Genomic DNA, 72,089 nt, shown 5'->3' on the forward strand with positions numbered 1-72,089 from the left:
TTTTCTGGTGAACATAAAAGAAGATTTAATAAGTGGCTTAGCATTTTTTCCATACGACGAACAGTCAATGCTCCTCAAAACTATTTGGTTACAAATATTCTTCAAAATATCTTTTTTGTGCTTCCTAAAAGAAAGTAATTCATACAGAATTTTCACTTTTTGTATATTTTATGGCTCTGGCTTCTGTGCAAAACAGCTTGTTTTGCTGCTTGATTTCGCAAATTGGTGTGTCTTACCATCAGGGTTTCTGCAGATATGAACAAGTGAAATTTAAGACTTTTTAAGACCTTTTTAATACCACCCTATATGAAATTTAAGACCGAAACCTGTAATGGAAATAGATATTATATTACATGCATATATGTAATATTTAATGTGTTTAATGTAAAAAAGTAAACAATTTCTTGGCTGTCATAAATTAAATTTATTACTACGATATACAGTGAACTTTTCATATCAGCAGATACTATTCCACACAAAATATCCCCATAAAAGTACCACTAGAAATATCTGATGTAAAAAAAAATTCTGAAGCAATATTTTCATCAGTGCTCTATTAGCTTTTACATCTTAAATCTGCATATTTGATTTACCTTTATAAAGGCCTTTTTTTTTTACTTTTGTGAATTTATTTTATGAATTTATCAATAAATTCTAAATGGCTGTTAACAGTGAGATTACATAATTTACACAGCAAAATTAAAAGTGAGATTAATGTTTTAAATACATTTATTGATTTATAAATATATACATTAGAAAAGTTGGGTGTGGAGGCATACTTTTAAACACCCTAAACTACCAACAGGTGGCGGTAAGTCACTTCATGAGCGAGTTATTTCAACTGATTCCAGCAAAACGCTGAGTCATAGCAAAAGGTTGCTAGGAGAATGCTTCTGCTAATGTTGCATATTGTCTAATATGTAAGTAACTACTTGACTAACTACTTTTTTGAGCTAAAATTAATGTAACATTTGTAATTGTGAGAATTTTCAGCAAAAAGCTCACTTGGTGTATTACTGAACTATATCATGTTATAAATAAACTATACATTTGACATTTTTACCTCAGTGTGTTTCTTTAGAGTGCTGTTACATTCATTAGTTTTAAAGTATGTCACAAATAGACCAGAAATGCACTATCCATTATCAATTTCTGTTTACGTTGAATGTATTAAAATATGAATCTTTCTTGCCTTTCGATGGTTCGCTAGTTGTTTTTGTCACTTCAGTTTTAATCAGGCGGTTTGTTCGGTCGGGCAAGTAAAAAAAAAAAAACATTTTAAAAGTATCTCAAAGGCTGGCGGTCAGCTAGCTCGACCTATATTTATTATTATTATTGAGAACATTATATACAGAAAAAGGTAGTTTGACCTGTATTCTGCTACTGCGATTCTGTCTGAAGACGCAGTAACTTCCACAGAGGGAGAAAAAAATCTACAGTTGTTAGCAACTGGCCTTAGTCAAGCCCTATATTCAGTTTTTTCAAGCTAAGTATCGCTAAACTTGGACTTCCCCTTAGCTAAAAAGTTAAATCCATTTTACTTCTGCGGTTCAATCCGAGAGAGACTCGCGCCAATAACAGAAAGCTGATTGGCTATTGCATGCTGGTCTCATTTGTAGTTTAAATACAGCAATTTATATTTGGAATAGTGAAATAAAGAACTACAACACCACGGAAACAACAAAAAGAGAATTTAAATGAGCTTTAGAGGTAGCGTTACATGGACATCGGAAAAATAAGACCTGTGTAAAATTATTTAAGACCTAGAACAGCGAATTTAAGACTTTTTAAGGCCTAAAATTTTGATTTTTAAATTTTAGACTTTTTAAGACTTTTTAAGACCCCGCGGAAACCCTGTACCATATTATTTGAAAGTATTATCTTAATTATGAACACACTGGTTTGTAGTGCAAACAATTTTACCGTTTACCGCACGTTGTTATTCTTCTCATTATTTTCCTGTAGCGAATAATGAACCAGAAGTCTCACCCATAGGCTTACTTTTGCATTGCAGAAAAAAAGTGGATAGAAGACACACAATGAATGAGGACAGGAAATTAAGAGAATGAACGCAACAACTCCAAACCTATGTTTCCCACACAATATCTGAAGTGCGTAAGTGTGCTAATCGCTAAACCATCACAGTGGTTTTGGATCTTTGACTTTTTTGCAAAAAAGCTAAATTGTGAGGGGAAAAAAGCAGAAGGACTACATTCCACACATTAAATGCTGAACGGTTGCAATCCCAAAGTTTTTGCTTGAGACAATCTTGCATTGAACAACCTATCATTTTAGACCCTACTAGAACATTAAAAATTAAAACGGTGTTATTTCCTAATGACAATAATGGCTTTGACTGTAGTCATTCCAGATTTTGTGAATGATTCATAATTACTTGTTACTCTCTGTAAACACAGAAAGCAATTAGACGTTCTTTATGACAGACTACTGCTAAATTATTTACTGGCTGTCGATCAAAGAGGACACGCTGAAACGAGGCCAATGAGACGCCAGGAACAGGATCCTGTGGCCATTACTTAGCAACTGGAAATGCTATTTAGAGAGCTGTATGACAGCCTGAACTGTTGTGGAAATTGTAAAATCAGAGAGATGCATATAAAAAATTCTATAACCTGTCAATCAAATCCATGGCAACGCTAAGTAAAAGCAAATCCTTGGCAGTCAAGTAGCATTGTGCTTCCTTGAATTCCTTAATATTTTATCTTTTAATTTTTCTTTTCAGAAGCCAGAACTCTGCACTGTGTGTTAGACTGCTGCCTGTATCCTGTATGTGTGATTTTCTCCTTAACCAGTTAAACACAAACCCAGTCCCCAGCGGATTCTAACGATTTTTTTTTTCCTAAGCATTATCCACCTTTTTCTTCCCGTACGAGTGGGCGCAGCCATTTGTAAATTTAATGGGTCTGGCTTCTGGGCTCATCTGCGTCTAACTATTTTTAACTGTGCAAAATAGTTCGTTAGGCTGTTTGTTATTGCAAATTGGTGTTTCTTACCATATTATTTTAATGTATTATCTTAATTATGAGCACACTGGTTTGTAGTGCAAACAGTTTTACTGTTCACTGCATGTTGTTATTCTTCTTGTTATTTCCATAAAGCGGAAAGTCTCACCCATAGGCTTATTTTGCATAAACAAAATGATCATGAATAGTGCTTTTGCCCTTTATATAATATTAGTCAAAAACCAAATGTCTGTACGCTACTCTGTACAAGTTTAAGCCTTGTCATTTAAAGCATAAGTACTTAATAAGAGTGTCCTTTAGATATAATTATGATAATGACAATAATTGCTCTACGGCATAGCAGTGCACTGTAACACTGGATTGTTATAAAATACTGACAATTTCACTTGTCTTAGAACTCAAGTAGAGAAAGTTAGTAAGCAAAGACAGAAGGGAACCTTTAAAGACATTGATTTTGAAAAGACTAGGGCAATTTTGCTGTTTCGGCTGAAGCTTGTTAATGTTCTGTCTTAAGAAATATCTATGTCTGAGGTATTGAGTGGTAAAAGCAGCGCAGGTTTTCTGACACAGTTGCAGAAGAAACTATAACAGAGAAAGCTTGTTACCTTTATCGATATCAAATGAAGCTTTTTCCCGGCCATCTTCTACAATTCTTCCAGGTAGAGTTAACCTTTATGGTAAATGATTACACAGATTCATTAATATATATATTCTTAGTATATAAGATAATACAGATAAAAGTGCAAGTGTATGTGCGACCCTGGACCACAAAACCACTCATAAGGGTCAATTTTTATGAAAATTACATTTATAAATAACCTGAAAGCTTCATAAATGGCTTAATAAACGGTTAATAAACATGTTTGGCAGAGATACAACTTTTTTTAAATGAGGGTCTAAGAAATCTAAATATTGCCCCTTAAAGTGGCCCAAATTAAAGGAGTAGTTCACTTTCAGAACAAAAATTAACAGATAATGTACTTACCCCCTTGTCATCCAAGATATTCATGTCTTTCTTTCTTCAGTCGTAAAGAAATTATGATTTTTGAGTAAAACATTTCAGGATTTCTCTCCATATAATAGACTTCTATGGTGCCCCCGAGGTTGAACTTCCAAAATACAGCTTCAAATGGCTCTAAACAATCACAGCTGAGGAAAGAAGGGTCTTATCTAGCAAAACGACCGGTTATTTTCTAAAAAGATTACAATTTATATACTTTTTGACCTCAAATGCTCGTCTTGTTTAGCTCTGTGTGTACTCTGTGTAGAGATTATAGTATATATTATAGTATAGAATAGTATATAAATTGTAAATGTTTTTAGAAAATAACCGATCGTTTCGCTAGATAAGACCCTACTTTCTTGGCTGTCCACTATATGGAGAGAAATCCTAAAATGTTTTCCTTAAAAAACAACTGAAGAAAGACATGAACATCCTGGATGACAAGGGGGTGAATACATTATATGTACATTTTTGTTCTGAAAGTGAACTACTCCTATAAGTTCTTAGCAATGCATATTACTAATACAAAAATAAGTTTTGATATATTTATGGTAGGAAATTTATAAAATATCTTCATGGTACATGATCTTTACTTTATATTCTAATGATTTTTGGCATAAAAGAAAAATCAATAATTTTGACTCATACAATGTATTATTGGCTATTGCTACAAATATACCTGTGCTACTTAAGACTGGTTTTGTGGTCCAGGGTCACATATAAATTTGCAACATGCATTTCCATCAAAAAGCACAGGCAAAAATGTCACTGCTTCTACTATAAATAAAATAGTTCAGCCTTTTCTCAGAACTTGGCTGAGTGGTTTCTGCAATAACTTGCAATGTAATCTATTTATTGTAAGTGTGTATGAGATAAATGTCACTGTAAATACCTTCTATTAAGGACCTACAAGTATTTTTTGTGTGGTTAACAGAATGTCAATAAGGGAGTTGGCAGGTGAGTCACCTGAGAAAGTAAGGCTTGGCAAAGAACTTCAAATCTTCTCCCTCGATGTAAATGTCAAACTCGGATGTTCTGGTGTAGGGTACACGAATAACCACAGTAAGGAAGTCAGCATCTTGACTCAGCTCAAACGCTGGCGTTATCATGATTACGCATGGCAAAGTACTGCAGCACAGGACAGAAAAAACACAACGTTACTCATCTCAAACTGCTTGGCAGGGCCAAAAAAAAAAAAAAGGCTTTTTAATAATTTGAAATGAAAACAGTCCCAATGGGATTAAACTGTTTTCCTTTTTCAGTTTATTCAACAGGATCTTAATGATTCAGCATTCAAAAGTTAATATTAGGTAATAGGATAGATTAGAAAGCTACAATGTACAACACAATCCTAATGGAACTTTCAGAAATGTTAGTTTAGTAGAATAGTATTTTACTTGACGTCACTTAGTCCAAAAATGTTTCTGTTTTTATCTTTTAGTGTGTTAATCTATCAATCATCTAATCTTGGCATAGTTCCACCGATCAAATGATAACTGAACACAATCATCACAAATTACAGAAATCCATTACTTGAACTGTGGGCAAATCTCTAAAAGTTACTTCTAAACAGGAAACCAAGTACTTTACACTGTAATGTGGAACTGAAGACATAATAAAGTCTATCTGCTCAGATAGTCCCTGGTCTATTTAACATGCAGTCAAACAGATATTTGAAGAAGAATCGGGCAGCTTACAACTCCACCTTGTGGCTACTCAATTTGAACTCAATGAGACATAAACAAACCATTTGCCAGCTAGCACATTATAAACCTGGAATGCGATTAGCTTCAAATTAAACTTTAGTTGATTTCAACACAACACTGTTATCCACCAGTTAAGACACATTCTGAAAGTATTGAGGATTAAAATAAAAGAACACCTCGCTAAATCTTATCCAAGTAACAAAAATCGCTTTTCTAATATGATACGTAAACACAGGATAAAGCCAAACCCAAAATAATAAATCAAAGATAACGAAAGCCCAGTACAGGTAAGAAGCTGTCAAAAATCTGCCTATTTTGTTTGTAACTTACATGCAATGTTTACGCTAACTTAAAACAGACAGGACGTACTCAAGGCACTATTTAGGACTTTTGCGTTTCCAAATTGTATAGTACGATTCAAATAAGGCAATGGCAAACTATATAAACATTATAAAACAAAAGCGATACCTTCACGCCTCTTCTGTAAAGACTTCCATGTGCTAAACAACATCAGAAACACATATGCAGCACATGGACAGCTTCCTGCTCTGTGGACTCACTGGCCATGTTTTACCGTAATGCCACATATAAAGAGGACTACAAATGGAGGATTTAAAATTAATTTCTCATTTAAATACTCCATGGTAAAGATTTTTTGTAAAACTGAGTACTTGTAATTAGTGTAAGTTACATTTTAAAATACTCGTAATCAGACTTATTCATCATTTATTGATTCTCTCTAATTCCTATTTTTTTTGCCTTTGACATTTTCAGTAATTAGCTATTTTACCATGTAATATTTTAAAATAAGTGTTTTAATAATTAAGTATCACATTTGCATGTTCACAGTTTTCTGACATTGGCTAATGGTCGTATGATTTAATTACTTGTTAGCCTTTCATTAAACTCACAATTAAACAGAAATTAAACAGTTTCAGTCACAAATTCATGTTTTCATGCCTTTACACAAAAGGTAAAATTCATTACCTCACAAGGTGAATTCATGTGTGAATGTTAATTACATTACATGAATGTTTAAATCATGTAATGACACCTAATTTAATGGTTGAAAAGATCTAGTCGCTAAATATTTAGTAAGCTACATAACAATTTCAGGTACCCTGAAAATTGCCAAAAAATGTTTGTATGATTGAATTAATATTCACACACACATCTCAGTGAACCCTTATTTAGGAGCTGTCAAAGTACATTTTAAACAATTACCCTGTTTCAAACACAGTGCTCTTGGTGCAAGCAAAAAACATAACAGAGCATAAAAATCCATGTATGTGCACATTGCCCAGCAACTTAAAAAAAAAAATAGAAAGCAATGGCACCAAAATCTCAATTCATAATTTACTGAAAGCTTAGTTGCAGTAAAATGACTATCCATAGCCACTGGAGACTGGAGTGAAGACTTATCACTGGAGAAACCGGTCAGTGGTCTCCTTAAAGTCGATAATGACCGGAGTGAAGACCCAACACTGGACGGACCGATCACTAGTTGCATTCAAGTCAATGATGACTAGAGCGATGAAGTCTTTCAAGATTTAGTTGGTGATTTGTCTGAATGGAGTGTCAACGTCCTCCATGCTCTTAACGGTGTTATGGGCAAATTTAAAGGTCCCATATTGTACACATTTCTGGAGGTTTTTTTTAGTTGTTGATGTCCTTAAGAATGTATATTTGTAGTATAAGTGCCAAAATCCATCTCAATACATTTTTACAGCTTCTTTTTTAGGAGCTCTGTCAAGAACAGGTCAATTTTGGCCCGTCTGATTAATATTCATGAGCCTCTCTTTTGATTGGCCTGTTGTTTTCTGAGTGACGCACAGCCAGGCCAACCACAAGTAACAACGGTCATGTATGCTGTAGCCTAGCCCAAAGCCATAGAGAGAGCCTAGCCTGCTGATACTCAACAGGATATTTCAGAATGATCATTAATGTTTTTTTCTTTTTCAAAAACCGAATGCAGTAAGCTAGCCTACTGTTGCTTTAGTAAAGCCCCTTCCACAATGCGCTCTGATTCTGGAAAATTATGGGAACGATCGCTGTGTGAACAAAAGCCAGAACCAAATGCCATAAAGGCAGTGTTGTAGTGATGATGCACGTTACCCTGCGACTCTTCACAACGAAAAAATATGTGCAAAGTGGAATAAAGCAGCGATCAGGGAGCTCCTCACTATCAGCGCAGAAGCACAGATTGTTCGTCAGGTTAGTTTAAGTTTAGTGAAATGTACGCGTCGCATTACATCTCACATCCAAATGTCACATGTCTTTATGGGTTGTGTGTAAAGCATGCACAGATTCCGGAAAACAACTGTGAATGAACCAAATTAAACAACTCCGGAACAAATCATGGTACACATTATCCGTGTACTAAAGAGGCTGAAGTTGACGTGCCACTGGTCTCTAATATTAACGTTGTTCGGAAGCCTGTGCAATGATGTAGTTTCCTGACATCCATCGACTGAACAGGGTTTTCTCGACTTGTTTTCGTGTTGTTGTTGCTTAGCAATGTTATGGACACGATGTTGTTGGGGTTTGACAAAAGGAGGGTGGGACGGTGGTTGGTGCTCGGGGTGGTGACTGAAGGCGGTGACTGAGTAGATCGGACGTCACATTTTTACGGAAGTCACAGCGGCTCGTGAAAAGGAACAGCTACTTTAAGCAGGCTGTATGCAGTTTACTGTGGATTGACTGTTTTGAAACTCATATGGTAGTTACATAGCCCCTAGACCTCAGTTATCATGAAAAGAGCCAGGAAATTTCGATTTTGACAATACGGGACCTTTAACTATGTCCAAACTCCACATGACTCTAGCGATGACGTCCCAGAAGCTACAGTCGGTGCCACATCCGACTCTAGCAACGACGTCCCAAAAGCTACAGTCTGTGCCACATCCGACTCTAGTGACCACGTCCCAGAAGCTACAGTCTGTACCACATAAGCTACAGTCAGTACCATGTCCTACTCTCTGGCGATGACGTCCCAGACGCTACATTCTGTGCCATATCTGACTAGTGACCACGTCCCAGATGCTACAGTCTGTACCACATAAGCTACAGTCGGTACCATGTCCGACTCTGGCGATGACGTCCCAGACGCTACATTCTGTGCCACATCTGACTCTAGTGACCACGTCCCAGATGCTACAGTCTGTACCACATAAGCTACAGTCGGTACCATGTCCGACTTTGGCGATGACGTCCCAGACGCTACATTCTGTGCCACATCTGACTAGTGACCACGTCCCAGAAGCTACAGTCTGTGCCACGTCCAACTCTAGCGACGACGTCGCAGAAACTACAGTCGGTACCACTTCCGACTCTAGCGACTACGTCCCAGAAGTTACAGTCTGTACCACATAAGCTACAGTTGGTACCATGTCCGACTCTGGCGATGACGTTCCAGAAGCTACAGTCGGTACCACGTCCGACTCTGGCGATGACGTTTCAGAAGCTACAGTCGGTACAACGTCTGACTCTGGCGATGACGTTCCAGAAGCTACAGTCGGTACCACGTCTGACTCTGGCGATGACGTTCCAGAAGCTACAGTCGGTACTACGTAAACTACAGTCGGTACCATGTCCGACTCTGGCGATGACGTTCCAGAAGCTACAGTCGGTACCACGTCCAACTCTGGCAATGATGTTCCAGAATCTACAGTCGGTACAACGTCTGACTCTGGCGATGACGTTCCAGAAGCTACAGTCGGTACCACGTCTGACTCTGGCGATGCATTCCAGAAGCTACAGTCGGTACTACGTAAACTACAGTCGGTACCATGTCCAACTCTGGCGATGACATTCCAGAAGCTACAGTCGGTACCACGTCCAACTCTGGCAATGACGTTCCAGAATCTACAGTCGGTACCACGTCTGACTCTGGTGATGACGTTCCAGAAGCTACAGTCGGTACCACGTCTGACTCTGGCGATGACGTTCCAGAAGCTACAGTCGGTATTACGTAAACTACAGTCGGTACCATGTCCGACTCTGGCAATGACGTTCCAGAAGCTACAGTCGGTACCACATAAGCTACAGTCGGTACCATGTCCGACTCTGGCAATGACGTCCCAGAAGCTACAGTCGGTAGCACATAAGCTACAGTCGGTACCATGTCCGACTCTGGGATGACGTCCCAGAAGCTACAGTCTGTACCACATAAGCTACAGTCGGTACCATGTCCTACAGTTGTATTGATGATGTCCTCGAAGCTACAGTCTGTGGCATGTGAAGCTATAGTGATGATGTCCCTCTATCTTCTCTATCTTCATGCTGTGACGTGACTGTAGTGTTGACGTCCCCCAAACTACAACCTGTCAAACAGAGGACACTGTGGCACCTCAGTCGAGCCAGCAAATATATATATATACACACACACATATATATATATTAAATATAAAAAAATCTTAAATATATACATGCATGTGTGTATTTATACATATTACTTTTATTTTGGATGCTATTAATCGCGATTAATCGTTGCCCGGTACTAAAATATACATGATGTAAATACATGCAAATATTTTCTAAATATAAACTGTGTATGTATGTATATATACATAACAAATGTACACAGTACACACACATATATTATGTAAACAAAAAACTTTCATCACGATGAATCGTTTGACAGCACTAAAATGAAAATAACTATTAATAGTAATTATTATGTGAGACACTTAATATACTCTTGGCAGAAGATTAAATTATAATAATAGGTCTATTAATTCATATAATATAATATTAATATAATAATTTATTATGATGATTGTGAACAAATATATTGTTTCATCATATAGCCAATTATTATAATAGAACGGTTATGTAAAAAAACAACATCTAAACCAGAAAAGTATTCATATCTTTTATTAGTATTGTTATTATTATTTACAGAACTTTCCCCACGGCAGCAGCAAGGTATTGTTTTTATGTCAGAAGTATTACAAGTATTACGGTAAGTAGTGTAAGGTCCGCCTTCAGAGATTCATTTACGTGTGTGATATCGGCGCTAAGCTGAGCAGCATCGTCTTCATCATCACAGTACAAATGAAGAAGTATGGCTGCACACTACAAATATGTCCCCATGTTTTAACCAGAGCCATGGTTAAAACATTTCCAAGCGGACAGACCACTTTTTCACCATGAGGATCCACTGCAAGATTGTGGCTATCGCGGTATGTTTCGGAGTTTTTCTACTTTTGTACTTTTTCGGGGGGAACGCTGCGGACGAGCCGCCGCTGAAAGAAGTTGCTAACGTTAAAGAAAAACATTTTCAGTCCTTCAATCATATCGAGGATATAGCACCGGCGAAAGAAGCAAAACAAACCAACGAAGAGCCACAGAAACCACCGAAACTAATCCGCAAAGAGCCGAAGTTGAGCAGCAGAGGAGGGGGGAATGTCATCGCAAAGACTCGGTAGGAAATTCTTCAAGTGCAACATCATGATCAGCAACCAGTTTAAAGCAGAAATAGTTTCAAGGTAGAATGTATAAATATGTATTACAAGATGTATTAAAGCTGTTTTTAATATAACAGAATATAATAGAATGCAGTATACTATAATGGAGGTTTTCCTTCTACTGAAGTTGATATATAGGCATCCTTTCAACTCCCTTCTGTGCACATGATCAGCGCTTTAGTTTCTCAAGGGCATTTATGATCTCATTGTGATTTGCAGTCTTTACAAATCCATGCAAACACATGATTTAATACCAATCCATAAATCATAAATCTTTTCCTGCCTGTCAACACAGCAATCCAACCAGGCATTCTTGTCAAAAGCCTGCTTTGACAATGGAGATTTAGGCAAGAATGTCTTGCACTGATTGTGCAACCTTAGGGTTTCTTAATATAACAAGAAAGAAATCATGCACTATCCACATCTAGATTACTATGCACTGATGTCTTAAATCTTACCAGAGACCAGTGTGCATTGCGCATGCTGCGAAGCAGAGTCCAAAAGCCCCCTCAGCCACGATTATCTCAATTGTATTTTCATTATGGCTTTATTAAAAAGGTCACCTTGAATGCAGTTGCCTCGTTCCCAAAGGGTCTCAACAGAGGACAAAATCAATGATTGGTTGTGCTGAGTGAGTGTACACAGTCCCTTGTGAGGGGAGGATGGAGTAGTTTATTCATCAAGATGATCCGCCCTTTCCGAGACATAATTAAAAGGAGCTGTCGCGTTCATTCTTTAAGTGAAGAGAAGATGGGTTCATTTGTGTCAGTATTTTGATACTGTAAAATCAATAACGTCCAGCTAGGCAAACTATAGATAGATGTCTTTTTAATACTATAAAATCAATCCTGCATTGAGGATGAGTTTAATATTCATTGCTTGTCGTCTTTCAGCAAGCGTATGTTATCGCCCCTCTGACAGCTTCACATAAACGCCACTAATTGCAGTTGTGAGATATCTCAACCCTTTGACCCTCATGTAGGGTTTCCAGCAGTGATCCATCTTGATGTCCACACCCCTGTGACTGCTCTCTGCTGATAAACCCACAATGCAAAGGGCCAATGCAGGCATGGGGAAATTAGTTAAACAGATCCACCGTACAAACAGGAGGGATGAGAGGGGGTGATTTGGAAAACGCTCTACGCGTTTAATTCCTGGCTCCCTATCCATCTCCGCAGAGGAAAGAGGAGGGGCGAAACCGTCTTGTCTCGTATGACCTGTTGTTTTATTTGGAAGTGGTTAACTCTTCCGCACGTTTTTACTTTAAGCGCATCCTCCAGACGTGCTTCCTGCCTCGCTGCTGCAAAACAGACAAATGTGTCCCTGATGATACGTTTCATCACGTTCAGGGGGGCCTGGAGGGTCTGTTTTGTCCTGAGGGCTCTAACAAACACAAACCTTTTGATCCTAATCTCTCATTTCTATTTTATTCTTAGCAAAGTTTGTATTATAAAAAGAATAGCTCACTAAAAAGTGAAAATTCCTTCTTGTATTCAACCTCATGTCTCGCCAAACAAAGAATATAGAGTGGTGCAGGTATTTTCATGTTTTATTCTACAACAGAAATATCTCTGTAATACCCGCATGTCATAATTGCGCTCTACTATTCTAACTTAAAACGTCAGGGAAAATGTATTTAAATGAAACCTGAAAGCTTAATGATAATGACATTGAAGTCATGTGAGCATGTACTTTACTGCCTACGTTTCGCTTTTTACTTCTGTAGAATGTATTTAGTCTTAAATTGATTAAAGTTTTGTTCATTTGTGAAGATTGTAATGATTTACATAAGTTACATATGTGACACTGGACCACAATGTTTTCAAAACTGGTTGAATAAAGTTGAAAGTTGAATAAATAAGGGCAATATTTGGCTGAGATGTAACTATTTGAAAATATGGAATCTGAGGGTGCAAAAAAATCTGAAAATTGTTTAAGTTGTCTAAATGAAGTTCTTAGCAATGTATATTACTAATCAAAAACTAAGTTTTGATATATTTACGGTTAGAAATTTACAAAATATCTCCATGGAGCATGATCTTTACTTAATATCCTAATGATTTTTGGCATACAAGAAAAATCTATGATTTTGACATACAATGTATTTTTGGCTGGTTTTGTGGTCCAGGGTCACATATAAGAATCAAATGGAAACAATATCAAAACAAAAATACATTAGAATACATTAAATACATTAGCAGTGCAACACTTTTTTGTTAGTCTAATAACATTGGCCACCAATTAAATGACTTTACCTGTATGGACACTGTATGTCCTTTTTTCTAAATATCTTGTATTTATTTCGAAGAACAAAGAAAGTCATACAGGTTTGGTGAGTAAATGAGACCGAATTAAATCTTTTGGGGATAAACCGTTCTTTAAAATCACACTTAAGTAGCGTGCAGCTGTATGTTCATGTTTCTTTCACACCCTTTCCCAAAAGAACCTGCTTTACTGGAAAGCTGGGGTGCTTATAACTAACACCTCTCTTGTGTTTTGCCAGAACTGCAAAACACCTCTGCACACGTTCCTGCAGCACCTAGGAATAAGTGTCTACTAACTGTCAAACGAATAGCTCGCTCTGTCATCTGTAATGCAGCTATGACTGGAGGCAACTGCCGCGTGGCAGCTACATTATATGAAGCCATAAACATGTCATGGAGGAAGACTAAGAACCCTCCATTTGTGTGTGTCTTTCTCTCCAGCTTCTTTATCACAGTTTCTACACAGAACACAGATATCTCTCCATTGTCACTCGTGCCTCTTGATAAGTCGATTCCTCCCCTGCGATGTTTATCTTCTAGCCTGGAGCACGCTAACGTTTCACTTCAGGTTTCAAATCCATGGAACAGCTGGCTCTGCCAGGACAGGCATGCAGAAATTCTGAAGAGGGGAAAAAGTGCTAATAATTTGGATGTAGATTATGGAGTGCGGTGCATAGCTCTAGGAAAAGCACTGACTGAATTCCATACACGCAGCAGCCTTGTGGGCCTGACTTGAATCAGCCTTCATTCTTCAATATGCTTTTTTTTTTGGATCTATCATTGGTGTTTTCCATTGTAGCATTTGTTTTCAGGTTTAAAGGACTGGTATTTAAGTGTATTCTGTCAGAATGTGCTTAATGAAATAAATAGTATTTGAATATGATTTTTGAAATGTATTTTTGTTTGCTTCCAATAGGAAACCCTTGAAATGATTTGCTAGCCTAAGATAAATTGAAATTATACTGCACTTCACGCTTGTGGGAAGCTTTGGCACTTTGTGCATCATGCACATTACAGATCTGCTTTATGCCAGCTTATTCTTTTTTTTCATAATTGGATGCAAAACATTTGCCTGCTTCACAAAAAATAATTTATTACATTTTTTAGAAAACAAAATAAGCAGTGCACTAACAACGAATACTGTCAGCACTTTTTATAAATATTACAAGTATCTATGAGATTAATATCAATGTTACTTTTGTTGATGTTGCATAATTAATTGTGCAGCCAATCAATGCAAGAATTAAAGTAATTCTTACATAGTTGCACTAAATTAAATGCATCTGTTTACATAAATGATTTTACAAATTATTTGTTAAAAAAAACTGTTCTAAATGAGGATAAATAATCAACTTGAAGGGAAGAGATAAAGTTGAAGTCAAAAGTTTACATACACCAGGAAGAATCTGCAAAATGTAAACATTTTAGCAAAATAAGAGGGATCATACAAAATGCATGTTATTTTTTTATTTAGTACTGACCTGAATAAGATATTTCACATAAAAGACATTTACAAATAATCCATAATAGTTGAATTTATAAAAATGACCCTGTTCTAAAATTAACATACACTGTGTTGTTACATGAAAGATCCACAGCTGTTTTTTGTTTAGTGATGTTCATGAGTCCCTTGTTTGTCCTGAACAGTTAAACTGCCCACTGTTCTTCAGAGAAATCTTTCAGGTCCCACAAATTCTTTGGTTTTTCAGCATTTTTCTGTATTTGAAAGGTTTCCAACAATGACTGTATGATTTTGAGATTCATCTTTTCACACAGAGGACAACTCATATGCAACTATTACATAAGTTTCAAATGTTCACTGATGCTCCAGAAGGAAAACGATGCATTAAAAGCCGGGGGTGTAAACTTTTGAACAGTAAAAATTTTTCTTATTTTGCCTAAATATCATATATTTTTTATTTAGTACTGCCCTTCAGAAGCTACAGAAGACATATGTTTCCCAGAAGACAAAATAAGGTAAATTTACCCTGATTTTCAAATTCAAAAAGTTTTCACCCTCCGGCTCCTAATGCATTGCGTTTCCTTCCAAAGCATCAGTGAGCATTTTTAACCTTCTGTAATAGTTGCATATGAGTCCCTCAGTTGTCCTCAGTGTGAAAAGATGGATCTCAAAATCATACAGTCATTGTTGGAAAGTATTCAAATACACAAAAATGCTGGAAAACCAAAGAATTTGTGGGACCTGAAGGATTTTTCTGAAGAACAGCGGGTAGTTCCGTTTCATTTTCATTATTTTTGTGGATCACTTTTAATTTGATTGTATATTGCTAGTCTGTTATACCTATTGTATTGCTCAGCAAGGAATCATCAGTATCAGCCTTAAAACTGTTCCAGGAACTTTCGATAAGGAGTGCAATATTTAATTTGCTTTCACAGACTCTAAACATTTCCAGATGTGTCCACTCAGACTGCAAGAATTTTTATAAGCTCAGAGTCTGTGAACATTTCATTTTGTATATAAATGGTATTGAATTCAGTAGTGTGTTGGTCATATGCTTGATGTTTTTGATCAAAGAATAAATGCCTCTCAGTGGACAAATGATTGAAAAAATGAAAGGAATAAAATGTTTGATATCATTCAATCAGACCATTGATGCAATTCCTGTTGCCTAATTTGCAGAGCTGTAAACAAGGGAAGCTTTTTCCACAGGAAACCACAGCCATCAAAGCAGATTCTACATTCTTTTGTGATACTAGTCAGAAAAATCAGAAAATATCCCTATTGTCAAAGCCCAAGGTGTTTCCATGTTTTGCCTATTCTTTATTTCACTTCATATCAAGGTCTGTGGTTCGCTTGAAATGAGAGCAGGAGTGTTTGCACGTCCTTGGCTTAATGGAAGCTCTTTGATGTCTGTTTGAAAAGTCTGCGTGCTTTTCTTGCGGTATGAATTCGTTTCCTTCACCAAAGCCTTGGATAAATGGAGGACTTTTTTCCCAGAGGTCGTCTCTTGGGTGGATCTTAGAGGGTTAGAGAGTTTACTTCCCTGGAGTGATAGAGACTCAACATGAATCACAAAAGCAAACACCACACCAATAACAATTACGTTGGTGACTCGACAAGCAAGAGTGCTGCTTGTCATGTTTAAGGTCTTTTTGTTGAAATAAAATTAATTTCTCTGAGAAATAAAGACGAAACGATTCTACGGGTGACATCTTGTCTGCTAATTTTCAATATTTTTAGATTCGCTGTATAATTTTAATATTCAATTTGAATTCTAGTTTGCCCTTGTTTGCTCTCATCAAGTTGCAAGTTGGTCTGACTCTAACTTGTTTACCCTTGAATCATTTAAATGAGGTTTTCAATGTGCCAGGGGAACCATGTGCAGCATAAGGAATATTTTACGAGCGTGCTGTCTCATGCTTTGACCTGGCTGATTCGCACCAGATGTTTTTGTTGTTGATGTCACAGTTTGGATGAGTTTTGATGGATTTAAGCTTCTTTTCTTTACCTCTAGGCAGAAAAGTGAGGTGGGGCGCCATGGGTCAAAGGTCACACAAGCAGAAGATGTCATGCACCTGGCAGTGGTGGCTTGTGGGAACCGTCTGGATGAAACGCTCAACATGGTGAAGTCCGCACTGCTCTTCAGCATAAAGAAGATCCAATTTCACATCTTCGCAGAGGAGGACCTGGCCGAACAATTTGAAAAAGGGGTGAGAGCTTGTCTCTTGACTCTTTCATCTTTGCTGTGGCTACCTGAGGTTTTTGATGTTGATTGTAATGCCTAGCTGACTGGTGACCTATATATTTTTTTTTTGAGTATCTATACCTATCAAACAGGCGTGCCGTAGGTGTCCTGAAAAGTGAAGCCAAAAGTTTTCGATCGCCCCCCGGTGGCTGGCTGCAGTATAGGTCATAAACCCCGCCCTCTCCATGTAATCTAATGGGACGAGAGCTAAACTAAATAATCGAATTACACAGCAAATAATTTTTTTCCAAAGGTGATTTCCATTGTGTGAGGTAGTTCTTATAATGCTGACTCCTGCTCAGGTGTTCGTTTTTCTAATAAGTTTGCTTTTAAGTAGTTATTTGATGCTATAAAATGTGGGTGTGGTGGTGTCATGATTGTGATCGTGCGATTGGGTCTGCGGGAGTTTGGGCGGGACTTTGACACCGCGGCTCCGCCTCACGACTCTACTGCGCATGCTCTGGCTCCAAACGAACCTCTACTGCGCATGCTCTGGCTCCAAATGACGTAAGTTCCCCCAAGATGGTAGTGCCCATATTGAGCTATTTTGGCTTCACTTTTCTATAGTGGAAAGAAGCGGAGAGGCGTTGTCCATATTTTTTACAGTCTATGCTATCAAAGGGTTATTTTTATACTCAAAAAAGCAGAACAATGGGTAGCTGAATTTCAGTTCCCACTAAAATCATCTGGCTGGCTCTTTAGCTATTTTATCTCTGCAGTAGGCTATATTTTACTTCAGACAAAGCTTCATCCCCTAACTATACCTCTTTCTTAGACCAAAAAAATCTGGCACACATTTTGGGACATAATTCTGTTGGTAATTGCTTCACTCTTTTTCTTTAAGTCTAGATGCAATATTCCAGTATGACTACTAGTTTTTGGGTTTTTTGTAATAATGCAGTGCATGTTTGACCAGTTCAGTTTCTTATTTATTATTTTGGTAAGATTCACACGTTTTTTTGTGGTGCTTTTCTAAGGCAAACTCACTATTTATATACCTTTTGCAAACAGCCAAATCACTGTTGCTCTTGTTCACATGATATTATTACAGGGTTCGTACAGACACAATAAAATTTAATTCAAGGACATTTCAAACCCTACTTTTTTGATTTTCAAAGACTTCAATGAGAGATCTCACTTGTCAAACAATGCCTTATCTTTCAAATTCCAAAATAAATAAAAATGGCATATGCAAAGTATTACAAAGTATGCTACACTTTAGTTTATTAAAACCACTGTTAGTTTTCTTAATGGATTTTTACTTGTGTATACTTCACTTTTTTTCTTTGTTTTGTTTTTAGAAATGTACTGCCTTGATGGTTCAATGTTTTCTACTGTTTAAGAAATCGGAAAAAAAGATTAATGAAATCACTCTGAGATCTTGATCTGAATCAAATGATTCACAGTCCACACTCTGAAGTTCTGATCTAGAGCAAAAGATTTGCGAACTTGCTCTGAAGTTTCAATCTAAATGCTCATTCGTGGACAATTATTTCAGATCAGGACACGGAGTGTTCTGACAAGCTACGCCATATCGCACTCAATATCGCATTCGATATTAAGCTCGATATGGCGTAGCTTGTCAGAGATATACGTCTCTGTGTATTAATTGCCGCTCCAGCGGAACCTGAGCGGAACGCACGTGATGGAGATTTACTACTAATCAAAGTACCGGCTTCATTGACTAAACGCGCCTCACAATATCGTTCGATATATTGTCCAGCCCTATACTCAAGTAACTATTAAGATTGTTACTTTTACTCTTACTTAAGTAAATATTTCCATAAGTACTTGTACTTTTACTTGAGTACAGATTTTGGGTACTCTACCCACCTCTGATCGCGAATCATTTAATTTGCAAAATGATTCATGAACCCGTTCTGATCTGAATCAAATGATTTGCGATACACGATCTGAAGTCCCGATCTAAATCAAATCATTTGCTATGCATGTTTCCAAGTCCTGATCCAAGTCATATGATTTGCAAACCAGCTCTGAAGTTCTGATTTAAATCAAATGACTCGCAATATGCGATTTGAAGTCCCAATATGAAACAAATGAGTTTAAATCAGTCAGGGTTCCAGAGAGGTTACAGCATAAATGACTCTCTCAGTTCATCTATTCCTCTTTTCGCATCTTCAGCCATGTATAATATATACGACATTGGTCAGTACTACTACTAGGCTCAGCTTGCTAGTTTTCTAACATTAACTGAATTAAGTGAAAAGTGTGTGGTTTTTTTTGAATATGTGAATTTTGCATTAAAAAGATATGTGCTTACTGAAAAAAAAAATTAAACCTTTATTTCATAGATGCATTGTCTTTCAATAATTCAAGCACATTAAACACCTTGTACCCTGTTATTATTTATAATAATTCTAATTATTTATTATGATGAATGTATTTTTACATCCTTCACAAGTACACAATTTGTACCCAAGATTTCTCATTTCTCATTTCCCTGACTGTCAGTTGTATTGTACTAGTGGCTTTGTGGTAACCCTCAGACAATGTCAAGCTAACCCTGACAACCAGTCTGGTGAGAAAGGTAACACGAGAATCCTCCATGCATAAATCTATTGATTTCTTGCTCTTAACACATTATTTGGTTTCTAGTACTGCGCTCTTTCTCCACAGTCCTAATCGCTTCTCTCCACAGAGGGACTGTTATTGAAAATAGCAGTACATAGTTTTTTAATGCTTTTTGAGAAGTGCCCTCTGGCCTAGAACTGATCTTGATCTAGTTCTGCACCATATTGCTGCAGATAAAGGAACTGAAGGCTTTGAAGTGCGATAGAGAAGGAATGCAATGTCATGTTTGTTATTCAAAAGATTGCCTCAATAGGGCCTTTTCAGCAGTAGTTATTTGGCTGTCAGCAGGATATTATAAACCAGTAGTTTGGGTTATGACCCAAAAATGAATTGCAGGCCTGTTCTGATGGGGTCATGGACAGCTGGAAAAAATAATGCTAAATGAGAGCCTTAAAGTGCAAGCAACTGTATAATCATGGATGGTTAGGATAAAAAATATATATATTTTTAACATTTATAAGAAAAGGGAAAAAGTATAATGGATTTTGAAAATGCCTTCTGTTTTCTGATTTTGAATAATTTAGCATATTGCTTGGCCTTTACAAATATTTTAGGGGTGACCCCAAATAGGCAAAGACAATGTTTAGAGGATGAGCCTGCTTCGACTACCAATCTCACAGTTGAATCTTCGCAGAGTTATTATGAAATGAAGATCATGCCATTTTTGGCTGAATGTCTGATTTAACATAGAACTACTGGTTTTATCAGTAAGTAATATACAGCCTATTATGAAAAATGTGAAAAAGAAGCTTTTAATAAATATTTTTATCATGCGTGAATAAATCCAACCACGCCTGTGACAGCTTTAGGTTTCACTTTGCATGAAGGGAAATTCTAGGGGAAATTGTAAGGGGATTTTTATTATTATAGGTATTATTTGCTCTACTTTCAAATAGTGTTCTTTGGAATCTCCGAATGCTTCATCAGCATGTCTGAATTATTTTGACAAAAGAACAACATGGTTGGATACCGTAAATTACACATTTGTTGAATATGCAACATGATTGGATGAGAGAAAAGTAGACTAAATTTGATTAGAGTACAAATATTGAGTCAAAGTATTTCCTCTTTGAAAAACTGTAGACCATTACTTGCAAGAAATTCTCAAAAGACTTTTGTCTCATACCTTTCTTAAAATACAAAAATTGCCACAATAGTCATGTATCTCCTTGGTTTATTAAACGATTAGTTCACTTCCAGAATTAAAATTTACAGACCATTTACCTACCCCCATGTCATCCAAGATGTTTGTCTTTCTTTCTTCAGTCGCAAAGACATTACGTTTTTTTGAAGAAAACATTCCAGGATTTTTCTAAATAGAGTGGACTTCTATGGTTTCCAATGGTGTAAACTTCCACCTTATCTAGTGAAACGATCAGTCACTTTCTAAAAAAATTACAAATATACAAACTTATATACTTTTTAACAACAAATGAACATCTTGGATGACATGGGGGTGAATAGAATGTCAGGAATTTTTATTCTGGGGGAGGTGAACTAATCCTTTAAATTGGTTTATTCTTTACCTAGATATAACAAAAGCAACATAGCTAAATTTGTTATTTTCATGCATTTTGTCCAAGAAGCATAAAAGCATAAAAAACATTAAATTACACACAGGTTTGGGCCAAAGCTAAAAGCTCAAAATATTAATCTTCATGATACAAAAACATGTCATGTCTAACAATATGAGTAGGCATCTTTGGGACTTGCCCATGCAACAAAAAGGCATTCCATAAATCACAGCTCCCACAAATATCACAAAATCTTGCTTTATTTGAAGTATTGTTATAGATTTCCTCACACACTTATCTTCGCTGACACCTGTAAGCAATAGATGTGCGGTTTACAGAAGACTGACATCCATGACATTGACTGATTCTTTCAATTTCCTCTCTCAGTTCAGTCAGTGGCCTCAGACGGTGTCCTCCAGGTTTCACTACAGCATATATCCAATCACCTTCTCTGTGGGGAATGCAGACGAATGGAAGAAACTCTTCAAGCCATGTGCCGCCCAGAGGCTGTTTCTTCCCGTAGGTTCCCATCGCTGCTTGATGTTCTCTCTTCATTTGTTTGTGTTTTCCACCTCACCACACCAGTTGTAACCAAGTGTTTCCTCTAATATCAGGTTATCCTAAAGGACGTTGACTCGCTGTTGTATGTGGACACAGATGTTCTCTTTCTCCGGCCTATGGATGACATCTGGAAATTTCTAAAGGCTTTCAACAGCACTCAGTTAGCGGCCATGGCCCCAGAGCACGAGATCCCCAAGATTGGCTGGTATAGCCGCTTCGCAAGACATCCCTTTTATGGAGTGACAGGGGTCAACTCAGGGGTCATGCTAATGAACCTCACACGGATTCGTAGCACTCTCTTCAGGGTGAGGAACAATACAATTGACTTTTCCAGCTTCTTTTGCAATTCTAAAATCCTAGTCCACATATCTGTATTTTAAAGAGTTAGGTCAAACAAAAATGAAAATTGTCATTAATTATGTCGTTCCAAACCCGTAAGACCTTTGTTCATCTTCAGAACACAAATTTAAGGTGTTTCTAATGAAATCTGACAGCTTTCTGACCCTCTATAGACAGCAACGCAAGTACCATGTTCAAGGCCCAGAAAGATAGCAAGGACATTGTTAAAATAGTCAATGTGACATCTGTGCTTCAACCTTAATTTCATGAAGCTATGAAGATACTTTTTGTCGACAAAGAAAGCAGAAGTAACAAGTTTTTTTCAACTCTATCTTCTCTTCTGTGTTGGTCTTCGCCATGCGTTCACAAGAGTAAATATTTTAGATTTCATGTATGTTTGCGTCACTGTATTTTTTTTTTGGTGTTTGGTTATTACTATATTTTGCTGGTGCTTTCCTCATGTGATTTATTTCTCTTGGTAGTGGGCTGAGGCTTTGGCGTTCACTTGTCTTCTGAGGTTTCTTTGCGCATTTAAACCCTTTTAACCTCAGGCTGTTTTTAGTAGGCAGTGATGGAAGTCTACTGATTGCCATCCGTCGAGAGCGAGTGGGTGACAGCAGTCTGGATTAGCATATTTCTGTAACTCCGCTAGAAGTGTAATTTCCAACCCAAGCACATTTTCAAGGCTGTCTGGGGGGACAAAAAGGAAATTTCTTCTTCTGAAAAAACCTCAATTTCCATATCAACAGCTGTCTGAAAAGTGGCTGCCAGACTCACTGTTGAGGAAAATAACCTGCCACTATTGATTTTACAGAACAGCATGATCGCCAGTGGTCTGTCATGGGAAAATCTGCTTCACCCTCTCTATCAGAAATACAAGAACCACATCACATGGGGAGACCAAGACCTCCTCAACATCATCTTCCACTACAATCCAGGTACATGTGTGTTTGCTCAGATTCATGCTTGATTATGATGTGTGATTTGACAACACTAGCAAAAAAGAACTACGGTAATGCAGTGGGCACCATGGTAAATTGTTTTTTGTACCATTAAATATGCTGTAAATACAGCATAAAGAGAGATCATACAAAATGCATGTTATTTATTTAGCACTGACCTGAATAAGATATTTCACATAAAAGACCTTAACATAGAGTCTTGTATACAACTAATATATTCAAACGCTCACTGATGCTTCAGAAGGAAGCACGATGCATTAAGAGCCGGGGGTGAAAACTTTTGAACAGAATGAAGATGTGTACATTCTTCTTATTTTGCCTAAATATAATATATTTTTTTCATTTAGTATTGCCCTTCAGAAGCTATAGAAGATGCATGCATGTTTCCCAGAAGACAAAATAAGTAAAATTTATCCTAATCTTTAAAATCAAAAAGTTTTCACCCCCAGCTCTTAATATAGTTGCATATGAGTCTCTCAGTTGTCCTCAGTGTGAAAAGATGGATCTCAAAATCATACAGTCATTGTTGGAAAGAGTTCAAATACACAAAAATGCTGAAAAAATCAATGAATTTGTGGGACCTGAAGAATTTTTCTTAAGAACAGCGGGCAATTTAATTGTTTAAGACAAACTTGGGACTCATGAACAACTATCACTAAACAAAGCTGTGGATAATTCAGGTAACAACACCGTATAAAGAATCAAGTGTATGTAAACTTTTGAACAACATAATTTTTACAAATTCCGGACTATATGTACGTCTTTTATGTGAAATGTCTTATTTAGGTCAGTACTAAATAAAAAAACAACATGCATTTTGTATGATCCCTCTTATTTCTGTAAAATAATTAACATTTTGCAGATTATGCAAGGTGTATGTAAACTTTTGACTGTATATGTCAAAATACCTTTGTTTTAGTGTGTTTTTTGGAATACGTCATACTATTAATACCATGTTTCTGGACATGTGCCACAGTAATACCATGGTATTGTTAAAAAAAACACACATCATGATACATGTACTATATTAATCCCAAGTTTTTTCCATGTGACATAGTAATACAATGGTATTCCTTTAAGGAATATTGGAGCATTGTATAAATAATGCTATGGTATCATCAAAATACTTTGGTTTTACCATGGTTTTGGACATGACAATGCTTTGATCAAAAAGATTGTTCATACTGTGGTAAATACAAAAATACATCAGTATTATCATGTTTTTACACATGTAACATGGTGTATATAAGTTTTTGAGTGCAACTTGCAAAAAAAAAAAAAGTCTACTTTACTTCTGTTGCTTTGCACTCTATAGTGTTACAGCACTAGTTTAATTAAGGTGTTTTTTTTTTTTTTTTTGCTGGAGGCTTAAATCCAATTTGAAAAGCAGTTTTACTTATTTTACTTGTGAAGCCCTGCAGCTTTGTATCATGAACATCTTAACTACACTTTCCAACTGTGATTGTTATTTCTAGTGCAGAGGAGAAGCCAGGTGCTATGTTTTTTCATTTGTACTTTTCTCAGAAAATCAAAAAGACCTTATATGACAGGAAAGTTTTTTTGGACGGCTCTCTCTTTCCTCACCCTCCTGAAAGTTTCTATTTTATCTGTTTTTTTAAAGAGATAAAGCCCTTTTGTGTGTAAATACTTCTTTTGACTGGAACAGGTGTGACAGATACTGACGGGTGCAGTTATTAAGGTCTCTGAATTGGTGAGACACTTGGCAAGCATAGTGTTTATTTGACAGCTCTAATGGAATGGGTCCAAAGGCTAGACCAAGCAAAAACAACAGCAGAAAAATGAAGACACTAAGCACATGGGTATGATATTTGCAGTTTGGATAAAACGTTGAATATTTGTCTTTGTGTCTGCAGAGTGTCTGTACATATTTCCATGCCAGTGGAACTACAGACCAGATCACTGCATGTATGGAAGCAACTGCAAGGCTGCGGAAGAGGAGGGGGTGTCTATTCTTCATGGTAACCGTGGCGTGTACCATGATGACAAGCAGCCCGCATTCAGAGTGGTGTATGACACCATACATGAGGTAAGCTGCCACTGTCTCTTCAGGAGACAATTGTATGATCAAACTAATGGAATGGCTATTAGACTGATGATAATAATAAGAATACAATATTTCACATAAAATGTGTTTACATTTAGTCCACAAGAGGAAAATAATAGTTGAATTTATAAAACTTGCCTGGTTTAAAACTTTACATCCCATTGATTCTTAATACTGTGTTCTTACCTGAATGATTCACAGCTGTGTTTTTTTTGTTTAGTGATAGTTTTTCATGAGTCCCTTGTTTGTCCTGAACAGTTAAACTGCCTGCTGTTCTTTAGAATAATCTTTCAGGTCCCACAAATTGTTTGGTTTTCCAGCATTTTTGTGTATTTGAACCCTTTCCAACAATGACTGTATGATTTTGAGATCCATTTTTTCACACTGAGGACAACTGAGGGACTCATATGCAACTATTACAGAAGGTTCAAATGCTCACTCATGCTTCAGAAGGAAAAACCATGCATTAAAAGCCAAGGGGTGAACAGAATGGAGATGTGTACATTTTTCTTATTTTGCCTAAATATCATATTTTTTTCAGTTTCAGAGGCTTTAAAAGATAGTTACTTGTTTCTCAGAAGTAAAATAACTTAAATTTACCCTGATCTTTAAATTCAAAAAGTTTTCACCCCCGGCTCTTAATACATCATGTTTTCTTTCTGAAGCATCAGTAAGCATTTGAACCTTCTGTAATAGTTGCATGAGTCTCTCAAGTGTCCTCAGTGTGAAAAGATGGATCTCAAAATCATACAATCTTTGTTGGAAAGGGTTCAAATACACAAAAATGCTGAAAAAACAAAGAATTTGTGGGACCTAAAGAATTTTTCTGAAGAACAGCAGACAGTTTAACTGTTCAGGACAAACAAGGGACTCATGAACAACCATCGCTAAACAAAAAACACAGCTGTGGATCATTCAGGTAACAACACAGTATTAAGAATCAAGCATATGTAAACTTTTAAACAGGGTAATTTGTATTAATTCAACTATTATTTTCTATTGTTTACCATATGTTTGGCTGTGATTGGCTCATGTGATAAATCCTGCCTCTTGTGTTCGCATTCCACATTCTCAAATAATTCTGAATGAACACTATAATGGCGTTAATGGGAAGACTAATTAAAAAAAGAGAGTAAATAACTCGCACACCTAGATATAACCACTGTGTTACATCAAAATAACACATTGCCTGAGTTTTTAGTGAGTAATCATGAGAAAAATTGGAAAGAAAAATGGTTAAAAGTTAACAGCTATTAAAAAGAACAGCTGAACATATGTTCACAAATTAATTATATTGTTTAAATTGTTCCTGCCTTGAGTTGTTATTTTGAAATAAATGTAAAATGCCTAAAAACACTAACTTGATGAGATTCATACTTGGCTTTAATAAATAGAATATAGATTACATTGTTAATGTAAAAACACACATTCAATTTTTAATTTTGAAATCTGAAATAAATAAGCTTCACATTGATGTATGGTTTGTTAGGACAGGACAATATTTGGCCGAGATGCAGCTATTTAAAAATCTGAAATCTGAGTGTGCAAAAATCTCAATACTGAGAAAATCACCTTTAAAGTTGTCCAATTGAATTTCTTAGCAATGCATATTACTAATCAAAAATTAAGTTTTGATATATTTATGGTAGGAAATTTACAAAATATCTTCATGTAACATGATCTTTACTTAAAAGATAACCATTGCTAAAATGCAACCTGGGCTGTTTTTTTACTGTAAACGAGACAAACTTATATCTAAAAGCATAATTATGACAAACGAGCCGTTTTTGAGATTGACTGTGATTTTTGTTTTGTGGTCATTGGCCGGTGAATGGGAGTACTAGGGGCATAACTTTGAGCGCATCAAAATCAATATTTTTACAACACTAAGAAGGCTCGATACACCATGAAACTTTGCTCGAAGTATCGCCTGGGTCTCTACACATGAACTCGAGCATTGAGAACATTGTTTGTGTACACAGAGTTTACTAAAAAGAAAGTTTTTGAACAACTCACTTTCACTGTTTGAGTTTCCGCTCGCGGCCGTCTTGCCAGTCAAGAGGTGTCGATCTCCGAATGCGAGGAGAGTAAAGACGGATCGCTCCTAAAGCATATTTCCATATAAATGCACGGCTAATTCGTTGTTTTGTCGCAAGTGAAAAACAATATTAACCTTCTAGTTGTAAAAAGAGCCTCATATAAGCCTAATATTTCGTCCTATGGAGTCCATTCATTCGCATTCGGAGATCGACACCTCTTGACTGGCAAGATGGCTGCGAGCGGAAACCCAAACAGTGTAAGTGAGTTGTTCAAAACCTTTCTTTTTAGTAAACTCTGTGTACACAAACCATATTCTCAATGCTCGAGTTCATGTGTAGAGACCCAGGCGATACTTCGAGCAAAGATTCATGGTGTGTCGAGCCTTCTTAGTGTTGTAAAAATATCGATTTTGATGCGCTCAAAGTTATGCCCCTAGTACTCCCATTCACCGGCCAATGACCACAAAACTAATTAATTAATTATGCTTTTAGATACAAGTTTGTCTCGTTTACAGTAAAAAAATACAGACCAGGTTGCATTTTGGCAATAGTTATCCTTTAATATCCTAATGATAATTGGCTTAAAAAAAATGTATAATTTTGACACATACAATGTATTTTTGGCTGTTTCTACAAATATACCCGTGCAACTTAAGACTTTTGTGGTCCAGGGTCACAAATATTAATATAATAACCTAGACACAAAACAGTCCCATAGCACCACACTAAAAACAAGCAAAAAAACTCCCTAGCAACACCCTTGCAAACAATCGATATTTTCCAGAGAATATAAGAGCCAGTTGTTTGACTAATTTTTTTTCATAAGATTTTAAGCTTAAGAAACGTAATCCATTTGTCTTTGCTTTGCCAGTCCACTTTCTAATTTTCAGTGCTAACAAAGCAAAACCTGAGGTTGTTGAATCATATGAGAATAAATAGAAGTGTTGCATTGTGCATTCAGAGTGCAGTCTCCTTGAATCTCTTCTTGAAGGCTAATAGCAGGAAAGTGTCTCTTCAAGAGGAAGCCTTTTGTACGGTTGAATCACGTGGGCTCCGCTGCTGTTCAGAATTCAGTCAGATATGAAATGTGGACCTTGTTTATTGTGCCTCAGCAAACACACCAAAGCAGTACCTTGAACACTTTGAAATGTAATGCATTTCATCTCTCATTCTCTTTCAGTATCCTTTTGAGGAGAACTTGTTCCAGTCTTTATTTTACCCTCTTCAGACTAAGTTCCTAGACACAGTTAACACCCTTTGTGGAAGGATACCACAAGTGTTCCTCAAACAGATCGAGAAGACCATGAGGGCTGTTTATGAGAAAAAAGTGGTGCGCCGTGTCCGACCGCCACACGAGTAATGAGCCTCGACTGCGTTTCAACATCATAAGGAAGAATCTCTGCCTGCCGCTTGGATCAGAGTGATCTTTTTCATCGAAGACGAGTGATGCCAGAGGCAAGCTACTTTCGCTCCATTAGGCACAGTATGAGCTTCATGAGCCAGAGGAGTTGGAGATATAAGCTGGAACAGTTTCTTTTGAGCAGACGTTTCGCTCTGCTGGATGGAAACAGCAATGCAGGATGAATGCAAAACTCTTGAAAACAGAGAAGTGACCAAGTGCATTCAGTGTCTCCAGCTGTGGGTAACCAACCACCTGAATGTTTCTAAAAGAATATGAGAGACTCATAGGCAAAGCTGTTTTTAGCCAGCCCAAAAATATGGATTCAGAGCTGTTTATTTACAACTGTGTTGTACCAATTTTCAGCATCTAGTTCATTATGTCTAGTATTACGCAATTGGAGCATTTGTGTCTCAGTACAATTCTTATATTTAAGTAGCTGCACCAATTTGTTTGTGCATTCTGCTGCTTAATAGCATGAGATATAACGCCTTGTTTTCAAGCCACAAAAATGAATGTAGCACGCAGAAACAACCAAAGAGAACTAGCCTGTCAGCCTTTAGAGTTCAGTAAGATGTACATTCAGTTTAAGCACAGCCCTAATGGTGGATGTTCACACTGTTTACATTGAAGATGACTTGTTAGTAAGACTAGAAAGGAGCCTGATGTTGTAATGTTGTTATTTGGATTGCATTTTAATATATATGTATATAGAATTTCATGAGGTAACCTTTGGCCTTTTGTGAATTCCAATTAAGTCATATACACTACCAGTCAAAAGTATTTGTACTGTACGATTATTAATGTTTTTTTAAGTCTCTTTTGCTCACCAAGCCTGTATTTATTTGATCCAAAGTACAGCAAAAACAGTAAAAAATTGAAATATTTTTACTGTAATAACTGTTTTACGTTGAATATATTTTACAATATAATTTATTTCTGATTTAAAAGCTGAATTTTTAGCATTGTTACACCAGTCACATGATTCTTCAGAAATCATTCTAATATTCTTTTTTTTTAGTTTTGCTGCTCAAAAACATTTATTATTATTATGTTGAAAACAGCGGAGTAAATTTTTTTTCCAGGTTTCTTTGATGAATAGAGAGTTCAGAGGAAGTGTTTATCACAAATAGACATTTGTAACATTATAAATGTCTTTATCGTCACATTTTAAAAATGTAAAGCATCTTTGCGAAATAAAAATAATACTTTCTATAATATATTTGCCACAACATAAAAAAAATATGTCTCCAAGCTTTTGAATGCTATAGTTTATAATGTTACAACTCTTTTTATTTCAATTAAATGCTGATCTTTGAATCGTTCCATTCATGTTTTAAATAGTGATAATAAGAATGATAAAGAAAGTTTCTTAAACAGCAAATCAGCATATTAGAATTATTTTGGATAGATCTATGTGACATAAAAAAAAATGGTGTAATGATGCTGTAAATTTAGCTTTGATCACAGGAATACATTACATTTTAAAATGTATTCAAATAGAAAGCAGTTATTTTAAATAGTAAAAATATTTCACATTTTATGTGCTTTTGTTGTATTTGGGATCAAATAAATGCAGGCTTGGTGAGCAGAAGAGACTTAAAAAACATAAACAAAATTACTGTTCAAAAACTTTTGACTGGTAGTGGATATTCATTTGACAAGCCTATTCTGATTAACATAATTTGATGTTGAATGTGATTTTTAGAATAACCTGACACAGTTTGTGTAAGCAAAAGGTCTATGTGTTAAAGTGTTTTTAGCAATTCAGTCCAGTCAAGTTCAAAGGAAACATTTTGTTGTTTTACCCTGTGCTTTGTTAGGAGTTCTAACAGTCTAACAGTAACTTCTGCCATAGTGGGATTAAACTAATGTGATCATTTATGTGGCAGTTAGAAAGGTTTATACATCGCAACAGTATTATATACATAAAAACAAAACTACAATAAAACCATCAAACCACACACAGATGTACAGTTTACAGTAAAGTGCACTTTTTAAATAAATGCTGAATTTGGCAAAGAAAATGGCAAGATTAGTTAAACAAAAACTCTCTGCACCCAATATGATCAGTTTACCCATCTCTTAAAAAAAAGAAAGAAAATAAATTATTTTAATTTTGTGTAATCGCAGCCTTTTAATTTGTCAACCGTTTTTGTGTGAAAGTACGAGCGTCATATAAAAAGCAAGAGTGTGTTGTGATGTGTGTTTGATATGTTCATTAGCACAATGTGCTTGATTATATGTGTGACCAGTTTCCAGCCTCCTGTCACTGGTCTGGGATCAGTGATGACATTTCTTTAACTGGAAACTCAGGAGATTGTTATACATCTCATGTTATCTCTGTGTTAAGAGATGCACCAGCGATGTTCATTGTATCCAGTGTGCTGAATGTCTTACATTGTGTATTATTGTCCTTTTATACAGAAGTGTGTATGTCAGAAATGTTATAAATAAATATGCATTTAATATTGATTTAACTTTGTCTCGTTGTTTTATGTATTGCATTTATATATTATACAAACATACATTTCATTATAGTGCCATGTAATACAAGGCATGCTTAGGTAATGCCTCAATTACCTAAAAAGATACCCTAAAATATACAGCAAAGCCTGAAATTATTCATACCCCTGGCAAATTCTGACTTAAAGTTACTTTTATTCAACAAGCAAGTTTTTTTGGTTTGGTTTGTGGACAGTCATGGCAAAGGAGACAAAGGAAGCTCACTGAGGACCTGTGGCTATGCATTGTGGCTTCTCACAAGTCAGGAAAGGGCTATAAGACCATATCTAAATGTTTTAAAGTTCCAGTGGCTACAGTGTAAAGTATTATTAAAAGATACAAGACGTTCCTCACTGTGACAAATCTCAGAGGACATGGTCAGAAGCCAAAAGTGACACCTGTGCTGGCCAGGAGGATAGTGAGAGAGGTAAAAAAGAATCCAAGGATCACCACCAAGGCCATCCTGATGAATCTGGGCTCTGCTGGGTTCTACAGACGCAGACCAAGGAGGACACCACTTCTCCAGATAAGGCACACAAAAGTCCACTTGGCCTTTGCAAATGCTCATCTGGACAAAGAAGACGACGTCTGGTCTTCTGTTTTATGGTCAGATAAAACAAAAATTAAATTGTTTGGCCACGATGTAGCCTTCATTTGGCGTAAAAAAGGAGAAGCCTTCAACCCTAAGAACACCATCCCCACTGTCAAACATGGTGGTGGGAACCTAATGTTTTGGGGGTGTATTTCAGCCGGTGGACCAGGGAACCTAATCACAGTAAACGGCAGCATGAAAAAGGAGCAGTACATCAAAATTCGCAACAACATCAGGCAGTCTGCAGAGAAACTTTTGGACCATTGGACATTTCAGCACAACAACGACCCAAAACACAGCAAAAGTGGTGAAGAAATGGTTAGCAGACAAAAACAAACATTTTGCAGTGGCCCAGCCAAAATCCTGACTGAAATCCAATTGAGAATCTGTGGAGGGAGCTAATATTTTTTCCACAATGATGCCTCTTGTACATTGTCTTATCTTCTGGGAGAAGCCTGTGTCATTTCTGGTCAAAAAAAAAAAAAAATATATATATATATATATATATATTGCTGGTTGAATAAAAGTAACTTTAAGTCAGAATTTGCTAGGGATATGAATAATTTTGGGCTTGACTGTAAAAATGGTTATTCATTCTAATATTAATTGGTTTGGTATTTTGTTTTGGTTACTACATTAAGTCTTGTAGAGGGGGAAACAACAGGCCAGACATTTTACACTAAGTAGGTTCAAATTGCTAGCGTGAGTCATGAACACGAAGATAAGCGTTCAATTATAAATAGGCTAATAATTCCAGTCAGACTTCTCAAGACATTCAGGCGGCATTAAAAGTTGTTCGAAACGCGCATATTGTGCTCCAAAATGCTGTCTACATAGGCAGCTCAGGGTTTAAGGCACATTTCCAAAACACTTTACGCCTACAAAGCCCTAATAATGATGTCTAGGTAAGCAGCTGAGAGGATTTTGAGACGCAGCCATGCTATTGCGCAACAGTCAGCGCTCCCGAAGAGCGGCCGGCAGTGACGTCGCAGACGCCGCCATATTGAAATGTTTCCCCTCTCCTCTTCTTCACTGAGCTCAACAGCAGCCATCAGCTCTCGCTTTCCAACTGGAGACAGGGACAACAACACAGACATGGAGATAGACACTCTTCTGGAAGCTCTTAAAGGTACCCGGCTGTGTGTGTTGAGGTGGTCTGCGTGAGTTTAGAGAGAAGTTACATGTGCTTATGGAGCTGGCAATGTGAGTTAGCTAATGTTAGCATGGCCTGTGGCTAAATGGCTTTTCCTGTTTTTCGAGGTCTGTTGTGTGTTAAGAGCAGATGAACTGGTTTCTTTTTGCTTTTTTATGACTTCTGTCTATTTTCTGACCAAAGCGATGGGTTAGTTAAATAATACGTTAATAAACGAGACTATTGTTGATTGAGATAACTAGTTAGTGGTTTGGCATGATGTGGAGTTGATTTGAGTACATAACACGTATTTGTATTCAGGGTTAACTCTAAACTAGTGAAAAAATGATAATAAAGTACGGTTTTCTTTATAAAGTGATTTTTTTTGGGGTATTTACTGCTTAATTAAAGTAGTACTCAGTTCTACTACTAATGTAACTATTATTATTATTAATTTTATTATTGTTATTATAGTTCCTTATTCTTTATATTTATATTTATAGTCGGAGTGGTGTATAAATAGTTTTTATGGTTTAATGACAAAGCTTAGATTTATTGTACCTGTATTAGTTCTTATGTAAGTGTGTTAGGAAAATTGCTTAATATTTTGTAATATTTTTCATAAAGTTCAAGGCTGGACTGGTAGTAGTTTTCCTTTAGTGGTTAAATAGTAGTAATCATATAGTACCAGAAGGTTTGGATCTTGAAAATGACTGAAAGGCTAGAAACAACATGTTTAGTGTTCTTATAGTTGTTTACTTCATTAACTGTTCTTGAAAAATATGTTTTCATAATTTTAATAGAAGCATGCATATTATTCCATATTAGTCTGGGTTTTCTAAATATTTGTAGAAAATAAAACACTGGAGCTTAAAGATGACCTAAACTTAGAAAAGGGTGCATGTAGTTGTTCTGTAAATGTTTCAAATGTGAGATATAGTGAATAAAAATAATAATAATCATGAACACAGAACTACAATAGACTAACAAGATTTCAAATTGAAGGTATTAACATGTTTTAAAGTTGGGTACAGATGTTTATATGAAGTCCATAATGTGATCCTATTATTGTGTTTTCTGTAGATTTTGACAAGGAGGTGAAGAAAGAATCATCTTCGGTATTGGATCAGTTTTTATGCCATGTTGCAAAAACCGGGGAAACCTTGTAAGTATCTCCAGATATCAGTGAGTGATCTAAGAGTGGCGAAGAAACTCCATTTACCTTTGTGTGACTCCTATTTCAGTGGTTTGTTTCATATCAAAATCATAACTACTTTTCTGGGTAATACCACAAGGTGGTTATCGCACTACCACAGCACTTTTGGTTTTGTTCCAAAACACACTGAACCTTGTACTTATCGACTAGATCTGCTTTAGACGACCTGCCCTCATTTTGTAAAATAATTGTGAGAATACATAGTCAGATGAATATGAGAAAATCAAGTCTATATGTGTCTTAGAAATTCCTGCTTCTGATTGGTCAGTAGAGTTATGTAGTCACTTATTTTTTGTGTAATGACCACTGAACTGTGTGGCGGTTTTTATTTGATTATACATAGTTGTGTTAGTTTCATATCACTCATATCATTCTAGTCACTTCTCAGATAATAAAACAATTTCAGGCTCATTTATTTGGTCGATAGCCGTGTAATAAGGAAAATCATGACTGGCGGATGTCGTCTCTTACAAATTTTAGCTGTCTGTGTGACTGAGTTACTAATGCTCTGTATTGTCGCATTTCAGGGTGTCCTGGTCTCAGTTTAAAAGCTACTTCATATTCAAACTGGAGAAGGTAATGGAGGATTTCCAAGCATCGGCCCCAGAGCAACGAGGGCCTGCCAACCCCAACATAGAGTCGGTTCCTTTTGAAGAAATGAAGGAGAGAATTCTTAAGATAGTCGATGGATACAACGGGTGAGCAACATGTTAATAGGGCTGCGCAATATGGCAAAAAATTTAAATCTCGATATATATACACTAAGTTGTCAACATGATGTAAATGTTAAACAAATCACTTATTAATATCTTTTCAGAAAAGATGCATAAACTACAACTAAATCTTGTATTATATACTCAAAAATGATACAAGGAAAATGCTTAAAAAAACCCCTCAAAAGTCAAGGAAATTTAAATTCAAAATCAATGAATAACACCAATAGACCATTATTAACTATAAATGTTCTGTCAAAACAATAAAGAGCAGCTTTCAGCCTGTCATCATGATGCAAACATGACATATCAGACATACAGGAGTAGCTCTTAAGTGTGTGATTTTTTTTTTTTTTTTCTTTTTTTTTTTATGCAACTGCGTTTACTTTTCCATTGTTTTTCTATGTAAACAGGGACTGTTTGACTGTGGCATGTCTCTTGCTGCATCTAATGCATGAAACGGCATTCTAAAAACACGATGCTCAAGTTAAAAATAGTTCACTCCCATCTTCTTGCGTTTTTTTCCCTATTCCACTGCCCACATCACATCTTTGTCAATGTAAACACAAAAGTGTTTCTGTGAGAACGGCGCTTAGCAATATGAGCGCGTCACATGCGAGTGGTTAATCATGTGCGCCAACTCGTTCTTTTCTCTTTACTGTTATCATTCATTGGTGTATTGTCAAAGTCTGGTAATATTTCTATTCAAAATACCCTAACTGTAATGCTCTGGTTTCAAACTTTCACTTAGAATCAAAACTCTGCCTTTAAACTTGAAAGAAACAAATGTGAAATTTATTGTGATAATTATTAAAATGACAGATATTAAAAATAAAAAATAAAATAAAAAAAAGATTATTCAGACAATCTTTTTGGCCATATCGTCTAGCCTTACCAAAAGATGTTTTGGATAAAAAGCAAGAGCCAGTCTCTTTACCCCAGAGCAAGTGTGCCATCTTCTGGCTGTTGAATATAACCTAGCCTACACCATTTGTGGAGGATGCAGCAGCTAATTCAATTATTTTCTTTATCCAGGATCCCTTTCACCATTCAGCGCTTGTGCGAGCTGCTCACTGAACCTAAGAGGAACTACACCGGAACAGAGAAATTTCTCAGAGGGGTAGAGAAGGTCAGAGCGTGATGCATTATTCAGTTTAAGAACTAATCTGTACTAATGTGTGTAAAGGTGCACTTTCTATAAAATACCTCACTGTGTTCTTCTAGACAGTCCATTCCCAGTATGTTCAGTTTGTATTTGCATTTTTATTGTAGTTTTACTACGTTCCCATCCTGTCAGATATTATCACTTGCTATCTTTGACTTCCATAAAGGCACCCAGTTGATTTATGGTCACTTGTATTTGTTTTGCAGGTGTGTGATTTATAAATCTAGATATCTTTTACAGTGTTTTACACACTTGTCTCTTCAAATGTTTGCTAAATGGGTTTTATTATCATGTGTTGGAGGAACTTTGACTTGTAGTGTGTTCTCTGTGCCTAAGGGATTAGTTCACTTCCAGAATAAAAATTTCCTGATAATTTACTCACCCCCATGTCATCCAAGATGTTCATGTCTTTCTTTCTTTATTCAAAAGAACTGAAGGTTTTTGAGAAAAACATTCCAGGATTTTTCTCCATATAGTGGACTTCAATAGGGATCAATGGGTTGATGGTCCAAATTGCTGTTTCAATGCATTTTCACACTCAATCACATTTTCTCCTCCAACTTCAAAATCGTCCAACATTGTTGTTACCTTTTTTTTTTTTAAACAGTGTTGAACTTACTCGCATGTTCCCTTTGCAAACACTGGGTCGGTACTTCCGCCTGTGTCATCTGTGTGTAAGGTTGAGCTAGTGCAAGATGAGCATTTGTGGTTAATGAAAAGTATTTTTTTAAATAGAAAATTACTGTTGTTTTGCTAGATAAGACCCTTATTGCTCAAATGGGATTGTGTAGAGCTCTTTGAAACTGCAATTTGAACTTTCAACCCATTGATCCCCATTGAAGTTCACTAGAAAAAAAGGAGAAAAATCCTGTAATGTTTTCCTCGAAAACCTTAATTTGTTTTGACATCTTGGATGACATGGGGTAAGTAAATTATCAGGAGATTGTAATTTTAGAATTCAACTAATCCTGTGATTAGTAAAGTGATTTGATTACCATTTGAGGCCCATCATTTAGTCCAATTTAAGTTTCAGTCTGCACATTTTTCCATATAGGAGGTTGTAAATGAATGTGCATTGCTTATGTTATTAATATTGATTGTTTTCTTTCGTCATCAGAATGTGATGGTGGTCAGTTGCATTTATCCTACATCTGAGTAAGTTACTGTTCACTATTAAAATGTATTGATGCTATAGATGATTAATTGAATGCTTAGATGCCTTATATTACCCCTGAAGACAAATAAAGAGCTATTTCTGGCTTCTTTGCAGGAAGAATGGCTGCAGTGGTGTCAACAGAATGAATGGAGTCATGTTGTCAGGGAACACATCTCTGTTTACAGAAAGGTGAGGAAAGTATATGGAGCTCAGGACTAGTCATTTTAAATCTACAGTAGGCTTGAAACTTGATGCTTATCTCCTTTTTATATTACAGGAAAGTAAATGGTCCAGGAACACCCAGACCATTAAACAGACAAAAACACTCCATGTCCAGTTCACTGGCCACAAATGGCCTTCCGGACAGTACAGAAAACAAAGAAACAAACACAGGACATAGCAAATCGGCCAGGTAGGCGATGTTTCTGATCTTTCACACTTTTCCCCCCTTTCTAATTATATTTGTGAAACGTACTTAAGACGGTGGACAGCAAACACTGCCGTTCAAATGTTTAGGATCGGTAAGATTTTTAATGTTTTGAAAAAAAACAAAAAAAAACTCTTATGCTCATCAATGTTCCATTAAAAAATACAGAAAAAAAGCAATATTATGAACTATTATTGCAATTTAAAATAATTTCCTATTTTAATATACTTTAAAATATAATTTCTCTGATGCAAGCTGAATTTTCATCAGCCATGACTCCAGTCTTCAGTGTCACATGATCCTTCAGAAATCATTCTAATAGCTGTGCAGCTTAATATTTTTTGGAACCTCTGATACTTTTTTTCAGGATTCTTTGAAACGAACAGTGTTTATTCAAAATAGAAATCTTATAGTCAATATAAGTCTTTACTATCATTTTTTTTTTATCAGCACCTTGCTAAATAAGTGTTAACTTATTTAAAAAACGAAAGAAAACATTTACACTACTTTGAACAGTAGTTTATATTGTTGTATATTGGAATCCTGAAAAAAAGTATCACAGGTTCCAGAAAAAGTCTTAATCAGCACAACTGTTTCCAACATTGATAAATCAGCATGTTAGAATGACTGCTGAAGGATCATTTAACACTGAAGACTGGAGTAATGATGCTGAAAATTCAGCTTGGCATCACAGGAATAAATTATATTTTTAAGTATATTATATTAGAAAACCACTATTTTAAATTGTAATAATATTTCAAAATATTTTCTGTATTTTTAATCAAATAAATACTGCCTTGATGAGCAGAAAACACTTCTAACTTATCCCAAAACTTTTAAACGGCAGATTACATCAAATACTGGAAAGTGATGGTTGAATCAGTTAACATCTTCATGAATCATTCACATGATATAAAGCCCTAAATATCCTTTACATCAGAGAAATACAGAATATATCTTTGTGTTCCAGTGATGCATCTGTATCAGGCATTGGTGGGCCTCTCGGCAGCTCTGTAAAGAACAAACACTTAGATGACGAGGAAGATGAGGGAATGGAGGCAGAGGAACATGAAGTAAAAAGACTGAAATTCAACAAGGATGGCACTGATGAAGAGGAGGATGAAGATGAAGTAGACGAGCAGGTTGTCGATACACCCAGATCTACGTCGACTACTAGCTCCTCAGATAAATCAGAGGATGCCGAATCGCCATCATCCATGTTCCAAGAGGGGAGTGAAGAAGAGGAAGAAAGTAAATCTCACGATTCAGCCGGAAGCTCTGAGGACCAAGGTAGCATTTTTACCCCCACCCCCCTCTTTTCTTTTAGGTACACACTACATAAAGCACTAACATATTCTATTCTTTGCTAACGCAGAGCCGTCCAGCACACAGCCAGAGTGTCCCGTGGCAGATTCCAGAGAGGCTTTTACTGAGAGAGAGGTTCCTTGTGGCTCTGATGACTCCTCAGAAGAGCCAAGCGATATGGACCAATCAGAGCAGAGAGCCCCAGCGGGCGTGGCCTCTAGCCCTGAGGTGAGAGAAGGGGAGGAGCCAAGCGAGCAAGTCAGCAGCAGTAGCACTGATGAAAATGCCTCTGGACCCACATCTAGCAGCAGTAGCGAAGAGTTACCCACAGAGGGCGACTCTGGGTCGGGGGCCCTGGACTCGGAGAGCGCAGAGGAGGAGCCAATGGAGCAGGACTAGAAGCCTGCAGACTCCTAGCCTAAACATTAACTGAGTCCTTTGTGGAGATTAAGACGACACACACTTAAGTGGCCTTCCACAAAGGCCATCCAAAGCAACACCCAACCTACCGCCATGCGCCTTCTGGTCGAGAGTCCACCTAACTTCTCCAACCTTCCCAAACGGACACTTTATGCAGATGTACATAGGATTTTATTGCTAAAGTGAAGGTTTTAAACTGTCTTTTTTACAGTTTTTTCCCGTAATGTCATCGGTTTCTGCCAGTCTGTTTTGTCACAGAGCTTACAGCGGTTTGACTGAAGTTTTTTGATGTCTAGTATTCACACTGTCAGCTGACGTCACTAAAAAGCTAATGAAAGGAATATTCATGGTTAAATGCAAGCTTCTTGCTCATAGACTTGCATTAACAAATGTATTTCAGAGCCGAAATCTGTCGTCATCATTTACAGCATAACTTGTATTTAACCATGAATATTGCGTTGTGATATTTTAGTCTTGGTTTAAGAGAGTTTAATCTGTATCCAGTTTTGTTCTAAGCTTTAGTTTGGCTAGGATGTGTCTCCTCTGCATTGGTGTATTAATATTTTAGTCACCTAGTGTCAAAGCATCAGGGCATTGGAGTTTATCGCCTTGCTTTCTCTGAAGACTCATAACTGGCTGCTGTTCAGGTTACGTTCCAAGCAAAAACAAGCCATAGCTATCTTTGTTCTGTTAAATGATTCAATCCTAGCGTAACATTGTTTCTTTCTGGTTGTTTGTGTGTAACTGACGGGATGTAGAATCTGATTTCTCACTTTTGTATTCTTGTGCGGTTTTCGCTGCATTGAAAGTGAGTGGTTTATGTCAGGTACATTTACCTCTTGATTCGAACTGATTTCTTGATTTACGTTAATTTATACCAGCATTTCAATCTCCTATTTTATGAGAAGTTGTTTTCGTTTTTGTTTTGGCAGGTGGTTGTTGACTGCTCTGACTAGCTTGATTACAATGTCATTTGTGGGAGTCCAACCCCAAGCCGGCTGCTGTTTTGCAGCTGTGTTTTTGATATTTAGAATTTTTAAATTTATGTAAAGTAGTGTTTTGTAGAGCTTTGTGTTCACTGCCTTTGGTGCATCCATATATAATTGTATTTTTTTTCTTTTTTCGGTGTATTACTGAATGCGTGTGGTTTCAATACAGTATTCAGATGAAGCAATAAATGTTGTTGTTTTAAATGGTTGGAAAACACTTTCATTTGTCACAGCATGGTTTTGCAACAGAAATTACAGTTAAAGGTAAGATTTTTGAACTAAATTTTCATATAAAACTGGGTAAAATTCATAATGATTTACTGCTTTGTTTTTTTTTTAAATGTCTATTATTCTGACGATTAATCGAGTAGTCAGATAATTATATAATTTTTTTTCCTATTTTTTTGTAGTAATAAAAACGGACCCAAGCGAACAATAGTTTTAAAATTACTATTGGGGAATTGGAGAATGAGCCTATTTCCAAAAAAAGTGGAGTGTTCCTTTAAGGCAGTACAGTTATAAAAACAAAACAAAACAAAGAAAAAGTATACACAAATACAAATCCCTTAAGAAAATTAACCGTGGTTTTATTATAGTAAAAGAGTAGTATACTTTGTAATACATTGCATGTGCTTCATCGTATTTTTGCCATTTTTTATTAGTATATTTTTATTTATCTATTTCTCTTTTTTAGAATTTAAAATAGAACACATAAGTTTGATTTTGGAATCTGATTGTAGTCCTTGAAAATCAAAAGATTAGTGAAGTCCTGGAATTTCAATTTACAGTATCTGAATGAACCCTGGTAACTATCCTCAACAAGCCACACAATTTGAAGGGTTCATGTTCATAGTTTGTGCTATGGACGAGTTCTACCCCAAAGTTTAATACTTGGGTGAGCACCGCTAACTTGTAGGATGTCTTTAATAGGAGGATTATCGTTACATAACGTCTCTTATGCTTTCATCCGGGATTTTTCATAATCCTTAATCATGTTCCTCAAATTAATACATGCCTACTAATTCATTTTGCTGCAATTAAGCTCTTGCACACATTTTTCTGCTTCATTTCCCAAATACAAGTTTCCTTTTCTTTTGTCACAGTCATATGTCTCTAACAGGCTCCTGCTGACACAGAACAATGATTTCTGCAAGTTCTTTCAAGAAAGGAAAGCTTTGTTTCACCTGTCGGGCTGGCTAATTTCAGAGTCGTACGAGTATGTGTTACTGAAATTTACCCAGCCCTCTCAGAGGAAATAAAAAGTGGATTGTCTAAGTCCTGCCACGATGCGCAGCAAGAGGTTACGTTTAACTGTCGTCTTTGAACACTCGTCTCTGGGGAAATAACCCTGCATGCTGTGGGAATAGAAACAAGTCTTAAGTAAATGAATTGTAATGTGACCTGGAACTGAAGCGCTTATTAATAATGATGAAGTCGAGTGACTATTAAAACATTTCTTGTGTTATGTATACTTTAGTAGTAAATAATAGTTTCTCGGGTCTAAAATATAAAATATTTTATATATGGGTAAAATCTCATGACAATATATTCAGGTCATTTTGCATTGTCAATTCATCTACAATGCATGTTATTGTTTATTTAGTACTGACCTTAATAAGACATTTCACATAAAAGGAAAAAGAAAATAATAGTTGAATTTATAAAATTATCCCGTTCAAAAGTTTACATACACTTGATTCATAATACTGTGTTCTTACCTGAATAATCCACAGCTGTTTTTTTTTGTTTAGTGATAGTTGTTTACAATTTTTTTTGTTTGTTTTTTTCAGCATTTTTGTGTATTTGAACCCGTTCCAACAATGACTGTATGGTTTTAAGATCCATATTTTCACTGAGGACAACTGAGGGACTCATATGCAACTATTACAGAAGGTTAAAATGCTCACTGATGCTTCAAAAGAAAAAACATGCAGATTCTGAAAGGGGGTGTAAACTTTTGACCTCAATGCATTTTTTTTTTGTAAAAAGGAAATTTACTCTTAACACTAAAAGCTGTACAATGATAAAAAATGTGTCACAATGCAAAAATGAAAATTAGCTTCCTAAAACTAGGACTAATTTTCTTTGAAGTGATATATTTGCTTATTTCTTTCTTTTAATTTCATGGTAAAATATGACCATGGCATGTTTTTGACAGGTTTCATATTATTCGCCTATATATGGTCGCTTGATTGTTCATTACAGCCATAAAGCTGTATAATGTTCTGTTATAGCAGCCTTAGACAACATCAAACATTGTGTGCCGATTCCCGAAGACTCATTACTTGGGGATAAAGAGGGTAAATAACCACAATAATGTCGGATTTGCATGAGAAAACATAACCATATGCTAAACATGATCTGAAATACGAAGTTTGCACAATTCTGGTAAGCTGATGTATTGACTCAGAGATAATAAGAAAATTACTGACATTTTCCTTCTCTCTTTTATTGTAATTGTTAATCTGGCCCCATGTTATAACTCGAAATGAGACTTAATACACTGGAGAGTGGCCTGTTATTTACAAAGCTCAAGTTAAAGACAGATGTCAGTCTTAATGATATTGTCACTGGGTGACAAGATATTAGTGGTCAGATATTGGGTTGAGTCTAAGTACAATTCATCGCTGTAGAGCAACATCAATGAGGTAAAAACATAAAATGGGAAATTCAACATTTACTGTAATATAGGTACCCTTAATATAATTCACACACTGGTGTCTTTAGTACAGAAGAAGTCAGGAAGATCTTCTCTGCTCTTTTTGTATAACCAGGCCAATTCATAATTTGCAATTACCACATGCTTACTTCATAAGACGCATGTCGAATTTATATTATTCCCAACAGAAGATGTGTTAAAAGTGACTTAGACTTACGAAAAGTCTTCAAATGTTCGGAACAGCCTGCTGTGGGGAACTGGTCCTGCAGATCTTGTATTCTGGAGGAAAAAGACAAAGAATAAATGCAAAAGTGTGTTAATCATGAATGCACTGGGCTGTAAGTGCTTCACATGAAATAAAAATTGACTATTTACTTTTTTAATGCATGGTTTTGCTCTTATTTTGAACAATTAATCAGTGCAATGTTATCGCAAAGGGAAAAAAAATACTGTCCTTAATATCTTTAATCAAAATGTAACATGCATACACCTTGCAGAATCTGCAAAATGTTAATTATTTTACCAAAATGAGAGGGATCATACAAAATGCATGTTATTTCTTATTGCTGACCTGAATAAGACATTTACATATAATCCACAAGAGAAAATAATAGTTGAATTTATAAAAATGACCCTGTTCAAAAGTTTACATACACTTGATTCTTAATACTGTGTTAATAGCTTTTTTTTTTGTTTTGTTTAGTGATAGTTGTTCATGAGTCCCTTGTTTGTCCTGTACAGTTAGACTGCCCGCTGTTCTTCAAAAAAATCTTTCAGGTCCCACAATTTTTTTTTTTTTTTTTAGCATTTTAGTGTATTTGAAGTCTTTCCAACAGTGACTGTATGATTTTAAGATCCATCTTTTCACACTGAGGACAACTGAGGGACTCATATGCAGCTATTACAGAAGATTCAAGCACTCACTGATGCTTCAGAAGGAAAAACAATGCATTAAGAGCCAGGTGGTTGAAAACTTTTGAACAGAATAAAGATGTATACATTTAGCTTTTTTTTCATTTATTACTGCCCTTCAGAAGCTACAGAAGATACTTACAGAAAAGAAAAATAAGTTAAATTTAGCCTGATTTTTAAATTAAAAAAGTTTTGTGCATTGTTTCCTTTTGAAGCATCGTTGATGCATTGTTTTAGCAAATTCAGTTTAGAATGAAAAGCCAAATTTTCATGATATAGTCAATTCAGGAAGGATAAAATCAATTTTTTTTCCCTGAATATAATTTTTACTAAGAAATGTCAAATAACAAAGCAAAATAAGCTGCAAATGGCAATTCGCACTGAATCTGCATTTCAAAACCTGATATGTAAGCAAACTCATTTCTAATTCTAAACCCGTCCTATGTAATTTCATTCCGAAATGAAAAGTAGCTTACGTCCTTCATGCGCATTATCACATTTGCATTCTAGACGTGGCTCGACTCGGATTGGAAGTTCACCGCTTGGTCACTGTTCTCATTGCTGCAACCCTTAACGCGGTTCGAGTGAGGGTCAACCTCACCATGCACAATCTCTGTGTCATCCAATAGAGGGTAGTGTTTAGTCTCCCAGCCAGGCCTAACAGGTTTACCCCTCCCCAGAATGAGGAGACAGACTGACTGCCCCAGGGCTGTAGATATGGGATGCTGTCGTCCTCTGTTCTGCTTCCCCTTTATCCTACTCCCTGGCATGAAGTCTGGATGACTGCTCAACTGCTGTGGGCACCGTGGCCAATGCAACCGACTCCCACGTGGCCATGAGCTTAAAGAGCCGTTTAAAGTAAGGGGAAGTTGAAATGAGCAATCATAAACTTTAAAAAGGGTATGACTTTTTGAACTTGGTTAAAGGACACTTAGTGTCATATAGCTAGACTTTAGACTACATAAAGTCTGTTCCCCTTTACAATTTATTCTGGATAAAAAGCCCAATTAGGCAGGAGGAGACTGTTTGAGCTACATGCAAAGTGACAGACCACAAAACCAGTCATAAAATTAAATTATTTAAAATTCACTGATGTATGGTTTGTTAGGATAAAACAATATTTGGCTGAGATACAACAATTAAAAATCTGGAATCTGAGGGTGCAAAAAAATTAAATATTGAGAAAATTGCCTTTAAAAGTTGTCCGAATGAAGTTCTTAGCAATGCATATTACTAATAAAAAATTAAGTTTTGATATATTTATGGTAGGAAATGTACAAAATGTCTTAATGGAACATGATCTTTTTTTAAAATCCTAATGATTTTTTGGCTTAAAAGAAAAATTGATCATTTTGACCCATATAATGTATTGTTGGCTATTGCTACAAATATACCTGGTTTTGTGGTCCAGGGTCACATATGTTAAATTACATTTTTATAATTTTGCATTATATGTACAATATTTGTTTAATGTCAGGGCAAAAGCTGTAGAGCTTAGAGATTTTTTATTGTTCTAGACTGTTTTAATGGTTTAAAATTAAAAAATAATAATAAAAAAGCATGACTTATTAATTGAAATCATGAAACTTAAACAGTCAAACAGCAATTTGTTAAAAGTTTAACAAAGAATTTTAAGACCTATTTTTTTTCTCTTAAATTCAAGATTAATTAAATGTTTACCGAATTCAGTTGTCCTTTAATTTTCTGGTTTCTGTTATAAAGAATTAATGTATTGTTGTTTTATTTCTTTCTTTTTTCAGTAATACTGTGTTGCATATTTAATTTTTTGGGGTAAATATTCCTTAAAAATCATGTTTTAATACATTTTTATAATTAGTAATAGTACTATCATTATATTATTTTAGTAATATATTTCTGTCAGAGTTTCTTCAAGTTAAACCAAACTTTTATTTTGACAGGTTGATGTGAAGACCTTTAAGTTTCTGTTTGTATATGATATGACGATAGTTTTTCTCAAAAGAATCGGTAAAATGCTCAAGAAATGACTCTCAGAGCAGTTCTGGAGATTATGTTTATGTGTTCATGTACTTGAGGCGACAGAGGCTGAAAACGCAGCAAGCTTCAGGCACGATTCAGTATACGTATAGTAAATGAAATTAGGCATCTGTGCCATTCTTTCACACAGAGACACGTAGAACATGCAGGATTTATATTTAAATAGTATTTTTGCGGCTTAATATTCACACACTAGTCAGTGTCGCAATTTGATTTCAGTGTACAGACTTACTTTTGATCTATTCATCCCAAAATGGGCAAATTCTGTGATATTTATACAGAAAATTCCATTTTTATGTTGTAGTTGTAGTTTTTATGTGAGAGAGACCATTTCTTTAAACACTTAAACCTCTTGATGATACATTGGTTTAAATACCATGTAGAAGGATGAGCTGTCAAGCGCAATTCCCTTAACAAAGCTTTAAGTCTTGGAATTGCCAGACTGTTGAAGAAGTGTGATGGAAAAAATACACTCTTCCCAGGCTCATGTTGTTTGAACTACCACTAACTTGTCAGACAGACACTCAAGGATGAGGAAGAGCCAGTACACTTGTTTTGCCTATGGATGAGCTAAAGATAACTAAATGGTAAAAAAAAAAAAAACTTGCAAATCTTCCCATGTGTGCTATTTGGAATTTCTACTGAGACTTAAAATGAAGCTTGGCTAGAGATGAAGTAACAAGAAAATGACTGCTTTCGTACTGCAAAATGTATCTGACATCTGCTTTTTGCCATCTGTTTTCTCCGCATAAACAGGTGAGGCAACATATTGAACGCAGTTTGCCAAGCCCATTTTCTTGGCTCAACTCTTTACAGGGTAGTTACGAGATGGAATCGGTGGCAAAATGCCTGTCATGTAAAGTCCCTTGAGTGATTTGCATGGTCCTACTATATAAACCCTTGAAAAAAATTACCTCAGTAACCATAGTTTCTGGCTAAATAAATAAATGAATATATGGGATTTTCCCCAAACAGTATGCAAGGCATCCAGAATCATTGTCATTATTTTCTTGTGAATAATAATAAGTTAGACAGTTTAATTGTAGTACTAGCTAACTGCAGTAACCTATTTTGACAAAAAACTATCAAATTACTTTTGCCTGGTCATAATTTCCCATAACACGCACAAACAACTATATTTTTTTATTATTATTTTTAACATAGCTAATTGCATGAAAACCTGAAAACAGAAAATATTTTTTGTTATATTTATGTGTGTATCTCACACTCATTGGACTAAATCATCCCTCAAGTGTAAAAAAAATTAAGATTGTTAATGAATTTCAGACTTTTCTAGGTTTTTTCAGGGTGCAATCTATCATTTAGTGCACTAGCACACTTATCTAATTGTCAGCTATCTACATTTTACTTTACACATGAATTTTGGCAGATGTTTTTAATAGGCATAAATCTTTTCTGCTCATGTATTTCCTGAGAATCTAAGCCATGATGCTGTTGTTGCAGGTGCCCTGCTCTACTGCTTGAGCTAATGGAAAAGACAACATTCTCTGTGATACATGTGTGATGTGTATTAATCATGATATAAATGTGAGAAGTACTGAGAGGACTTGTGATGTTTTGTTGATGTACTGGCCGATACTCATCGCAACGGAAATTGTACGCAGTGCGCTGTTGCTATAGTTACCTCAGGTGAATGGGACTTCTTGTCATTAATATCTATTTGGCAACTGGTGAAAATACACACTTAAATTTGTAATAGAACATCTGTGATGAAAACATCATCAAAATGATCAGAAATAAATTTTGTTTTTCCATTTCAAGCCTTTATGTGAGGGGTCAGACCACCACAAAGCCTCACCTAATTTGCACCCTGGTTTTAAATAATTCTAATTTTGGTAAGATGCAAATAAATAAATAAATAAATATATAAGTAAATAAGCAGTTGCTTTGGGTGAGAGTGCTTGATGCTTTTTGTTGGATTCTTTTCCCTTCCATTTTCTCTGTGTCTTTCTTTCTCTCTCTCTCTCTTGACATTCTGTCATCTGCTTTATGATCTTGTTGTAATGGCTTGGAAATATGAAAATGACAACCCACTTTAATGGGATTTTTTGGTGCAATGAAGCAAAACCAGTACAGGTCATCTATTTGAGTTTAAGATGTTCAGTCAGACATTCAATTAAGTGTTACGGTACAACATGTCATTATGTATCATAAATTCATTCTGAAAGATGGGGTTCTTGCAAACCCTTTAGCTGAATAAAATGTTAAATATGATACCTATTGTATGTATATACTATGTCAATACCATTTTCAATACTGAGTCACAATTCTTATATGAACTGTGTGCATTTACAGCATAATGCAGTTCATATTAGGGCTGAGTCAAAAATATTGATTTGAATTGATTCTCATTTTTATGAAACTATATCGATACTTCAATCCCAAGAATCGATTAGTCTAGCCTGATTAATAAAAGGAACATTGTAGTGCATCCTATTTAATAAAGCTTTGTGCTTTGTTACTTTTGATATGAAACTAAATCTCAGATTTAAGTTTTTCCATTTTATTATAATATTAAAAAAAATATATAATATTCAAATAAAAATAAATTCAGGTCACTGTAGTGCCTGAGTTTTAGTCAAGCCAAAACTTTTTTATACCCCTGGCAAATTCTGACTTAAAGTTACTTTTATTCAACCAGCAACCTTTTTTTTTTTTTGCCCGGAAATGACATAGGCTTCTCACAAAAGATAAGACGATGTACAAGAAGCATCGTTGTGGAAAAAAATATTTCTAAGCTTTTATTTACATTTGAACAAAAAGTGGCATGTCCAAAATTATTTATACCCTTTGCAAACTGTCACAGTCAATGGGGAAATCCAAAGTTCTATACCATTCGAAATAGTCCAAGCTGTTCTGCGCATTGTGGCTGCTCACAAGTCAGGAAAGGACTATAAGGCCATATCTAAATGTTTTAAAGTTCCAGTGGCTACAGTGCAAAGTATTATTAAAAAATACAAGACGTTCCGCACTGTGAAAAATCTCAGAGGATGTGGTTGGAAGCCAAAAGTGACACCTGTGCTGGCCAGGAGGATAGTGAGAGGGGTAAAAAAAGAATCCAAGGATCACCACTAAGGCCATCCTGATGAATCTGGGCTCTGCTGGTGGCAACATCTCAAGGCAGACAGTCCAACGGACACTGCACACCGCTGGGTTCCACGGACGCAGACCAAGGAGGACACCACTTCTCCAGATAAGGCACACAAAAGCCTGCTTGGCCTTTGCAAATGCTCATCTGGACAAAGAAGATAATTTCTGGTCTTCTGTTTTATGGTCAGATGAAATAAAAATTGAATTGTTTGGCCACAATGATGTAGCCTTCATTTGGCGTAAAAAAGGAGAAGCCTTCAACCCTAAGAACACCATCCCCACTGTCAAACATGGTGGTGGGAACCTAATGTTTTGGGGGTGTTTTTCAGCCGGTGGACCAGGGAACCTAATCACAGTAAACGGCACCATGAAAAAGGAGCAATACATCAAAATTCTCAACAACAACATCAGGCAGTGTGCAGAGAAACTTGGCCTTGGGCACCAGTGGACATTTCAGCAGGACAACGACCCAAAACACACAGCAAAAGTGGTGAAGAAATGGTTAGCAGACAAAAGCATCAACGTTTTGCAGTGGCCCAGCCAGAGTCCTGACTTAAATCTAATTGAGAATCTGTGGAGGGAGCTAAAGATCAGGGTGATGGCAAGGAGACCCTCCTACCTAAAAGAGTTGGAGCTCATCGCTAAAGATGAGCTACAGGAAGCGTTTGATTGCTGTAATAGCCAATAAAGGCTTTTCTATTGAGAAGGGTGTGAATAATTTTGGACATGCCACTTTTTGTTCGAATGTAAATAAATAATGAGTAATAATTTTTTCCACAATGATGCCTCTTGTACATCATCTTATTATCTTTTGGGAGATGTCTGTGTCATTTCTAATAAAAAAAAAAACTTGCTGGTTGAATAACATAACTTGTAAACAATGTCACATAACGTCACAACTAGAAAAATGTACTCTAGAGAGGAGCATTTTGTTAAATATATGAACCATATAACATATGGTTTATAATTTTTACTGTTCTTCAAGTTTTTAATAACAGCAACCATTTAAATGTTTATATTTCAAAAAACAAATTGAAGTATAAATACAATGATGTAATTGTAAAGTTAATATTTCAACTGTATATTACAAAAACTTAATTGAGTGTAATTTAAGAGTTCGTCTACAAATCAGCTCATTTTAACCTTAAATATGATAGTATTGTAGTTCCCGCTGACTTTCATGTATATTTTACAGCATTAGTTGATTTTTTTCCTTTAGATAATTTGATATGTACTGTACCTGATCTATATCCAAATCAATCGAATTGACAACAGAATATAATCAAATTGCAAGCTTGTGAATAGAAATCAAATCGAATCATGAAATCTGTCAAAACCCAGCCCTAGTTCGTTTAAAAATGACAAAAATGGTACTATATATACACAGCGTTCATAGGTAGAATATGCAAAGGATTGCCTAGTCTAACACTGTCTCAACAAACACAAAACTCAGTTTATACTTAGTCATTATTCATCTCAGCATTGTTAAGACCTAGCCTTGCTTCAGAGAGTTGTCAGCTAATTCTGAGTAATACACACATTGATTGGCATCATTACTGGGTTCGTGAGCCTGTGGCCTCTGCTGGAGTATTACAGTCTAATGAAGTGCTTTAATTGACTCTTGCGGAGGCTGTTCCGTCATTGCTCCATTTATAGATGTACCCTCGGCCTCTCAGGCTAATAGCAGCTGAGGACCTGGTTTACTACACAGCTAGGCTTTTAGCAGCCATTTTGTGCAGGGAATGCTGCTTTTTGCAAGAGGCTGTTAAAAGTGTAAATGGGAGACTAATAAAGAGGCAATTTGAATCATTTTGCCCCTGATATAGCAGGAAAAAAGGTGCCTGACTATGTGTTCATGTTCAGCACCTGAGGAAAAGACTTGGGAAATGATGGGGAACATTTTGTCGTTTGTTTGTTTCAGCAATACGTAACTTTTATACATCTGACTAGTATGTAAAAAATAGATTTCTATCATTTCTAAAGAAAATGTGATGCTACAAAGCTACGTTCAGTGTTTTAGGTGATTGCCTGGGCATTGCTATCTGGTTGCTATGTGTTCGGAATGGTTTTAGTGCATTAAAGTGCAGTTGCTAGGACTTTCTCAATGGCTGTTTACTAGCCAAAGTCAAAAGAGCCCAAGCTCAAATCATTGATATTCTGTGTCTCACCTTCATCGCACATCCATGGGACTGTTATACAGACAGCAAACCTTTCAGTAAGAAATTCAGCATGAGAAAAATGCAAACTGTGTTGTAATTCAGCAATGGAGAAATGAAACCTCATACCGTCAACATACACAACAGGTCAATCGACTGATCTTGACATCCAATTTGAGCATGTGCACTAGTTAGCGTTGATTATTGCAGTGAGTGCACAATCATGTGGGCAAGTCTTTAAACGGCTCTTAGCGGTCATGCACTCAATCAGTTTCCCAGTGTGATTGCATAGCAGCTCATACTGGTGACTAAACAAGCTACATATTACCAGAGGTTATTATATGATGTAATCTTCACCATTATAGCTATGTGAAATAGCTGATTCTTCATAATAGAGGTTGGCGGGTATTAAAGGACCTGACAAGTGAAAACCAATACAATCAATAACGTCTAAATACAGTGAGTGGATTGATTTTGAGAAAGCTGGTGGATTTAGGACTTAGTGCTGCCGTTAAGCTGGTCTTTGAACCGGCGTGTTGCTCTACGGACTCTGCCATCAGCACTGCATCATCCCTCGAGGGAGCTATTAATAGTTCTGATGGTCAATAAAGCAAATCTCCCATGACATATTAGATGTGACTCACTGTAGCTACACAGGACTGATGCAGGCCACCAAATGCAAGGCTCTACAGTAAAGATATTTCTTACATGAAATAAATAAGGTGGAAAATTTAGTTGTAAATATTTGATCTATTTTTTAGTTCACTTTCAGAATAAAAATATCCTGATAATTTACTCACCCCCCATATCATCCAAGATGTCCATGTCTTTCTTTCTTCAGTCAAAAAGAAATTAAGGTTTTTGAGGAAAACTTTCTAGGATTTTTCTCCATATAATGGACTTCAATGGGAGTTTATATCTCAATTCTGAGAAAAAAAAGTCAGAACTGCTAGTTTATGTCACAATTTTGAGAAAAAAGTCAGAACTGCAAATTTATATCTCACAGTTTTGAGAAAAAAGTCAAAACTGTAAGTTCTGACTTGTTTCTCAGAATTGTAAGATATAAACTTGCAGTTCTGACTTTTTTCTCAAAATTGTGACAAACTCGCAGTTCTGACTTTTTTCTCAGAATTGTAAGATATAAACTGTAAGTTTATATCTCCCAATTCTGAGAAACAAGTCAGAACTTTAAGTTTATATCTCACAATTTTGAGAAACAAGTCAGAACTGCGAGTTTATATCTTACAATTCTTTGAAAAAAATCAGAACTGTAAGTTTATATCACAATTTTGAGAAAAAAGTTAGAACTGCAAGTTTATATCTCACAATTCTGACTTCATATTATAACTATTTTTTAGTTCACTTTCAGAATAAAAATATCCTGATAATTTACACCCCCCCCCCCATGTCATCCAAGATGTCCATGTCTTTCTTTCTTCAGTCAAAAAAACATTAAGGTTTATGAGGAAAACATTCCAGGATTTTTCTCCATATAGAGACGTGTCATAATCTGAAGGCCACTGGGGGGGAAAACAAACCAACGCTCTCCATTGACTTTGTATTGTGGGAAGCTGCCTCCTTGTCATTTCTGACTTATAACAAAAAACAGAACAATGTCTAAAAGCTGCTATGTGACAAGGTGTACAGTAAACAAGCTAAAAAAAAAACAGAACTACGTTTTTATAAGCTGTCGACCTAAAAAAACTAGTGTTTAAGAACACAAAAGAGGTTAAAAAAACAAAAACACATAACTACATTTTTATAAGCTGTTGACCCAAAAAACGAGAGTTTAAGGACACAAATTGCTGTAGATGTTAGGGTATTTCACGTTGGGCCATTCAGTTGGATCATTTCTCCAACAAAAGGAAAGTAAGGAAAAGGTGCACTGACATAGACCAATAAAATTTAGTGTCTTATTACTCTGAGAACTACGCCTGCTGGAGGGAAATTTAACAGCTACAGTAAACATTATTTTTTTTAACCATGTCAAAGGATTATTTCACCACCCTGAAAGGAGGAGATATATTGAGAAACTAAATTTTATTGGTCTATGTCAGTGCACCTTTTTCTTACTTTCCTTTTGTTGGAGAAATGATCCAACTGAATGGCCCATCTACAGCAATTTGTGTCCTTAAACTCTCGTTTTTTGGGTCAACAGCTTATAAAAATGTAGTTATGTGTTTTTTTTAGCTTGTTTACTGTACACCTTGTCTCATAGCAGCTTTTAGACATAGTTTTGAGCATTGGATTGTTCTCCCCCCCCCCCCCCCCCACCCGGTGTGGGCGTGGCCTAAATTGCACTTTGTCTCTATAGTGGACTTCAATGGGAACCAACGGATTGAAGGTCTAAATTGCAGCTTCAAAGCATCTCTAAAGGGCTCTACACGATCCCAGTCGAGGAATAAGTGTCTTGTCTAGCAAAACAAATGGTCATTTTCTAAAAAAATTATATACTTTTTAACCCACAAAAGGTGAAAAACTCCCATTTCCCATTTTCTCCTCCAACTTCAAAATCAACATCGTTGTTTTAACTTTTTTTTTTGTAAAGAGCGTTTGACTTTCTTTTCCTGTTCATTTTGGTCGGTACTATGCCACACATGATCCTACATAAAGCGTGAGGTTGAGCTAGTGCAAGACGAGCATTTGTGGATAAAAAGTATATAAATTTAATTTTTTTTTCCAGAAAATGACGATCATTTTGCTAGATAAAACCCTTATTCCTCGGTGGGATTGTGTAGAGCCCTTTAAAGCTGCATTGAAACTGCAATTTGAACCTTCAACCCTTTGATCCCCATTGAAGTCCACTATATAAAGAAAAATTCCTCAAAAACATTAATTTATTTTTGAGTGAAGAAAGAAAGAAAGACAGACATACACATCTTGGATCATGGGGGTGAGTAAATTATCACAAATTTTTTATTTTGAACTAATCCTTTAATATGTGCTTTATAATGAACTATGCAAATTGTGATACTGCAAAAAACTAAATTTATCTAGCCTATTCATCTTGTTGTTTCAATGGCACAACATTCCACGGAATCCTTAAAATTCCATTCTGGTCCTGCTTTCCCAACACACTCAAAGGCAGTAAATCTACAACACTTTGACTCGAACATAGAATAAGAGGGGCAGTAAATTAAATGAGATGCTACACCACATTGTTACACTGTCAAAGACCTTTTAGCATAAGTCTCTTAGAGGATTACGTTTATTTGTAGGAGTAGGGGCATTCAGTCTGTTCTGTTCTATTTGAAACATTTGGCAATTTTAGAAACGTTACGCTAGCGACTTTTATCCGGCACCAACATCAAATCATCTCAGTTGCGAGTTCCATTATGTTACTCATCACTAAACTTAAATTAAACGGTTAAATAATTACTAAACAAATCTATGATTCATGATCATATAATCTGTTGGCTTGCTGACTTGTTTAACAAAACTGACTGTTTTTTTTTGGCATAGCTCATCAAAACTCAATTATGACCCACCAAGGCGTGCATAAGTCATTTCCAATTGGAATAAAAAATCTGAAGTGTATTTACAACAGCATTTTGATAGCAGTACAAAGGAAATGCATGTAAAGCACTGTGCCTGTGAGGTTCAACATGATGTTTAGCTTTTCAAAGAGAAACAGGTCTTGGATGGATGCCTCGAGGTGCTCGGGGTAAACATAATGGAACAATGCTGTACAGTTGCTGCTGCCAGAGGAGAGCGGAGCAACTCTCACTTCACTGACAGTTCCGACACAACAGTGCCTATGGCAACCAACACGACTGAAAATCATATGCTTCAGTGTAATGTTTACATTGCATAGCACATGTTTTCACCACTGGTCTCACTTCCAAAAGTTGGATATATTGACCTACAGGTGTGGGAAAGAAAATGCAATGAGAAAATGTAGATAATGCTACAATTCTACAGTTTTAGACAGGAGACACAAAACTAATTTAATCGTAAGTGGGTCAGAGAATAGACAACTTATTGTTTGATCTCTTCAAAACACATTAAAAATGCAAATCAAACCAGACTATGACTTGAATGCACATCTTCTAATGATGAACATGTTTTCAGTTTATGAATTTATTTTATTTTTGGGGTGAATCACATTGTATTTCACAAACCCATTTAGACCCTTATGACTGTATCATGGTTTACGCTTTCCAAAAAAAAAAAGTAAAATAAAATAATAATAAATAAATTATAAACAAATAAATAAATACAAAATATTACAAATGTACCTTTTTTTTGTTTTACATTTGACAAGGTCAGTTCATGTCTAATAGAATAATCCTATACACTTAATGATATTCATTAATAAAAAAAGAAAAAAAAATGAAATGTATAAACTAGAAATATTTGAATTTTTTTAAAATAATGATTCACTCACATGTATTAAAAAGGAAAGGAAAATATTTAGAATGTTATTTAGAATAACATAGTCATAAAAGAGTCATAAAAGTAGAAGCCACTGAATAAAAAAAATGATATAAAGATAAAAAAATTGCAATTGCGAGTTATAAAGTCAAAAGTTTATATCTCAAAATTCTGTGGGTTTATATTTCAATTATGAGAAAATAAAAGTCAGAACTAAGTTTACATCTGACAAATCTGAGAAAAAAATCCAGAACTGCTACTTTATATCACAATTCTGAGAAAAAAATCTATTTCTCAATTCTGACTTTATAATTTGCAATTGTGAGTTTATATCTCAATTCTGAGAAAAAAAGTCAGTACTGTGCATTTATATTTACATTTTTAGAATAAAAGTCAGTATTTTTAGAAAAAAGTCAGAACTGCAAGTTTATATCTCACAATTCTGAGAAAAGTTCAGAACTCCAAGTTCATATCTCACAATTCTGAGAAAAAAGTCAGAATTGTGAGTTTATATTGCAATTATATATTGCATAATATATTGCATAAAAAAAAATCCAGAACTGCTACTTTATATCACAATTCTGAGAAAAAACTCAGAACTGCAAAATTATTTCTCACAATTCTGACTTTATAAATTGGCAATTGTGAGTTTATATTTCGCAATTCTGAGAAAAAAAGTCAGAACTACGAATTTATATCAAACGGTTCTGAAAAAAAATCAGAACTGCGAATTTATATCTCACAATTCTGACTTTATAACTCACAATTATGAGTTTGTATTTCACAATTCTGAGAAAAAAAGTCATAACTGTGCATTTTTATTCAAAATTTTTGAATAAAAGTCAGTATTTTTAGAAAAAAAGTCATAACTGCAAGTTTATATCTCACAATTCTGAGAAAAATTCAGAACTGCAAGTTCATATCTCACAATTCTGAGAAAAAGTCAGAATTGTGAGATTCACAATACCACAATTACCTTTTTAAATGTTTTATGTAGTGGCGGAAACAGGCTTTCATATAAAAGCTAATTTGTAAAACTGTATTAAAGTTTGTCAAAAATGCATGAAACCAACTTTTTTTTTAGGGACTGATGTGCTCCCTATTTTAATTCTATCCTTTTTAAATGATGGGAATAGGGCCCTTCTGCAGTGCTAAAGAGAAAAGCGCACTTTTGAGTTACTGCAATACTAAGCCATAAACAACATGGCTTAACAGACCTTTGAACCTAACAAGTCCGTGCTAAGTTCAGGGGTCAGTTGACTGGTGGGGGTACATTTTACTTGCGGTCATGCACAGGGTCAAGACCATTCTTTAACATTTGTGTGCTCACAAAACAAATGCATGAATTGTATATTTTCTGACATGTATAATTTCCTCAATTGCACCGCGGGGATCAATAAAGAAGCTCTTTCTAATTTAGGACTGATGTGAAAGTCACAACAGCATTTGAGATAATATACTGCCAGAAAACCATCATCAAGAATTTGAACTGTGTTGCTTGAACACTGCCATTCATTTTTTGTAGTCAAAAAAGTTTTCTATGACAAATAGACTGCCGAAACATTTTCGCATAAATGCAATGCATCATTGAGTGAATTCCCCAAAGGACTCATCTCAAACTAAGCTGAATGAATAAACGGCAGCGTGCTTCGAGAGGAAAAATCAAAATGTTTCATTTACCATCAACTCCATTTTCTATTTCAAAGTCTCTCAACAGGTTTTCACATTAAAACATATAGGGGAGAGTGGGGTGATTTGTGCCAGGGGGGAAGTAGTTCCACCCCAGTTTTAGAAAACCATAGAAGAAATTGGTGATGTGACCACATACTTTTGAAGAGCCATCCAATTAACCCATCCCCCAAAGAAGAGAGACACATGGCATGAGAGCTAAGCACATTTTAGCTCAAAAAACAGTTTTTTTGCCTTTCAAAGTAAAATTTATATGATCAAGGTTTTTTGTTTGTTGCGTTTGAACAATTATAGACAAGTTTGAAAATATTTCACATGTTTTAGTGCTTTAGTAGGCTACACAGTGAGTCTATACAGTTAGCATAATGTTAGCTCTAAACTGCGGGATCATGCTAGTCTTTCAAAATTGTCGAGCTGGGGTGATTTGTGCCAAAGGGGCAGGGTTAAGTTGTGCCGATGGGATGTTAAGTAGTAGTCTGGATCTAGACCAGAGGGGTTTCCATAAAACAAGTTTACCAAATAAGCCAGGCTTATATTAGTTAGTCTGACTTATTGTCACTTGATTTGGCTCAAAATAAGTCAGACTAACTGAAATAAGCCTGGCTTATTTGGTAAACTTGTTTTATGGAACACCCCCCAGAGCTGCCCAACCCTGATTTAGACCCACATACCCACTGGGGATAATCTGTGTGAAGACAAATTGATTTGAGCTAACACTAACTTTTTGAGTTTTGAGTTTGCACTGTTATTAAAGAGAAGTTTTATTCAGTTTTTAAGTGGCCTAAATCACAATGGGATGTTCAAAAATGTTCAGAAAAAAAGTCACTTTATTCTTATATGTTACATAATTGACAGGCAGTGTTTTGTTGACAGACAGTGTTCTAATGATTCACAAAAATCATATATTGTGTATTTTGTGTTTTCCAAAAAAGTAGAAAATATGACATGCCAATAGTTCAATAGGGTAACGATATCTAAATAAACCTTACATGAGTAATTTTGTATTAAATTTGTCTTGATTTTATATAGCATTACAGTTCATGACATTAAAATGTTCTTTTTTACTTCAATAATCACTGGCACAATTTATCTCAATGTATTCTCCCCAAAGGCACAACTTACCCCGCACCGGGGGCAAGTTGTGCCACGAGACCACTTTTTTTCTGGAAGCTGTACTTCTGAATCAGTTTATTTCAGATGCAAAGTTATTGTTCCCGGAGATGCACCACATCCTGAAATATATGTACATACTTAAATTAGAGGGATTACTGTCATGGCTTCACTATAAAGTCACTTTGAGTAAAAACTGGCACAACTCACTCCACTCTCCCCTAAACAAAAGAACAGATCTCACTTTTTGTTCAATTCACTGGTCCAAATGAATCTACTGCCCAGAGCCTGAAAGATAACGGTGTAAGCTTTGAGAGATGTGTGGATAAGGAAAAGGTCAGTGTGACTGAAGTGTGGGCTTTTTTTTATTAGCTGGTCGGACAGTGACAGCTCTTGTTTGAAGAATACTATGGCATTTTGTGCATGCAACTTGAAAAAATGAAAAAAAAAAAAAATCATTTTAACAAATTTAACATTAATACTGATGTCCTGACATGTTTTCTTACTGACATGAACACTTAAAGTCATTAAGTTAAACATTTTTGCTTTCCTTCTCCTTGCACACCAAAACAGAAATCTGTTTTAGAAATCTATTAAAACTATGGAAGAATGGGTGCTCACATCAGAAATACTCCAAAGAGAAATCTGAACGCGTGACCTGCTATTATTCTACGTTCCTTTGAATTGAGACTGTGAAATTGGGAGTCTTACATGCCTATGCACTGCAGACCTATACGCTATGCAGTTCAGCGCACTCTGGAAATTGCACATAAACTCTGTCCCACTTTTGAACTGATTGAAGTGTTTCAGTGCATTGACAGTGGGCTTTTTTTATAAACTACACCATCTTAAAAATAATGAGATGTCACTATTCAGAATTCATGGGTCTGGGAAACGGACAGCGCAGCAGAGGAGGTTTAATTGAATTGGGTGCATACTTCACGCTCTCTCTGATGTCTTCATGTCGGAAGGGTCTGTGGGTGTCTTTTATGGTGGAGGATCGGATGGGAGTCTACCTTCCTGCTATCAGTCATTGTTATGTCTGATGCCATTTCACCTGCGTAATATGAGAAATGTACACAGTCAGTGTTGCAGCTTGTATTTGCAAGCATGCATGTTTTTCATTCTGGCAAGTAAATGGTAAGAACAACCCCATGGCTGGTCCACTGTGTTTTTCTGATGAAATATAGTATTTAGGATAAAGGACTGCATCCTGAATAAGATTTTACATAAAATAAGTTTACATACAGTTGAATTTATAAAAATGACACCGTTTAAAAGTTGACATATGCTTGATTCTTAATACTGTGTTGTTACCTGAATGATCCACGACTGTGTTTTTGATTGTTGTTCCCTTATTTGTCCTGAACAGTTAAACTGTCTGCTGTTCCGTAAAATCCTTCAGGCACCACAAATTCTTTGGTTTTTCAGTTATTTTCTGTATTTGAACCCTTATGATTTTGAGGTCCATCTTTTTACACTGAGGACAACTGAGGGACAGGAGGTTCAAAAGCTCACTGATGCTCCAGAAGGAAAATTGATGCATTAGGAGCCGGGGGGTGAAAACTTTTGAGCAGAATAAAGATGTGTACATTTTTCCTATTTTGCCTAAACATTATCTTTTTTTTTCTCCATCTAGTACTGCCCTTCAGAAGCTACAGAAGATGCTTACATGTTTCCCAGAGGACAAAGTAAGTTAAATTTACCCTAATCTTAAAATTAAAAAAGTTTTCACCCCCTAGCTCTTAATGCATTGTTTCCTTCTAGAGCAGGGGTCTTCAACTAAAACGGCTCGAGGTCCAGTAATGAACCCTGCTCACCAGCCGAGGTCCGGACAATTATATATAAAAAACTATTTATGGACTTCCGGTTATGGCGGCGCTAGCGTAAGACGTGGTGCAGGGAGCTCCCGAACAATTTCATCTAAATAACACGTCCTAAAGACCTTTAGTGTAACCTAAGTACTTTATTTATAACAGTTAAGTTGTTGCACTTCGAATTTTATGACAAGTATGCCGAATCCAAAGAAAACGGACAACAAGAAGGAAGATACTCACGAAACGAGACAGCCATTATCCGACCCGCCACCGTGGTTCCATGCAGAAATGGAAAAAGGATTTCTCAGAATCCAGGAGTTAATCGACGGACGCCTAAATAAATTCGCAGAATCCGTGGAGAAAATGAGTAACGAACTACAATCAATAAATCTGAGAACGATCGAAGTAGAAACAAAGCAGATGGAGATGGAAGAAGCGGTAACGGGCCTTCACAAAGATGTCGCGGATGTTAAGTCGGCTGTTGACGACGAAATTAAACAGCTGAAAGATAAAAATGATGAACTCGAAAATCAATCTCGTCGTCAGAATCTACGTCTTGTCGGTTTCCCAGAGGGAGTGGAAGGTAGAAATGCCGTGGATTTTTTGAAGGAATTGTTACCTAAGATTCTGGGGCAGGAGGATGAGATCTACGAAATCGAAAGAGCTCACCGCACTTTGCAACGACGACCAGCCGAAAATGGCAAACCACGGGCTATTCTGGTCCGATTCCTTCGGTACGGAGACACACTTAAGATCCTCAATGCGGCCAGAGAGAAAGGCAAGCTCACCTATGGTAACTCTAACATTATGATTTTTCGTGATATGTCATCGACCCTGTTCAGAAAGCGACAAGAATTCAGCGCACTCAAAAGACAGCTACGCAATAACGACGTGCCTTATGCGATGCTTCATCCTGCGACGCTGAGGATTCAGCTACCGGAGGGACAACGATCTTTCAACTCCAAAGCATCGGCAGAGACTTACCTTCGACAACATCATCCACATCTGATTGTCGGATAAGACACTAAATTATATGAACGAATTCCGGATCATCCAACTTTACCAACCACCCAAAAATATGTAAGAAGAACTGTACCATAGCAACCGGGTGAGAGGTTTTTTCTCTAGGATGAAGATTTAGGAACTTAATTTTGTCAAGAGTGATCTTTATATTTAAAATCTGGTAGGAGAAAAATGTGATTATATTTTTGTTGAAGTGTTTACTAAAACTTGTGTATTTCGGGTTTGTCACTGTTCGAAGTGAATAATACGTTTGCTTTAAAGTACATAACTTAAGTATTTGTTGGGATAGACAGAACTGGTAAGGGAGCTAGTTAGTTTGGACAAGGAAGAGGAAGTCTAGGTCGACTGTATGATGCGGTGCATAATCAGTCATGGGGGTTTAAAGTTACACACTTCGTTTGGGGAAGTGGTGGGAGTTGTAGGGGGGGTTGGACAGAACACATATTTGATTCATTTAATTTTTGGGCTATTTAAGTTTCTTAAGCTGCTCTATAAGAAATATAACAATTAATATATAGTTAATGTCAAGTACACTAAAATACAAATATGTGACTTGGAATGTTAATGGTTTAAATCAAAGACTTAAAAGGAAAAAAGTAATACTATATCTCAGAAAGCATAATATTGCAATTGCCCTTCTACAAGAAACACACTTGACAGATTCCGAACATCTAAATCTTAAAAAGCAGTGGTCTGGACAGGTTTTTTTTTCTTCCTTTACATCACAATCCAGAGGGGTGGTTATACTTATTGATAAAAACATACCCTTTCAAATGGAATCAGTGGATAAAGATAAAACAGGTAGATATATTATTTTAAGAGGATCGATTGCGATGCAGAGAATAACCTTAGTAAATGTATATCGTCCTGAAATGGAGGGCGCTGAATTTATTCATAATATATTCTTCAATCTTGCATGCCCTATGACAGAGCTAATAATCGGAGGAGACTTTAATGTAGTCTTGACTTGGACCCAGTATTAGACAGGTCGTCCACTAAATTGTTACCCTTAAGTCAAGTTGCTAGAGCCCTAAAATACGAACTCTCAAGTTTTAATCTAATAGATATATGGAGATTTAAGAACAAAACTAAAAAAGAATATTCCTTCTACTCGCATAGGCATAATAATTACTCCAGAATTGACTATTTTTTTGTTCCAAAAGTGAAGGATTATTTGATTGAATTGTGCGAATACTTACCAAGAATACTGTCAGATCATGCTCCGTTACTTATTTTAGTGCAACATTCTCCGGAAAAGCCTAATAAGCTTTGGCGATTTAATGGCCATTTATTAAACGACTCTGAAGCGTTGAGCTTCATAAATAATAATATAGACAGTTTTATTAGTACAAATAGAAATTCTGCTTCTTCGGGTATGATCTGGGAGGCTATGAAGGCATTCTTACGGGGCCAAATCATTAATTTTTCTTCCGGTAAGAAAAAACAATATCAAAAACAGTTACAATTACTTGAAAAAGAAATTTCAATAATGGAAAGAGAACATTTTAAGACTAAGGATGCTCAGCTGTTTCAACAATTACAGTCCAAAAAATTGGAATACGATATTTTGTCATCTAAAGAAGCAGAAAATGCACTTCTCAGATCACGACAGAAGTATTACGAACATGGGGATAAGATTGGGAAAGTGCTAGCATGGCAAATAAGAAAAGAAGAAATTAGTAAATCTATACCTACATTATGTTCATCCGAAAATAAAAATATTAAACACCCCAAATTAATTAACCAAGAATTCTTAAATTTTTATAAATTACTTTATAAGTCTCAGGGAGTAGAGGATGCGGAGATTCAAAGATTTTTAAGTAAATTGGATATTCCAGTTTTAAGTGATAATGACCGAGAAGAACTTGAAAAAGAAATTTCGAAAAAAGATATTCAATTTGCAGTTGCTGTACTAGCCGGGGGTAAAACACCTGGTTTGGACGGATTTTCGATGGACTTTTATAAAACTTTTTTTTCTAAATTAGCAGAACCGTTGCTTTCGATGTATACGGAGGCAATTCATAAAAAAGAATTACCAGAGACTTTAAACCAGGCTTTAATCACAGTTCTTCTGAAACCTGGCAAAGACCCTAATCTATGTACCTCCTATCGACCAATCTCACTACTTAATTCTGATTATAAAATTCTTACCAAAATGATTGCGTTACGTTTAGAGCGGGTTTTGCCTAGTTTAATTCATATGGATCAAACTGGATTTATTAAAAATAGATCCTCTTTTGATAATACACGGAGGTTAATGAATATTATTTATTCAGCAAAACAAACAGATTCTCCGGTGATTGCTCTTTCTTTAGATGCAGAGAAAGCCTTCGACCGAGTCGAATGGCCTTATCTGATTGCGGTTTTAAAAAAAATGAATTTCGGTCCAAATTTTATTGAAATGATTCGAATGTTGTATAGAAGTCCATCGGCAGCCGTCCGTACTAATTCTGATGTATCTTTGCACTTTTATTTATCAAGGGGAACCAGACAGGGGTGTCCTCTCTCCCCGCTACTTTTCGCGCTAGCGGTGGAACCCCTGGCCATAGCAATACGGGCACACGAATCAATCTTTGGGCTGGAGATAGGAGGTTGTGTACACAAAATATCATTGTACGCGGATGATGTGATACTGTATCTAACCAAACCTGATTCATCTCTATCTAATTTAGCTCAATTGTTGGAAAACTTTAGGGACATATCTGGTTATAAAATTAATATGAATAAAAGTGTTATGATGCCATTGAATTTGGCTGCGGAGAAAATACCCTTAAATAACATTCCTTTTTTATGGAATACTGAAAAGATTGTTTATTTAGGACTAAATATTCCCTCGAAGTTGGAAGAAGTATATTCTTTGAATTATTCCCCATTACTTAAAAAAGTAGCGAGAGATCTGGAAAGATGGAATTCATTACCATTATCACTAATTGGCAGGGTAAATTGCATAAAAATGAACATTCTTCCTAAATTTCTATATCTATTTCAGACCCTTCCCATTTCTGTCCCACAAAAGTTTTTTAGTAATCTCAACAGTTCAATCAGAAATTTTATTTGGAATAAAAAAACTCCAAGGGTTAAACTTAAGACATTACAGATGACATCCAAAAAAGGTGGATTACAACTTCCAGATTTTTTGTTTTATTTCTGGGCAGCACAGATGAGAGCAGTATGGTTTTGGCAGACGAATAGTGCATTTTCACCTGCATGGATACAGATTGAAAAATATCATGCAGGGGAAATACCTTTAGATAAGGCCTTATTCATCCCTTTGACTTGTGTTATGAAGGCAGTTAATAACCCATTCATCAGGCACACTTGCAAACTGGGGTTTGCGATCAGGAAAAAAAATAATTGGCTACTTTCATTGTATAATAACACTCCGTTTCATTGCAACCCATCTCTTCCTGAGGCATTAAGAGATGGAATAACACAATATTGGCATAAAAAGGGAATACAGGTGTTTGGAGATTTATATGAAGAGGGCACACTAATGACATTTGAACAATTAAGATTAAAATTTTCTCTTCCTGTTAAACATTTTTTTAAATATTTTCAGGTGAGACATTATATTAATACAGTTCAAGAAGGTAAATTAAGACCTCTCTCTTCTCTCCCAATAGATGCTATTATAAGAGAGAAAAAAGAATCCAAAGGTTTTGTGTCTTATATGTATACCAATTTCAATGACTTGTATGGAGAGGATGTATCGTCTTCAAGACTTAAATGGGAAAAAGATTTGGAATGCACTTTTGATCAAGATACTTGGGAACTTATCTGTAAAAGTGCCTTAACATTTTCATTTAATAGTAGGCATAGATTAATACAGTTTAATATTTTACACAGGGTATATTACACACCTGAACGATTACACAAGATAAGTGATTCATATTCAGAATGTTGCCCTAGATGTAAAACAGAGGTTGGTACATTATTACATATGTTTTGGACATGTTCTGAACTTAACAACTACTGGAGAAATATAATTCAAACTATCAACAAAATTATTAATGTGAAGCTTCCACCTGATCCAAGATTTATGTTACTGGGGGATGAATCAGTTCTGCAGCTTGATCAAAGGAAGAATTTACGTTTAGTTAAAATGGCTTTGATAGCAGCAAAGAAATGCATAGCTATACAGTGGAAATCAGTAGAACCACCAAGTCACATTGTTTGGCTTAGAGAACTTTCATCTTATGTTCCTGTTGAAAAAATAATGTTTAATCTTAAAAAAAAGTCATCAATGTTTGAAAAGATTTGGGGCACATTTATTGAATACATGAATAATGTGGATGTTACATTGACTGAAAATGCTGATGGGATAATGTGACTCTTCATGGCTTTACTCTATTATTTGTTATCATTGTTTATTTCCTCTTATTTTACACATCAGCTCAATGCCTTACAATTATATCCTTTTAAGTGTTCTGTCTAGTGAGGGTGGGACTGGGGTGAAGGGTGGTTAGAAAAGAATGTTTACATGTATATTGAAATAATTCTGTAAATTGTTGATGCAAAATAATAAATATATTGATAAAAAAAAAAAAAAAAAAAAAACTATTTATGTTTTTTGCGAGACCAGAGTTTCTGCAGAATATTTTAGCTTAAATTCTAGACATTTAAATACCTTTATAAAAGACCTGAAAAAATAAATAAATAAATAAATAAATAAATAAATAAATAATCAATTAAAATGACTGTAAAAAGCATGATTTAAAATTCAGATGCAGGTTTCACAAAACAAAAAAGATTTCTTAAATTATAAACTTCACATTCCAGCCTTCAAGAGCCAAAAGTATCAATTTGTATATTATTTTAAACAATTATTGTCAATTAGGGGTGCAACGGATCGCAGATGATCCGTGATCCGTACGGACCGGACCCCACGGTTCGGTACGCATGTGGTTCGCGGATTAACTGTTAAGTTGAACCTTCATAGAGTAAAAGTGTATAATTTGCATATGTTTTGTCTTGCCAATTTAACCATTCAAACTACTTAAACTGCTGCAGCAAAAGAGAACACGCGCGCTGTTTCTTTCTTTTTTTTCCGTTGCCGCACATACCTGAAGCGAGCACGCGCACAGAGAGAGAGAGACGCGCGATTCAAACTGCGTGATTCACAGATTGATTCCTCTTTAAAACTTCTCTTAACATACATACAAAGTTATGTTTAATAACCGTTTTGGTATTCTGGTAAACACAGTCGATTATGTCTTCAGTAAACCGAGACAGCTAAGAAAGATGCGTGCCAGTATTAGAGACGTGCATTAGGCCTTAAAGACACAGCGTCCTATTTATACCTGCAGTGAGAAGCACTAGTTATTTTACAATTAAATATTACATTTCTGCACCTGAATACTAGTGTTATTGATTTTATTAGTAACTTTATGTTGTATTCATCTACACTTGTCATTTTTGTAATTGACTTTATTAGTTCAGCTAGTAGTTTTTGCTGTGGATTAGAAGTACTTAAAGTTAGCATTCAGTAATTATAAAAAAAAAAAAAAAATATTTTGTTTGTTTTTTGCTGATCCGAAAAATGATCCGATCCGTGACTCCAAATCCGTGATATGATCCAAACCGTGAGTTTTGTGATCCGTTGCACCACTATTGTCAATCAAGTATTATATTAATTAACATATACATATTTTACTTCCTTAATTGTTTAAATTTGTGTAACACATGATCTTGTCGATCCATCAGTTCACATTTACAACTCTACGTGTTTGCTGCCTAAAACTAGGACTGATTTTCACATTGGTCTTTTTGACAACAGAAGATTGATACGAGCTGATTAAAAATGGCAGATCATTCTCTTCCAGCAGGAGGCGCTATCAGAATGGTACACAAAGCAGCGCCGCAGCTAGTCTCAGCCTCAGACGTCACGCCCACGGAACGTTGGCTAAACGTCTGATGCATATGGTACACTTAACTGGAAACACTTCAGGAAAGTCGAAGTCGTCATCTGATTAGTTGAATTTGACCGGATTTCCGGGAGACGCGAGTGTCGCGTTTATTTTCGGTCCGCCGGGAAACAAAGCGCAGACTGATTTACTCGCGTTTTGCTAAAAGGTGCTTATGCAGACGCCATTGTTGTTATACACATTTGCGACGTTCGCGTACAAATTACTGACTTACTGCTTGTTCTCCCTCTTCTTCGTTAACTTCCAATGCTGGTTATTTCAGTGACTGACTTGTTGCATGCCCGTCTGTTGTTGTGGAGGCATTTCTACGCCCCGAAACGTGACGCTGAACGAAACGAACTGTGATTGGTTGTTTTACATGTCGGTCAAACGGCCTTATGGGCGGGCCTAGGCCAATGAAAGCTGCCATGAATACCAGACCTTCAGCCGTCAGTCTGAAGGTCTGGCTACGCGAGACTACGCCGCAGCTGACTTTGAAACGTGCAGCGGAGGGTGCTCGCTGCAGAGCCATATGGGAGGAGCTGGAGCTCCAGCTCCCCCTTGCTGGAGGTAATGGGTGGAGATAGACACCTAACCACACCTTAACCCTACCCCTTACCCTATCCCTAACCTTAACTCCACCCATTTGTTCACTCAGAGGTGGAGCTGGACATCAAGAGAGGTGGAGCTGGAGGCCATTTGGCTCTGCAGTGAGCAGTACTTGGATTTATTCAATGGACAGGATAGCCTTATAAAGTTTCATCGCAATTCTTGCCTTTTAGTCCCCACATTTAAGACAACCTGAAATCATAATTAAGACTTTCTTAGCCCCTAATAATACTGCAGTCATCAATGAAAATTAATTATTTTAAACACAGACTTTCAAAAACAACCCTTAGCCTACACAAAATATGTTCTTTTTATTTTTTCCCAACTGTGTTCGGCGCACAAGAGAAATATTAGGGAAGTAAATTAATATCAGCATATTAAGTATATTCGTCTACCATTGTCTCTGAGAGAATGTGCACGTCAGTTACTGAAAGCGCTGTTTTTACTTTCACTTTAACATATTGCGTAGCTGAATAACAGTGAAAGCCACATCTGTCTGTACGCAATGCGCCGATCTCTGCTCTCATGACTGCACGGAAGATTGCACCCAAACGCTGACCCTGATGTGCTTGATATAAATTTATTTATTAGAAATTAGCGTTTGGCATTTTTTTATTTAAATATGTCAAAAGCTTTCACGGTCCGCATGGACGCATCTTGCGGCCCGCCAGTTAACGACCCCGGTTCTAGAGCATCAGTGAGCGTTTGAACCCTCTGTAATAGTTAAATATGAGTCCCTCAGTGTGAAAAGATGGATCATCTCAAAATTCATTGTCGTTGGAAAGGGTTTAAATACACAAAAATGCTGAAAAAACAAAGATTTTTTGGGACCTGAAGGATTTTTCTGAAGAACAAAGGGCAGTTTAACTGTTGAACTGTGAACAAGTCATGAACAATTATCACTACAAAAAACAAAAACAAAACAAAACAAAACAAAAAAAAAACCGGTTGTGGATCATTCAGGTAACAACACAGTATTAAGAATCAAGTGTATGTAAAATTTTGAACGTGGTCATTTGTATAAATTCAACTACTATTTTCTCTTGTGAACTATATGTAAACGTCTTTTATGTGAAATATCTTATTCAGGTCAGTACTAAATAAAAATAACATTTTAAGCATTTTGTATGATGCCTTCTATTTTGGTAAAATAATTAACATTTTGCTGATTCTGCAAGGTGTATGTAAACTTTTGACCTCAAATGTAATGCACATCAATGCAATCTGGGATCTTTAGTAATCAAGCTGACTGCTCATGCTGGAATAGGTGCAGTGTTATGAATTATGTTGTATTCAGTGTATGATATTTGCACACAAAAGTATTTTAAGCTTGCAAATGTCAAATAATTAACAACACACGACAAGAAACCAAACATGACATAAGTGCATTTGCCTATGGCAAATTATAAATGAGTAGGCTTAAGTTAATTAACATGCAGTACGTTTTCACATTTTCATCTTGTGCTGTGACCTTTCTGGAACTTGGAGAAGTGTGAAACAAACCCTACAGGGTTTGAAACGTGAATCAAATATTAATTGTGATGGGGAAATGACCAATTATTTCATTTGATACATAAAACGGATAGTTCTGAATATAATTTTGACAGGACCAACCATGTTTGAAGCTGTTTTACATTTACATTTAAATTAAACGTTTTAAAGTAATAAACTCATGACTAACATTTTAAACGTCACATATTAGCGCAACAAGTTGCTACTTTCCTCGGTAACCATAAATAACTTACCGTACTAAATGCTGGTTAGTACTGGGAAGTGACAAGATCCACCTCACGCGTTTGTTTACGTCCACAAAATGTAGAGCGCGAAAATAGGGCGTGACGCCACGCAGTTAATCATAAAACTATGGAGTTAGAGAATTGTTGCTTAATTCCAAATAAATACATTATGATCCACAAATAAATGTAAAGCGATTGACAAAAACCAAGCATATTCACAAAATAAATAAAATGAGATCCACAAATAAATCTTAGAGTTCCACAAACATGAATTATATTCGCAAGTAAAAAATTGGAATTGCAAATAAACTTCTACTTAAGCCAATCAGATACCGGCCACGTGGGGCTGACCAATCGTTGCACGTTCTCGCTACAAACCAATCACGTTTTTACGGTGACCGTAAGGTCACTTATGTTTGTCGTGGCCACGACAAGATACTAATTCGTGGGAACCTCACATGTTACATATGTTATATATTATGTGTATTATATTTTATTAGTCATATTCGTTATTTTCCCCTTCAATTTGATCTCTTTACTTAATGTTCTGAATGTAGGTTCTATGACTGGGATATTTACTGGAATGCAGTTCAAAGGTTGAATTTAATATATATTGTATTTTATTTAGTCTAATTAATAGACAAATACAGTGTTTCAGTGAAGAGTCACGGTTTTTTTTTGCTATGGCAAATTTTAATCTTTGGGTTTATGAACATGTAATAAGAAGAGAAAGGTTTTTCAAAGACCGATCAAATCCACTGGAAGTTCTTTCTGAAAAGGAACTGTTTGAAAAACTGAGATTTCCAAGACATGCGATTCAACAATTAGCATTTGACTTGGAGGAGCAGCTGAGGCCTGAAACTTCAAGAAATTGTAGCATCCGTTATTGTGGACCAAGCCTTGTGTTTTTAATTGTTTGCATTGTAATCGCTAAATTTGTTCATTAAAATCAATTTTGCAGCATTGTATTCCTCCAATATGCAAATATTTTCAGCAAAGGAAAACTGCGTTTTATAAGCAAAAAGCCACTCAAGATCTTACAGTGAATTACCACAGTTACGGGGTTTTACATTTAAAAAAAGAAATGCTGAATCAACACAAGATCCATAAAAACTATACAATGAGGTAAAAATTACAAACTAAAAACAATAAGCTCACTATTGCCGATCTCCTTAGCAAGGATGGCCCGCTGGAGTTCATTTTCATTCTTAAAGGAACACTCCACTTTTTTTGGAAATAGGCTCATTCTCCAACTCCCCCCGAGTTAATAAGTTGATTTTTACCGTTTTGAAATCCATTCAGCCGTTCTCCTGTTCTGGCGATATCACTTTTAGCATAGCTTAGCATAGATCATTGAATCCTATTAGACCAATAGCATCGCGTTCAAAAATGACCAACGAGTTTAGATATTTGTTGTATTTAAAACTTGACTCTTCTGTAGTTATATCGTGTACTAAGACCGGTGGAAATGCAAAGCTGCAAGTTTCTAGGCTGATAAGATTAGGAACTTCACTTCCATTCCGGCGTAATAGTCAAGGAAGTTTGCTGCCGTAATATGGCCGAAGCAGGCGGAGTATTATCAGAAATGAGTTCCCAGCTAGTTTAGCATTTGCACATGTGCAGCGTGGTATTACTGCTCCTGCTTCGGCCATATTACAGCAGCAAACTTCCTTGACTATTACGCCGGAATGGGAGTGTAGTTCTTAATCTTATCAGCCTAGAAAATTGAAGCTTTGCATTTCCACCGGTCTTAGTACACGATATAACTACAGAAGAGTCAAGTTTTAAATACAACAAATATGGAAACTCGTTGGTCATTTTTGAACGTGATGCTATTGGTCTAATAGGATTCAATGATCTATGCTAAGCTATGCTAAAAGTGATATCGCCAGAACAGGAGAACGGCTGAATGGATTTCAAAACGGTAAAAATCAATTTATTAACTTGGGGGGAGTTGGAGAATGAGCCTATTTCCAAAAAAAGTGGAGTGTTCCTTTAACAATGAAACCATCCCGTCAGCCCGTTTCCTCTCACAAAGCTGAACAAGAGCCAAGGACGCAAACAGTGGTCTTATCGGTCAACAGCCGATTTACTCCAGAGCTTCTCCTTTTCTTTTGCTGTGGCATTTAGACAAATGAGAGGAGCTGCAAAACTAACACCCGAGGACGGCCGGCCATATCACACGCTGCCCACCTTCATTCATTACCAATATAAAAATAAACCAGAGAGTGTGATCAAAGCAATCTCCACTTCGCCTCTCTTCCTGGCCCGGAAAGGAAACAACTCAGAATTGATTGCTGTTGCTTTCTTTTTGTTTGCCTTTGCATGGAACGCTGTTATCTCCTATTAAGAGTGTGTGTGTGAAGAGATCTCCGTGGACATAAATCACACAAACAGTCCTCCTTCAGGCAAGCAGAAAAGCAATCAATTACATACAAGGAGACAGAGGGGAGGAGGGTGACAGCATGTACCCTCTCCTCCCTTATTAACATAATTATTCCCTTAACGTTTGCACAAAGCTACACAATGGTATGCTTTTTTTCTTCCATGAGTTTTTTTTTTTTTTTTTTTTTTACATAGAACAAGTCATATAAGTAGCTTTTGTACTTTATATCCTTGTGTTAAGCTAAATATTTCACAACAAATAGATGTGGTACATATATAGAGAGGGAAAAAGACTATTTGGACACCTGTGTGAACTTCATTCATCCACTGAAAAAGAAAGCAGTTGGTTAAAACACACTGCAAAAA

The 72,089-nt window shown here is 36.0% G+C and overlaps 3 protein-coding genes across 3 annotated transcripts in view; 2 read left to right on the forward strand and 1 right to left on the reverse strand.

The window, feature by feature from the left end:
- LOC141347583 (protein SHQ1 homolog) overlaps nucleotides 1-6,239 on the reverse strand; it is a 21,196-nt gene extending 14,957 nt beyond the window's left edge. The window contains exons 1-3 of the mRNA XM_073852576.1: nucleotides 6,162-6,239; nucleotides 4,954-5,115; nucleotides 3,590-3,654 (exon numbers count right to left, since the gene is read on the reverse strand). Of these exons, the coding sequence (XP_073708677.1) occupies nucleotides 3,590-3,654; nucleotides 4,954-5,096 (208 nt within the window). The 5' untranslated portion in view covers nucleotides 5,097-5,115; nucleotides 6,162-6,239. The remainder of the gene's footprint in view (nucleotides 1-3,589; nucleotides 3,655-4,953; nucleotides 5,116-6,161) is intronic.
- Nucleotides 6,240-10,711: 4,472 nt separating this feature from the next.
- On the forward strand, nucleotides 10,712-31,078 carry gxylt2 (glucoside xylosyltransferase 2). Its single transcript, XM_073851737.1, has 7 exons — nucleotides 10,712-11,118; nucleotides 16,902-17,097; nucleotides 21,626-21,757; nucleotides 21,853-22,104; nucleotides 22,953-23,076; nucleotides 24,975-25,147; nucleotides 28,385-31,078. Exons 1-7 carry the CDS (start codon nucleotides 10,844-10,846, stop codon nucleotides 28,562-28,564), a joined length of 1,332 nt encoding a protein of 443 aa, XP_073707838.1. The 5' UTR covers nucleotides 10,712-10,843; the 3' UTR covers nucleotides 28,565-31,078.
- A 1,630-nt stretch (nucleotides 31,079-32,708) lies between these two features.
- Nucleotides 32,709-40,427, forward strand: ppp4r2b (protein phosphatase 4, regulatory subunit 2b). Its single transcript, XM_073851853.1, has 9 exons — nucleotides 32,709-32,829; nucleotides 33,916-33,997; nucleotides 34,576-34,746; nucleotides 35,797-35,890; nucleotides 37,044-37,081; nucleotides 37,197-37,271; nucleotides 37,360-37,494; nucleotides 38,480-38,799; nucleotides 38,885-40,427. The coding sequence occupies exons 1-9, from the start codon at nucleotides 32,709-32,711 to the stop codon at nucleotides 39,211-39,213; spliced, it is 1,365 nt and encodes a 454-aa protein (XP_073707954.1). The 3' UTR covers nucleotides 39,214-40,427.
- The last annotated feature ends 31,662 nt before the right edge of the window (nucleotides 40,428-72,089 follow it).

This window comes from Garra rufa, chromosome 12 (assembly GCF_049309525.1).
Source record: "Garra rufa chromosome 12, GarRuf1.0, whole genome shotgun sequence".
Taxonomy (NCBI): Eukaryota; Metazoa; Chordata; class Actinopteri; order Cypriniformes; family Cyprinidae; genus Garra; species Garra rufa.

Excerpts from the sequence above, each read along its gene's own strand:
- gxylt2 (XM_073851737.1), top strand. The coding sequence starts at position 10,844 with ATGAGGATCCACTGCAAGATTGTGGCTATCGCGGTATGTTTCGGAGTT. Across the intron at positions 23,077-24,974 it reads CATCTTCCACTACAATCCAG|AGTGTCTGTACATATTTCCA; the intron begins GTACATGTGTGT and ends TTGTGTCTGCAG. Across the intron at positions 25,148-28,384 it reads TGTATGACACCATACATGAG|TATCCTTTTGAGGAGAACTT; the intron begins GTAAGCTGCCAC and ends ATTCTCTTTCAG.
- ppp4r2b (XM_073851853.1), top strand. The coding sequence starts at position 32,709 with ATGTTTCCCCTCTCCTCTTCTTCACTGAGCTCAACAGCAGCCATCAGC. Across the intron at positions 34,747-35,796 it reads ATAGTCGATGGATACAACGG|GATCCCTTTCACCATTCAGC; the intron begins GTGAGCAACATG and ends TTCTTTATCCAG. Across the intron at positions 38,800-38,884 it reads CGGAAGCTCTGAGGACCAAG|AGCCGTCCAGCACACAGCCA; the intron begins GTAGCATTTTTA and ends TTGCTAACGCAG.